The sequence below is a fragment of the Giraffa tippelskirchi genome, chromosome X (assembly GCF_054371585.1).
Source record: "Giraffa tippelskirchi isolate mGirTip1 chromosome X, T2T-mGirTip1v1.2.pri, whole genome shotgun sequence".
Classification (NCBI taxonomy): Eukaryota; Metazoa; Chordata; class Mammalia; order Artiodactyla; family Giraffidae; genus Giraffa; species Giraffa tippelskirchi.
The window spans coordinates 39,019,114-39,091,202 of NC_137289.1; the positions used below are offsets into that span (position 1 = coordinate 39,019,114).

Consider the following 72,089-nt stretch of genomic DNA (forward strand, 5'->3'; position numbering starts at 1 on the left):
CTAAGGTCTTCTGATGAAATGAATGTCCAGTAATGTGGGAGGAAATGATGTATATCTTTTAAGGTAAACATTTGATATACTTAAAAAAAAAAGTCTAAGTATCAGTATCTTGGAGTTTTACTGATATATCGGTTGTTAACAGTACCAACAAGATACTTTTCACTAAAACTCAATGAAGTTTTATCTCTGTTGTCTATTTCAGAAGACCAAACCTCCAGGTGGCAGATCTCACAGGGGATGTTTAGGTAAGTAGTTTGAAGATGTGCCTTATATCCATTATTCATAAAGTTGGAGATATTTCATAAGTCTCCTGGAGTACTCAGTCACATTAGCCTGTAAATAAAGTAGAATCTGGAATTGGAAGTGAAATTCCCAGATGCACGAGGCAGCTTTTTATTAACATACAAGGAAGAAAACTGTGGAACCTTGAGTGGCCTGAGTTTATCATCATAGGGCTAATGGCAGTACTTTAGGCCTGGGAAGTCCAAGGGTTTTTGAGAGCTTTAATAGCTAAAATTCTAGAATTCTCCTAACTTTCTTTATTTTTTGAGATTGAATATGGTATGTACAGAGGAATTTCTGAGTAAAATGTTAATACTTTAAAGGATTTAAAAATAACGATACCAGCAAAATGTGTGTCCCTGTTACTAGAGAGATACCTTGGGATTTCTAACATCAGGAGTTGGAAATCATTTCACTTGGCTCTCCAGCAGAGAGGCCTCAAACTACCCCGAGAATATACAATAACCAGAACCCAGTCATCGCCCACTTGGAAATGTTTAAGGGGACCTTGAAGTTTGGGTTCCTATTTCCTACATTTACAGACTTTGAGAATGTGTGAGATTGCAGGTAGGACATGCCCTGAAACCACCCTCAGCAATACTTCTTACCATTTCCCTGACTGTTAGTTCAATGTTGTGGTCAAACTAGCTCTGCTATTGAGTGTGCTACCATGAAGCAATTTTGCTAAAATCTGTTTTTATCAAGGTTATCTTCTTAGATAATGGCCAAGCATCTCAAGGTCTGTTAAATCATTGTTTATTTTATAGGGGTTCCTGGAGAAGTCAGGAAATCTTTGTTTCTATACCATGTAGACATCATGTAGTTAACCTAAAATCACCTGTTTACTATCAATATAAAATATTCTCTTAAATATTTTGTAGGTTAGTCTGAGCACAGACAATTAATTGAGCCATAAGAACTGATTTAATTTCTATGAGAAGTTTTCAATATTTCAAGGGGATATTTAAGTCTGTAATAGCATATCTTAGGTAGCAATTTTTTGGTTTTACTTTTTCTGTTGGAACCATTAACAAATACAAATGCATCACAGTTCTTTGAGTCTCTAGGAGGTCTGTCCAGGGCACATAGACAGTCTCCTAAAAGCCATAAGCAACCATAGCGGTTTTCCGTTTCAGGTGAAGGAAGGCGCGTGACTAGCTCTGAAATATTGCAATATTTCTTAGGTGACTAGCTGAAAGGTGGTGAGCGCTTTTCTTTCATGGAAGAGTGTATACAGCACTAGAGCAATTACATTTAGTGAAGACTTGAGAACCAAGTTACTGAAGTTTTCACATGTTTTGTTGTTGCTGTTACAGCTTGCAAAGAGGGTATGTCTTGGTTACTGAATCTAAAAAATAGACTTTTCACCAATCCTATGTAACTGAGTCAGTACCCCCAGTGCCTACCCACAAATATTTTGAACAAAAAAGAAAAACAATCCGTGAATCCAGAATCCTGCAAAAATACTTGGCAGAGTCAGTGCGTCAGTCTCTGTGCTTAAATGTATGTTTCTTTTAACTTGAAATGTATTCAGTCATTGAAAGACATAACTACCATGCTTTATTTATGCAAAATTAACATAGGAATAAAAACTCTTAATTTGTCAAGTTGATCATCACCATTATTTTTAGTTTGGACTTGATTAAGTGGTAGAAAAATTTATTCTTATATAGAATTGAGACTCAAATCTTCATATTCTCTAGTGGCCACTTCAGGACACCCAAAGATAGTTTAGGCATAGACGATGTCTTAGTAATTGTATGATTCTGAATTTGGAGCCTAGATTCGGGAAAGGCAAAATCAAGGCTAGCTGTCAGAGAAGACAAGGTGTAAGTCCTAAGTATCTAAAGACAAGAAATATTTATAATCAACACCATAAAACCACACTAGATTTTACCAAGGCTAAAGCTGTATTAGGGAAAAGATAGCAGCAGTAGCTCCTATCAGCGAGGAGAGGATGTTTGCTCATTTCTGAGACTTAGAGGACATTCATGTTTTGTCTGTGTTCAGACAAGATTACACAGTGGTCTTGTTTTGGTCTCATTTTGTCACCACCCCAGAGCGGCCTTGTCGGATGTTGGCGCGTGAATTTCTTCATGCTCACGAGAGAACAGACTGAGCCGTGAATGCCAGGCCAGCTTCCATAGGCCAGGGGCTATTTTCCGCTTTCTCATCGGTGACAGACTCTGAGAGGACTGTCTTATCTATATTTTAAGTCTTGGCTGTCAAGCCTTACAAGGGGCCCCTTCCATGAAATTCAGCCAGTTGTAGCAGTTTTGAAATTAAGATTTTGAAACCCAGGAGTAAATATGGGTCAAATCTGTATCTCAAGAAGAAGCCTGCTGCTGCTGCTGCTAAGTCGCTTCAGTCGTGTCTGACTCTGTGTGACCCCATAGACGGCAGCCCACCAGGCTCCGCCGTCCCTGGGATTCTCCAGGCAAGAATACTGGAGTTGGTTGCCATTTCCTTCTCCAGTGCATGAAAGAGAAAAGTGAAAGTGAAGTCGCTCAGTTGTGTCCAACTCTTTGCGACCCCATGGACTGTGGCCTACCAGGCTCCTCCATCCATGGGATTTTCCAGGCAAGAGTACTGGAGTGGGGTGCCATTGCCTTCTCCGGAAGAAGCCTGCAGGATTTCGAAAAACCTTTCTGGGACCCTTTATCGCCAATCAAATTTGCAAGAAATAAATCAGCAGCTAAAGCATCACTTTGCATTGGGGATTTTGCCAAGTACCATGACCCCAAGCCACACACATTGTCTACCCCTGTCCAAATTTTCCCTTTTTGACTTTGTACTCTGGATACAAACTTCCACAGTCACACTTTAACCTAGTGGTAAGTGTTCATATCCCAGATCTGAAACTGTTGAGCTCAAGGAAAAGAATGGGTCTCATTCATTTTATTCAGGCCTTAGACAAAAGCCTGAAATTAAGCAGTTGCTCAGTATTGTTTAACTGACCATTAATGAAAAATATTTTAACATAAGACTCAAAGTAAAATGTAACTTGGAGAACTTCTCTAGGCACAGGAAGTATATTGAATAAAAGGTGACAAAGAGGAAGACTGAAGTCCTAAATTCTTCCCTGAGGGACATTTCACAAAGTGGACAAAATCTGATAAATACCTCATGAGTTGCTGCAAGTTCCTTTACCTGGGGTTTAATGGTTTTACTTAAAAACCTTTCACCAATACTATTTGCTTTCCAGTAAGTGGTCGTCATCTCCATCTTGCTGATCCTTGAAATAAACCTTCCCATGCAGTGCTTCTGGGAAAGTATATGAAGGACAGAGAACCACTTCCCATTAAATTAGCAATGATTTGTTTTTAACTTTAGGAACACTTAACATGAGATCTACCGTCTTAACAGATTTTTGCTGATGACATGATTGTCTGTGTAGAAAGTCCCAAAAAACTTACCCAAAAACTCCAAATAAAATGAAATACTTAGGCATAAACTTTAAAAAATGTACTGAATCTGTATACTAAAAAATTTTAAATGCTGATTAAATAAACAAAGAAGACCTAACTAAATGGAGAGATATGCTATACTAAATGTCCATTGACAGAGAAATGGATAAAGAAGATGCGGTATACATATATAATAGACTACTACTCAGCCATAAAAAACAATGGATTAATGCCATTTGCAGCAACATGGATGGACCTAGAGATTATCACACAAGCCAGACAGAGAAAAACAAATATCATATGATATCACTCATATGTGGAATCTAATTTAAAAAAAAGATACAAATGAACTTGTTTACAAAATACAAACAGACTTACAGATGTTGAGAACAAACTTATGGTTACCAAAACAGAACCCTGGCAGGGATGGATAAATCAGAATCTTGGGATGAACACATACACACTACTACACATAAGATAGATAACCAAGAAGGACATACTTGATAGCACAGGGAATACTATTCTTCAATATTCTGTGATAACCTGTGTGAGCAAAGAATATAAAAAGAAGGAATATATGTATAACTGAATCACTTTGCTGGACACCTGAAACTAATACAACATTGAAAATTAACTATCCGCCAAGAAAAATTTTTTAAAGATATTTTTGGAATCATCTGGAAATTTTGAATTTAGACTTTGTATTAGACATATCTATGTTATACTTTGGAGATATCATGACAATGTTGTTGTAGCATGTGGGTTCAGTTCAGTTCAGTCGCTCAGTCGCGCCCAACTCTTTGCGACCCCGTGAACCGCAGCACACCAGGCCTCCCTGTCCATCACCAACTCCCTGGGTACACCCAAACCCATGTCCATTGAGTCGGTGATGCCATCCAACCATCTCATCTTCTGTCGTCCCCTTCTCCTCCTGCCCTCAATCTTTCCCAGCATCAGGGTCTTCTCCAATGAGTCAGCTCTTCGCATCAGGTGGCCAAAGCACTGGAGCTTCAGCTTCAACGTCAGTCCTTTTTCAATCAACACCCAGGGCCGATTTCCCTTTGGATGGACTGGTTAGATCTCCTTGCGGTCCAAAGGACTCTCAAGAGTCTTCTCCAACACCATAAGTTCAAAAGCATCAATTCTTTGGCACTTAGCTTTCTTTATAGTCCAACTCTCACATCCATACATGACTATTGGAAAAACCATAGCCTCGACTAGACGGACCTTTGTTGACAAAGTGATGTCTCTGCTTTTTAATATGCTGTCTAGGTTGGTCATAACTTTCCTTCCAAGGAGTAAGTGTCTTTTAATTTCACGGCTGCAATCACCATCTGCAGTGATTTTGGAGCCCAGAAAAATAAAGTCAGCCAATGTTTCCCCATCTATTTGCCATGAAGTGATGGGACCAGATGCCATGATCTTAGTTTTCTGAATGTTGAGCTTTAAGCCAACTTTTTCACTCTCCTCTTTCACTTTTATTAAAAGGCTCTTTAGTTCTTAACTTTCTGCCATAAGGGTGTTGTCATCTGCATATCTGAGGTTATTGATATTTCTCCCGGCAGTCTTGATTCCAGCTTGTGGAGAATGTCCTTATTCTCAGATTTATGATGAAATATTTAAGAGTAAAATGTCACAATATCTACAATTTACTTTCAAATGGTTCAGCAGAGGAACACACAGATACAAAACAACTATGTCAAAATGCTAACAACTGAGGAATGTAGGTAAAGAATATATACATGTTCACTATAACACTCTTAACTTCATTGTAGGTTAAAAAAATTTGTGTTATTTGCCTGAGTATGGTAATAGTGTATTTTAATCTTAGCCTTCTGATATTATAGAAATATGTAATATAAAAAGTAAAAACCCCTTGTTAATCACACTCCATCCCTCCAAGTATAACTACACAAATATATTTATGGAATTTCTAACACTTTTATCTATATGAAAGTGAAGTCGCTCAGTCGTGTCCGACTCTTTGCGACCCCATGGACTGTAGCCTACCACGTTCCACTGTCCATGGGATTTTTCAGGCAAGAATACTGGAGTGGGTTGCCATTTCCTTCTCCAGGAGATCTTCCCGACCCAGGGACTGAACCCAGGTCTCCAACATTGTAGGCAGACACTTTACCGTCTGAGCCACCAGGGAAGTCCCTTTATCTATATATATACTATCATTTATTTTTCTAAAGTGGGATTAACACAGGACATCTTTCCTCGTCATTACAGAGTCACAGCCATCTTTTTTCTAAACTTTTTATTGGAGAATAGTTGACTTACAATATTGTGTTAGTTTCTGCTATGCAGCAAAGTGTATGTTATACATATATCCACTTTTTTAGATTCTTTGCCCATACAAGTCAGTGCAGAGTATTGAGTAGAGCTCCCTGTGCTATACAGTAGGTTGTCATTAGTTATCTATTTTATATATATAGCAGTGTGTAAATGTCAATTTTATATATAGTAGTGTGTATATGCCAATCCCAATCTCCCAATTTATCCCCTCCTTTCCTTGTAGTAACCAAAAATTGTTTTCTACATTCGTGACTCTACTTCTGGTTTGTAAATATTTGTACCTCGCCTTTTTTTTTAGATTCCACATAAAGAACAGACTTTTGTTCTAAGTGGGAGAAGGTGAGGGTGGGATGATTTGAGAGAATAGCATTGAAACATGTATATTACCATATGTAAAATAGATGACCAGTGCAAGTTCTATGCAGGAAGCAGGGCACTCAAAGCCGGTGCTCTGAGTCACAGCCATCTTTTTAACAACTACATAACTATTGCATTGTGTAGATGGACCATATTTATCTCACCAACCCTTTATTATATTACAAGATGTATCATGGCACACTGCTGTACTTGCTGGCTGCACAGAGTTGAAGGATATGCTAGTTTTTGGTTTCTCTGTAATTACCAACTTGCCTTCAACAAGCTATAAACTGATCACTCTTCCATCTGTGGTGTCAGAGAATGCCTGTATGCTCATACCTTCATTAGCATCAAATAATTTATCAATTACTGTTTAAAAAAATCAATGGCAGGCAGTTCATAAAAAAGGCAGTTCTATTAAATGCCTATTACTCAGTGAAAGAAAACAATCTGAAAAGGCTATACTGTATGATTCTGACATTCTGGAAAAGGCAAAACTATGGAGATCGTAAAAAGATCAGTGGTTTCCAGGGGTTAGGGAATAGGGAGGGATGGCAAGGCAGAGAACAGAAGATTCTAGGGCAGTGAAAATCCTATATATTATACTATAAAGGTAGATTCATGTCATTACACGTTTGTCAAAATCCACAGAATATCCAAGGTAAACTATGGACTTTAGGTGATTATGGATGTGTCCATGTAGGTTCATCAACTATAACAAATGTACCACTCTGGTGGGGGATGTTGTTAGTGAGGGAGGCTCATGCATGTGTGTGGGCTGGAGGTATGTGGAAAATCTTTGTACATTTTACTCAATTTTGCTGTGAACCTAAAATTGCTCTAAAAATAAAGTCTACTAAAAAAGGCAGCTCTTTGTTGGTTGAAACTACATAACCCTCGTTACTTTTTGAGAATCAGCATTCCCTTTTAATGTTCTTTGTTTAATTATAGGCTTTGAATTGGATATTGATCTCCTTTGCCCATTTTTCTAATGGAACTTTCTCTTTTACAGATTTGTTAGATTTCTTAATATATTAGTGATTTTAGCCCTTTATTTGGAGGAAAGAAGAATGGTGTGTTCAGGCCAACTGTCTCATGTGAACACTTAAGTAACCAAAGGTGCATTCCTACAGATGGTGGGCTCTGTACAGTGAACCACCCAAGAAACTAGCTCCTGTTTTGAATAAAGGGCAAGATGGAATAAGTCTTTTTTATTAATATCTTGCTTCAAAGCCACTTCAAGGCATTACTTACAGAGAACTTTTGTACCTGGAAGGAAACATATGTAGATAAGCATGGGAAATACAAAGTAGAAGACAGGTCATAAGGGATAACTGTCCTGTCTTATCAGTTACCCTGGTATATATTTGCAGAGACTGGTCTTTTATCCTTATATTAAGAAAATCCATCATACGGGTACTATAGACTAAATGTTTCAGGCTCCTCCAAAATTTGCATGTTGAAACACAATCTCCCAGTGTGACGGTATTAGGAGGTGGGACATTAAGTTATAAAGGTGAAGTCATGAGTGGGGTTAGTGCCCTTATTAAAGAGACTCCAGAGCTCCTTGTCCCTATCACAATGTGAGGTTACAGCTAAAAGACAGCCATCTGTGAACTAGGAGGTGTGCTCTCACCACACAGCAAACCTTCCAGTGCCTTGATCTGGGACTTCCAGACTGCCTAACTGTGAGAAATAAATTTGGTATTTATAAATCACGCAGTCTATGATACTTTGTTACAGCAGCCTGAATGGACTAAGACAATGGGACCAAACATTTTTTCTCAGTCATCTATATTGTGACTTTGCTTACTCATTTATTGCAAAAGTAGAATTGTCACATTTATCTTTCTTTTATAGCTCTGGGGTTTATATCATATTAAGAAAGGTCTTTCTTATTCTTAGGCTATAAATAAAAACTATTTTATAGTATCACCATGTAGTTCCTTAAAGGATTGCATTTCATATTACTGATTCACACAAAACGTTAAAACGGTACCATAAACAACATTTTGTCAACTAGAGATGATTTTGCCCCCACCTTGGAACATTTGACTGGTTCTGGAGACATATTTGGTCTACACACTGGGGGTATGCTACTGACATCTAGTGGATAGAGGCCAGGGACACAGCTAAATGCTCTGCAATAATGCACAGGACAGCTCCCTCCCACCTCCAACAAAGAATTATCCAGCCCAAAATGTCAATAGTGATGAGGCTAAGAAAACCTGTCATAAGCCACCTCTCCTCCCTGGTTGTTTGGATCCCCATTGTTTTGACCTTCTGTATACCATAGAACAGGCGTCCCTGGTGGCTCAGCAGTAAAGAATCGCCTGCAATGCAGGAGTTGCAGGAGATGCAGGTTCTAGCCCTGTGTTGGAAAGATCCCCTGGAGAAGGGAATGACAACCCACTCCAGTATTCTTGCCTGGAGAATCCCATGGACAGAGGAGCCTGGCGGGATACAGTCCATAGGGTCACAAAGAGTCCAACAAGACTGAAGTGACTTAGCACGCATGCAAACACATATCGTGTCATTACTGAACACTGAAAAGATTGAATGACATGAAAAGAAAGAAAAAGGGAGAAAATGGACTAAGAAATTTTGGTAAGTTGGAGAAAACCATCTTACCTCATTGAGGATTATAACCTTAATCTGTCCATCTGTGTAATTCAGCTCCAAAAGCATAAATTTAACAAACATCATATTATAAAGTACACCAGAAAATGAGTTAGAATATTGGAGAAAAAAAACTGGCAAACATTATAGGCATACTAAGAAGGGACAGAGGCACGAAGAGACTAATTATGTAAATGCCTTTATTTGAACTAATAATCGCTACCAGATTACATTAGAGTTAGAGTAACATTATGATCTTAAAAACTATAGCAAACAGCTTGACAAAGCAAGAGTACATTAGAGTACATTAAGTCCTACATATATGTTTATATTTTAGTGACCACATCTCCTTATCTTAGGTGTAAAATTAGAAAATTTAATATACACTTAGCATACTTGGCCTACCATATCCTTCCTAAATTCTGAGCCCACTCTCTCCTCAAAAGTGTCATATTCAACAGCATTTTAAATCTAAAGAGAGAGTTTGATGGTACATGTTTTAAAACAAATAAGCATATATTGAACCAATGTTTCAGGACAAAATATGTCAAGTGTTTACAGCTTTAGTGTGGGAGGGAAGATGGAAATTCAAGGTACATTTCCCTCTATGTTTTTTACTTACTTGAAGACCCCTTAAAAAAGTAGCAAAATCAGCAGTCTTATTTAACGTAATCAAAATATTCTTAAATGTACAAAAAAGGATCATGTAGACAGAATACTGTAAAAAGATACTGATTTTAAGAATAAAAGAATATGAAAAGCTTCTATTACATTCTGCACAGCCAGTTACTTCTGTCAATTTTCAGTACTAGAAAGATAAGCAAAGGATACTCATATACAAATACCCTCTGACCACAGTTCTTGAATAAGAACTAGCATACTGGATGGAAAGCAAATTATTGCCTAATATCAATAATATTCATATTCAATCATCTAAGCAAGTCCCACGAGGTGGACATTCTAAGAGGAAAACAGATACATAGAAATACGTACAGCAATGGAAAATGTCAAGGGCAGCGATCTATGAGGAGCGAGTAAATGATTTGACTACGGGCACATTTCAGGTGGGCCTGACAAATCCACCTTGACTATGGGAAAGAGGAGTTGTTGCTACTAAAACTCTTTCACCTGAGGGCTCCCATGATGAGCTTAGTCTTGTGAAAACTAAAAAGTCCTTTCAATAACCAATAGTTTCTTAAGCCATGAGCACTTCGGCCAGAAATTGCTGTACTGCTAATCATGCACCTGGGAGCAAGGTTGTTTTTTATTCAAATTGGTTATTTTACACTCTCTTCATACCCCTGCCCATCAAGCATGCAAACACAGTCATGACCATCTTGGGCTTTACTTCCACAAGGTCTTCTGGGAGAGCGTACACCCTGGTTCCAAGTCTTCTAGCCATCGACACTGCGTACCTATTTTTTGGAGGAAACAAAAATTGAAGTGCAATTCTGGTCAGTCATGGGCACTGACATGAGGCATCTATTTCCTCTTATATACTCAACTGTCTAGGATGCAAAACTTCTACAGTGAGAGTTCAGATCAGAATGACTTTATTTTTCATTGTCTTCTCTTTTATTTTTTGAGGTCACTCATAAGTGATACCAGATTTTTAAGCTCTACTATTTGGGGCTGATGATATTTATTCACTCCTTTTCTACAATGTAAAATGAGAACAATTTAGGAGCACTGATATGAAAAAACACTTTTCTAGAATATGTGTGTGTGTGTGTATATACATATATGTATATATACCCAGATGTTGAAAATATGTATATATAATTACTCAGATATTGATATTCTCATTGAGCATGTAATAAGATAACAGTGGCTATCACGAGATCTTAGAGACACAGAATGGAAAACTGTGCCAGATGCAAAATACAATTTCATAGATGCAGTGAATACTTCGAAATATCCAAGGGAGGAGAGACAGTCTGTATGGTACATGCCAGTGTGGCTGAAGCAAGGAATGAAAAGGGTAGAAAAAGGAAAGGAGTTAAGAACTGACATGTCCAGCCGAGGAAATTTGCAGGAGCACCCCTCAATTAATACACAAGGCATTTCTAGGTGTTCTATAACAGGAATCTTTAAATATGATCAAGTTTCTGGAAAAAGAACTTTGAGGAGTTCTCTATAAATCTTTATCATATTATGCTGCAAATATTTTTTTCAAGGAGGGAAGAAATGATGTGATGCAGTATGTGATGCCAAAATGAAGTTTTACAGTAATGCTTCTTAGCTATCTTGTGAAGCCCTGTTGGGAGCTGATTTTCAGTGTATACTAGGAGAGCTTTCATGGGTTGCCCATGAAACCAGATCACAGTCTAGATCTTTGGAGAAGAAGGGAAGAGGCAGGTGGGAAGGACCTTCTGCATGTTGTCAAAATGCAGGGAACTTTCAAGGCACGGTTTCAGCTGAGGGTTTAGCATCCTGCCCACTTAAGGGACCAAGATAAACTCAGTGTATGTAGTAAGGTGGGCTATGCACAGTAAGTTTTAAAAACGTTTGAAAAGAGTGCAACAAAAGAAAACCCTATCAAAGGCATGGTTATCCTTAGCCCATTTTTCTTCTGTTCTAAGTTTGCAGCTAAGTTGCTTTAACACATACATTATTTCTATAACCTACAAACCAATGGCTGACTGAGCACCTACCTATTAGGTCAGGTGCAGCAATGTTAGGCTCTTAACGTATTTTACTCATTTCAAAATCTCCAAGGTAAGTATTATTGCTCCCATTTTATGGATGAGGAATCTGAGGCTAGAAGATGCTTCCCCCAGCTGACACCATTCTTGAGTGGCAGAACCTGAATGATAATGCAGATCTGCCTGCCTACAATGTCTATGCCCTTATGAGGATATTAGGCAGCATCCCTTACTTGGCATTATTGTGCTTGTCATCTTCTGTCAGAGTGCCACTCTTAACAAGGTCATAGTTTATGCAGCCTGGCTGGATGGCGTCAATTAAATCCACAACTGCCAAACTAGAGCTGATCGTCTTATCCTAGAGTAAAAGGACAATACATTTGAGAATTTCCATGTGTACAAATTAATGCATGATCACTTATATAACGCTGTCAAAAACAAAGTCTAGTGAATTAGAAAAGAATCATGTCGTTAGCCCCACAATGATCTCACTCACAAAGAATCCAAAGGCTAGCTTTCCAAACTATAGATACTTTTTATAGCAAACATAACGTTTAATAGTCAAACATGGAATTCTTACCTTAAAACTCTGAATGGAGGTTGATTTTCCAGCTTCATTCAATGTTCTGTTCACCCAGCTTACAATGATGTCGTCATTAGCTTTCTGACCATCACCGAGATCTTCCAGGACATTGAGGGTATATCTAAATGAAGCAGCAGAAGAAATAGGTAACTAATGAGAAGCTACTGCATAGGATAGGGAACTCGACTCAATGCTCTGTGCTGAAAAAGACGGGATATATTTAAACATATAGCTGATTCACTTTGCTGTATAGCAGAAACTAACACAACATTGTAAAGCAACTAAACACCAATAGAAATTAATTTTAAAAAAGCAGCAGAACAGTTTCTGTCCTAGTTTATTAGAAAAAAATACAATTATTAGAATGCTTTATCTTTCATTTCTTTTCCTTAGGTTTGAGAGATTAAAGGAAAGATTTCACGAGAAGACATTCACACTATATGAAAAAAAAAATTTCAGGCAGTAGTGGCTTGCCATTGAGCTGCCTTTTGCACTGCTGGTGGGAAGATTTTCAGCGCTCTACTGAGTAAGTCCACCAGTCTACTTACTGCAGGCTCACTGTGTACTAGGCCAACCCCTGGTAACGACTTAAAGTAAGCTGTGCTTTGGCTGGTACCCAGTTATAATGAATTGCTTTTTAGCATTACAGTTAAGAGATCTTCTTTCTCAAATGTATACATGTTCATAATTTTTGCTGTTTTTATTCACCAACTCTAAATGAGGCTCAGGTCTGTGTCAGGCAGATTATAAAAAAGGGAAATATTCACAATTCTGTTGCCTCACTATCGAGAAGGCATTTCCCATTGACCATCCAACATATACTCATTACTTAAACTTACTTCGGAGTCTAAACATAAAAATTTCAAAGGTGTAGTCATTGATACGTTTCCTTAGAAATAGTAAAGACTAGATCACAGACCTGTATGATAGTGAACTTGAGCAGTTAAAATTGTATACTATACCTTCTCATCAGCTGCCAGACCAAAGCTAAAGTCAGGGTTTGATTTCCATCATTCAGGTCTTGCCCTCCAATGCCAACCAGGGAGAATTTGGCAGGATGCTTCCCTAATTCAACAGCATAGTTGCAGTTTTCTAGCTGCAAACAAACAAAAGCAAATGATTAAAGATTTTCACTTGTTTAATCTTTATATGCAGGTGCGCACAAAGTAAGACACAGTTTCTGTCCTCAAGAAGCTCAGAGTCAAAGAGTTTCCCAAACAAAAGAAACAAATTGAGAATAAAAACAGTCCGTAACAAATATGTGCAGCAACTTAATTAGCTACCTTTTTCATGTTGGCTCCAAGTTTCGGGTATGGAGGTTTATTCACCTTACTCCAGTCAACAGGAACTTTAATTCGTTCATATAGCTGTAAGATTACCAGGGCATCTTGCAGGTCACTGATGATTTAAAAAGAGTTTGATCAGTGTTTTCAGAGAGCAGAGCCTGTTTCCTTAAAAACAAGGACACTACACTGTCAAAAGACTCATGTATTTTATTAATCTGTGCTAAAAATGGAGCTAACACCATCCAATTCACTTAAAAATAGTTATTGAGAGCTTATTGTTTGCAAAGAACTGTTCTAGAAGCTGGGCTCATAGGAGAAAAATTCCAGGCCTTTAGAGTCAGAGAAAGAAAGAGAATAAACAAGTATATGGATAAATGGGTTAGGGGAATGTATTTAATTGCTATGAAAAACAAAAAGAAAGAGGTTAGGAGTTAGGCAGTGGTAGGTGGTGGTTAGGATCTGAATCAGCGGCTTGAATATAGCAAGGGAATAAAGCATTTGATGTGGAAAAGAACATTCCAGGCTGAGAGAACAGTGAACACAAAGACCTCAAGGCATCATGGATGGTCTACTTAATGTGCTCTCTGGTCTCCGTTTCAAAATATAAAGTCTCTGTTCCCTAGGGTGTTAGAAAGATATTTATACATTTTTTCACTTAATGACCATGTAAAGAAATAATCTGGGCTTTTGTGTATTTGGGAAATGATAACGGAAGTCACCACATTTTCCAATAAAGTAATGGCTACAAACTAACATTTAGAAAAGGTTTAGAGCTATAATTATTTATGCAGCATCCATTCATGATGTTCAAAACTTTACAAGAGCATTGGAAGGCTTACGCATAGAGATGGTTTACATGGGGATTAACACCAAGAGAGTTCATCCAGTTACGAAAGGTTCTTTCTTCGCGAGTTTCTCCTATTAAAAATATTCACAGTGTTTATATAATCATTAAACACCTTGCATATGTGCATATAACATCAACCCACAATTAGATGATTATTTTTTTTTCAGATCTAAAGGTTTTCTCCAATATGAATCTCTAAGCAGTCTCTCTAAATACATACTCTCTTGTTTTTTAAATTGGATGACTTTCTTTTAAAAGTAAAAATATAACCTTATTATAACCAGCTAAGAGGTATACGAACTTTTTATGCTCTCTTCCCTATCTCATCCTTCTCCAGTATCTCCCCAAATCCCCATACTTCTAAAGTAACTGATATTATTGGTTTAGTTTTTATTAGAAAAATTTACCATGGTCATACAAACCTCTATACACATTAATTTACATCTTCTCTCTACCCATTTAAAAATACTGATACTAAGTTACATATATGTACTTTTTTTTTACGTGCCTATATTAGAGCAACAAATTATTTGAAACTTCAAAAGCATAAAATTTAAAGATTTTACAGTAATCCTAGTATATATGCAATGAGCTGCTAATTGAGAGTTTGAAGTATTAGTTGCTAAGTTGTGTCCAGCTCTTTGTGATCCCATGGACTGTAGCCTTCCAGAATCCTCTGTCCACGGATTTCTTAGGCAAGAACACTGGAGTGGGGAGCCATTCCCTTCTCCAGGGGATCTTCCCAACCCAGGGATTGATCCCAGGTCTCCTGCACTGCAGGCAGATTCTTTACCATCTGATTTCATAATAATGCTAGTGGATATGCAATGAGCTACTAATTACATTTGTTAATTTTTAAGTACTATACTTCATGCATATATAATCTGGCAAAGGTATACTCTGCCTTTCCCAAATTAAATGAATATTTACATGCATTATTATTATTTTTTGAGTAGGTTAAAGGTGAAAGGAAATGAGAGCAGTTTCAGTTAGTCTGACTATGCAAGAATGAATCAAATACTGCAGATTTACATAGGTCAAATTTTATGCACACGTGCATTTTTTTGGAGGGAGGTTTAAAAATAAGTGACCTAAATACAAAATATTAAAATAAAACATTGGTTTACTAAGTGGCCTTATACTAAGTGATCCTAGGCTAGCTTACTTTAAAAGTTCCCAGACTTCCTTGGTGGTACAGTGGATAAAAGTCCTCCTGCCAAAGCAGGGGACACGGGTTCGATCCCTGGTTCAGGAAGATCCCCTATGCCATGGGGCAACGAAGCCCAACTACTGAACCTACGCTCCTCAACAAGAGAAGCCACCCCAATGAGAAGGCTGAGCACCAAAACAAAGAGTAGCCCCCGGGTGCAGCAACTAGAGAAAGCCAACACGCAGCAACAAAGACCCAGAGCAGCCAAAAATAAGTAAATTAAAATAAAAGTTCCCTTGTATCATCCCTTTCTATCAGTTGCCACTTTTTACTCAGCCCTTGGGACTACTTATAGTAGACAGTTGCTAAAGGAAAGTGGATAAGGAAACTTATTAAATCAAGATTATGAAATCATCGTGGCCTATGTATTTCTACTGTGTAGTCCCAAATATAATTTAAGAAACCTGTAGTTACCTTCTAATAGAGTCCAATCAATATCTTGGTTCTCTGGCTTAGTGAGTGCTGGGTATTTATTAAACAGGTTAGCCACAAAGGCTAAGTTCAGTTTGGGGTTCCCACTGACAACATCAGCTGGGGTAACAAACTGTCTGCAACCTAATTTGTCTGCTTGTTGAAGCATACTCTCAGCCCTCTTCAAATCATCTGTTTCCTGTTGAAGTAAAATAAGACTTTTTTTAAAAAAGGCCATACTAAAAATATAGAAACTTTGCCCTACAATGATAAGCTGGGTATACAATTCTATTTTTTCTTAGCCAACACATGGTACTTATATTACTGTTTTGAATGCAAAAAAAAAAAAAAAAAAGTTGCCTGTGCTGGATATGCAGTACCTTGAAAATACCCTAGATGGCACCAGATCACGAATCTAAGGACAGGATACATTTCACTCAACTGAAATTACTTCTCTCATGCCAAAATTCATTAAGAAAAAAAGTGAAACTTGTTCAGATTTTAAATTTAGGCCCTAAAGAGGGTGTAAGGCTGAAAAAGATGAAGGAATTATGAAGAAATTTTTTACAATAATAATCAAGGATACCAGGCTCCAATAATTTTGAGGTTTAAATTACATATTTCAAATTATCATCTTTCTCTTAAACTATTTTTTGATTTTACTTTTCCATCCAGGAAGCAAAGTTGTCTATTTCTGTGTAAAATACTTACTTTCAGCTAATTCCTAGGACTCCTAACTTCTTCTCTGTTTTGTCCCCCCCACCCCCTCAACCCCAACTTCTTTCCTTTTGGAAAGATGCATGCTGATTTCTTGACTAACATACAGTTTGGTGAGGAGTATAAGTTACAGATCTGATAATTTCATACCAAATTAAAGATAGTTTCCCAAGTGCTCATCATCCCCACCTCCCAACAATAAAAGTAAAAAAAACTGGAGCTGCAGGAGGAACAATTGCTTTTGGATTATTCGTTTCCAGTGATCTGCCCCCTCTAGACTTCTCTTGGCAGTTACTATAGATGTGGCCACCCCAGTATGCCCCAGGGTAAATGTATGTCTTCTGGAAAAGAGTGTCAGGTAAGAAGGGATTTTTATAATAAGGGGGAAATAAGAGATAAAGGAAATTTGAGGAATGTTACTTACAAACCAACACAGTTCAGATTCTATAATTTGAGTCTTAACTCTGTCTTTAATGGGTGATGCTATCTTTACTTTTTTCATCTCCAGTGAGGGGCCTCGATCATCTAGGTCTCCAGAAGAATGGGTATTTACTGTGTTACCCTTCACTGTTACCATTGCAGAGCAATCAGTAACCACCAGCAGATGAGCAGTTGACTGGGATTCAGCCTTTGGGATTCTCCATGAGCCTAGTGAGTTCATCTCATAGAGCCTATTCTATTTTCTGTTACTTTAATACTTCTGGTTCATGCTATTTACTATCTTTATTTTTAAATCTCATATTTTTTATCATCTCGGCATTCTTAAACAAAAAGCATTGATGATATTGGAGTAGAAGGAAACGTTGAAATAGCAACAATTTTAAAAAATTAAGATACAGAATAATGAAACAAAAGACAATCAAATAAATATATATATATATGCCAAAAAGAACTTCAGCCCATACCTCACATCATATTCAAAATTAACCTTCAATACACACACACATGTAAATGTATAAACCCAAAACTATAAATAAAAAACTAGATATAAAACCCCAACTATAAACCCTCTAAGAGGAGACATAAGAAATGTTTGTGACCTTGTGTTAGGCTAAAATTTCTTAGATACAACATCAAAAGCATGATTTGTCAAAGAAAAAAAATGACTAAATCTGACTTTGTTCAAATTAAACAATGCCTGTTCTTGGAAAACCACTGGGACTAAGTATCTGCAAATCACATATCCAATCAAGGACTTATATCCAAAATATATAAAACACTCAAAACTTGATAAGAAAACAAACAATGCAATTAAAATGGGTAAAGTGTTTAAACAAAGATGTATAGACAGCAAATAACTACATGGAAAGATGTTCAACATCATTAGCCATTAGGGAAATGCAAATTAAAATCACAATGAGACACCTCTACCACTGCCAAAATTCTTAATGTTTAAACTAACCACATTAAAGTGTCAGTGAGCATGTGGATGAACTGGAACTTTCATGTGCTACTGGTAGCAATGTGCAATGGTACAACCATTTTGGAAAACAACTTGGCGGCTGCTTAGAAAAGTTAAACGCACATATACCATTACCCAGCCATTCTACTCCTAGGTATTTACCAAAGATAAATGAATGCATAAACTCACACAAAGACTTGTATATGAATGTTCAGAGCAGCTGTATTTGTAATAGCCTCAAACTTGAAACAATCCAAATGTTCATTGGGGTGAATGGATAACAAATTATAGCATATCCATTCACTGAAATATTATTCAGCAATAAAAAGGAATGAATTTCTGATTTATGTAACAACACAGATGAATCTCAAAATAATAACGCTGAAAGAAGCTTGATTAAAAAAAGGGCACCTATTATATGATTCCATAAAATTCTCAAAAATTCAAACTACATTGAAAGAAAGCAAATCAGTGGTTGCCTGGGATGGTGGAGTATGGAGGCAGAGAGGAATCACAAAGGATCATGAGGAAACTGGATGTTATGATGGAGATACATATCCCTAAAGAAGGTATAAGACTGACAAAGATAAAGGACACTGAAAAACAAAGGAAAAGCATGATGAAAGGCTCAACAGTAAAATGAATGTGTGGACAGAGCAGTAGGAAATTGCCCTGGCTAGAAGAAATGGAGCAAGATGGTGTAGCAGGGCTTCACGTGCACAGCAGAACATTTCAGATTGAACTCTTAAGTCAACGGGGAATCCTTAAAGGATTCTGAGGAGGACAGAGACAGCGAAGGGAGTGCTTTAAGATCAACCAGGGAGAAGTGACTAGAGAAGAGCTGTATCATAATCAGAATCAGTACACTGGTGTTATCTACCCAGGCATAAGATCACCTGGCTAGCCATCCCAGATAGCTTCCTTCATGCACAGGAGGGCCCCTCATTTGTGCCAAGAGGGACCTGAACTGAAGAATTTCAGATTTAAAAACAGACAGAAATGTAAGTACTACAAGTCAGTGACAAATTCAGTTCTGATAAGGGCTGCATAAAATGTTTAGCAAGTGTAATCCACTCAATCCTGAAGTGGATATGAAATATGCTAGAAATGTGCATTTTTTAAAAATCAGTAGAATCCATTCCATATCTAATGAATACAAAGAACAACAGGATCCTAGAAAGTTGAGACTCAATAGTCTAGGCCAACTTGTTACTTCATGTATGAACAAAGGAACTCGTCCAAGGTCATTGAGCAAATAAGTGATGTAACAAGGGAACATGGTCTGTGACAGTAATTCACCAAATTGGATTTGAGAGATCAGGAGTTTGTAAACACATTCACATTACTCTCAACATAAGAATATGTTTTCATTAAATCTATCATTGTGATTATAATCCAAACACTCAGAAAAGGTTAGCCTCTAGTGCTTATTTCCCCACACTTACTCTGAATATTTTATGCCATCCATAAAAACCAACAACACCATAACTACAGAACTCACCAATAAACTATTAATATAAATCAAAGCTGGTCTTTCTGTCTATAAATTACATCTACAGTAATAAAATTTAAGATAATACTTAAAACTGCCAACATCACAACATGCAATTATAAGCATTCTTCTTATCTATAAGAAATTGACAATTTTGTAAGCTTGTAGAATTCACAAGAACATCTATACTTACATTGAAACCCGACATGTTAATATCTATCCGTGGTTCACCTTCCTTTTGTCCTTTTGGTGCGATTTGATTGAGAAGATGAAAATAGGCTTTGGAATCCTAAAAATGAATTGCAAATGTCAGTGAGATCACATTTACAAAGAATGAATGTATCCTATTGTCCCATGTGTGGAAGGATATTTGCATTGGATTTTGTAAGAATGTGACACAAATCTCTATCTTCTTATTTAACAGTTCCTTTTCCCAGAAAAGTCCACCTATCTGGCCTTATGTCTGCCTTGAATATGGATGAACTGGATTTTGTCATGACTTTACAATTTATTGAAATCATCAATATAATAATGCTAGAAAACATATAACTAGTTCTGTACCTTCACTGAGTTACTGAAGTCAATAAGCTTGACAGATAAAACAAGCACGAGAAACAAGTAGGATAGGAGAAATCCAGGAAGCATAGGGAAAGAGAAAATAAACAGGTTATATCATTACAAAGCATAATATGTATATACCATAACCTATGGAGAAGAGATTAGTTGTGTTAACAATGCATTAAATTATAAATTGAAATGACAAAAATTTTTAAATGATTTCTACTTGAGGTGGTGAAATAACAGTAAACCCTTAATCATCTGAATATATTTAACCAAATGAGCTTCTCTTTGTTTTAAGCCCTTGACCTCTTTCAACACTGGAACACTTTTACTTGGAATACCAATACCTAAAACAAAATGGTATTGCTCATATGGGATGTGGGCTGGGTGAATTCAGGCTGTGTGGATGCTACACAGAACAAAACCTGAAAACCACTATATTAGTGTAAACATTTAATGAGGGTCTCCAACACACATGTCAAGTACAATTCTGCCTCTCTGGAATACCAGAGGACAGGAACTGGAGTGAAGTTTCTTTATCATGTTGAGGCAGGACATACATGGGCCCCAGGCTGAAGTTTCTCCCTGTGGACAGAAACTCCATAATAGTAATAGCAGAAACTCCATAAAAGCTGGATGATGGAGCAGGCTGGGCCCTGTCCAGATAAGAGATAGAAGAGGTAGCATCACGGTGATTTTGGGTAGCCTCAGTCCACAGTGCCTTGAAGCAGGGCTTTGGTTCCCAGCCAGAAATTGAGGTGTTGCCCCCTTCCTTTTGACCTCCATTGAGCCTTCCTGTGCCTGTGTAGTCAGAAAGGTATCCTTGACTTCAAGAATGAGGAATATATGGTCTTTTATTTCTTATCTGGGCAAGGCCCAGCCTCCTCCATCATCCAGTTTTTATGGAGTTTCTTCTATTATAGAATTTCTGTCCACAGGGGAGAAACTCTTCAGTCTGGACCCATGTATCTCCTGTCTCAAGCTCATAGTAAGTGATGTCAACCTACCCATAGGCCTCTTCACTAGAATCCATCTTGGCTAAGAGATACACATGCACACATGGGAGGATCCTGAGATAAACCAAACACGGACTCAGAACCAGACAAAGCAAGATGACTGGCAAAGGGAAACCCAGAAGAAATGCTCCATGAAAGTGACTTCAACCACCACGAGGGTGCAACTGTCTCTCTGAGCCCACCCATGTGAGTCTATTCACATATACGTTTTCCTCCTAATAAACACTTGTTTTACTTGTCTCAGTCTCTATGTGGAAATTCATTTCTACACAGCTGATGGGCCAGGGCCTTGGTCCCACTGGTCCCTCGTGGTCTAGTGGCTAAGATTCAGTTCTCTCACGGCTGTAGCCTGACCTCAATCTCTGGCTGGGAACAGAATCCCTGCCTCAAGCTGCTATAGGCCGAGGCCACCTGAGATCAATGTTACATCTGAAGATCACCTTCCCAGCTTTGGTAGTTTTCTATTACTGGGCCTTGACAGTCCAAACAGATTATAAAGGAATGTTTCTCATGGTAACTCCTATGGATTGTGTACACCCTAATCCCCCAGGGAAGTTGCTGAATATGGAGATGGCCAGATGTAAGCTCTGACCTGCTAAGTACAGAGCTCTGGGAGAGGCCTAGAAAGCTGTATCTTCAATGAGCCAACTATGTACGTTTGATACACTTGTCAGAAATTATTCTAAGAATGGGGAGAATCAGGTGAGAGTGAAAGCCACTGCAGAGAAATTCATGGAACGCAAACCCAGATCTTACATTAGTGGCACAGAGGTTATCTCCTAAGGAGTAGGGCATTACAGTTGTGAAAGTGCTTTCACTTACAACTATCTACTAAGGGTGCAGAAATAATTTGTATGTGCCTTCTCCCTATGCACTTGAGAAAGACAGGTGAAGAGTAAACCCCAAAGAGTCTGTAACTTACTACCCCAAAAAGGGGCTTTAGGTGAAAATTTGAATGTGAACATAAATTGGAACTTCCTTTTCACATTACCCAGAAATCCTCTGCTTTTTAAAACTATTAAAAGCAGAATATTTTTTTAAAAAAATATCAAAGGAGAATTTTTTACAATATTCATTTAAAAATAAGATTCCCTTTCCAAAACAGCAGAATACACTTTTTTCTCAAGTGTACACGGAACACTCTCCAGGACAGATCACATCTTCAATCACAATCATCAGGAAATTTAAGAAAACTGAAATTGTATCAAGCATTTTCTCTGAACCACAATGCTATGAGACTAGATATGAATTACAGGAAAAAAAAAAAAAAAACACAAACACATGGAAGCTAAACAACCTGCTTCTAAATAACCAACAGGTACTGAAGGCATCAAAAAGGAAATTAAAAATACCTAGAAATAAATGACAATGAAAACATGACAACCCAAAACCTATGGGACGCAGCAAAAGAGGGAAGTTTATAGCAATACGAGCCTACCTCAAGAAATGAGAAAAACATCATAAACAACCAGACTTTATGCCAAAGCAAATAGAAAAAGAAGAACAAAAAAAAAAAAAACCCCTGAAGTTAGTAGAAGGACAGAAATTGTAAAGATATAAATGAAAAATACATGAAGGAAACAATAGCAAAGATCAATAAAACTAAAAGCTGGTTCTTTGAGAATATAAAATTGACAACCCACTAGCCAGACTCGTCAAGGAAAAAAGGGAGAAGACTCAAATCAATAAAACTAGAAACAAAAAAGAAGTTACTACAGAACGCAGAAATACAAAGGATCATAAAAGACTACTGTGAGCAACCATATGCCAATAAAATGAACAACCTGGAAATGGATAAGTTCTTAGAAAAGTACAACCTTCCAAAACTGAAACAGGAAGAATTAGAAATCACAAACGGACCAATCACAAGCACCAACATTGAAACTGTGATTTAAAAATCTTTCAGCAAACAAAGGCCCAGGGCCAGATGGCTTCACAGGTGAATTCTACCAAAAGTTTAAAGAAGAGCTAACACCTATCATGCTCAAATTCTTCCAGAAAATTGCAGAGGAAGGAGAACTCCCAAACTCATTCTATGAGGCCACCATCACCTTGAGAGCAAAACCAGACAAAGATACCACCAAAAAAGAAAATTACAGGCTAATATCATTGATGAATATAGATGCAAAAATCCTCAACAAAATTTTAGCAACCAGAATCCAACAGCACATTAATGGATCATACACCATAAGCAAGGGTGATTTATCCCAGGGATGCAAGGATTCTTCAACATATGCAAATCAATCAATGTGATTGACCATATCAATAAACTGAAAGATAAAAGTCATACAATCATATAAATAGATGCAGAGAAAGCTTTTGACAAAATATAATACCCATTCATGATAAAAACACTCCAAAAAGTAGGCACAGAAGGAACCTACCTCAACATAATAAAGGCCATATACGACAAACCCACAGCAAGCATTATTCTCAATAGCGAAAAACTGAAAGCATTTCTTCTAAGATTAGGAACAAGACAATGGTGCCCACTCTTGCCACTATTATTCAATCTAGATTTGGAAGTCCTAGCCATGGCAATCAGAGAAGAAAGAAAAAGAAACAAAAGGAATCCAGATTGGAAAACAAGAAGTAAAACTCTATTTGCAGATGACATGATAACATAGAAAACCATAAAGATTCCACCAGAAAATTACCAGAATTAATCAATGAATATGGTATAGTTGTAGGATATAAAATTAATACAGAGAAATCCCTTGCATTCCTATACACTAACAATGACAAATCAGAAAGGGATGTTAAGGAAACAATTCCATTCACCATTGCAACAAAAAGAATAAAATACCTAGGAATAAACCTACCTAAAGGGACAAAAGACCTGTATGCAGAAAACTGTGAGACACTGATGAAACAAATCAAATATGACACAAACAGATGGAGAAATATACCATGTTCTTGGATTGGGAGAAATATTGTGAAAATGACTATACTACTCAAAGCAATCTACAGATTCAATGTAATCCCTATCAAACTACCAATAATATTTTTCACAGAAATAGAACCAAAATAAGTTGCAACTTTTTTTTTTCAAAATAAGTTACAACTTTAATGGAAACACAAAAGACCCTGAAAAGCCAAAGCAATCTTGACAAAGAAAATCAGAGCTGCAGGAATCAACATTCCTGACTTCAGACTATACTACAGATCTACAGTCATCAAGACAGTATGGTACTGGCACAAAAACAGAAACATAGACCAATGGAACAAGATAGAAAGTCCAGAGATAAGCTTACACACACCTATGGGTACCTTATCTTTGACAAAAGAGGCAACAATATACAACGGAGAAAAGACAGCCTCTTCAATAGGTAGTGCTGGGGAAACAGGACAGCTACAAAAGAATGAAACTAGAACACTTCCTAACACCATACACAAAAATAAACTCAAAATGGATTAAAGACTTAAATATCAGGTCAGAAACTATAAAGCTTAGAAGAAAACATAGGCAGCATGCTCCTTGATATAAATCACAGCAAGATCCTCTGTGACCCACCTCCTAGAGTAATGAAAATAAAAACAAAAAAAAACCTAATAGACCTAATTAAACTTAAAAGCTTTTGCACAGCAAAGGAAACAATAAACACGATTAAAAGATAACCCTCAGAAAGGGAGAAAATAATTGCAAATGAAACAACTGACAAAGGATTAATCTCCAGAATATATAAGTAGCTCATATAGCTCAATATTAGGAAAACAAACAGCGCATTCAAAAAATGGGCAAAAGACCTAAACAGACATTTCTCCAAAGAAGACATACAGATGGCCAAGAAACACATGAAAAGATGCTCAACATCATTAATCCTTAGAGAAATTCAAATCAAAACTACAATGAGCTATCACCTCACACCATTCAGAATAGCCATCATCAAAAATTCTACAAACAATAAATGCTGGAAAGGATGTAAAGAAAAGCAAACCCTCCTATACTGTTGGTGGAATGTAAACTGATACAGCCATTATGGAGAACAGTATGGAGATTCCTTAAAAAACCAGGAATAAATACCATATGACCCAGCAACCTCACTACTGGGCATATACCCTGAAAAGGATCCATGTACCCCAATATTCACGTGTGCTTAGTCACTCAGTCGTGTCTGACTCTTGCGACTGCATAGACGGTATCCTGCCAGGCTCCTCTATCCATGGGATTCTCCAGACAAGAATACTGGAGTGGGTTGCCATTTCCTTCTCCAGGGGATCTTCCCAACCCAGTGACTGAACCTAGGTCTCCTGCATTGCAGTCAGACTCTACCGACTGAGCTACGAGGGAAGCCGAACATTCATAGCAGCAGTATTTACAACAGCCATGACATGGGAGCAACCTACATGTTCATCAACAGATGAATGGATAAAGAAGATGTGGTATATATACACCATGGAATATTACTCAGCCATAAAAAAGAACGAATTTGAGTCAGTTCTAGTGAGATGGATGAACCTAGAGCCTGTTAAAGAGAGTGAAGTCAGTCAGAAAGAGAGAAACAAATATAGTAGATTAATACATATATATGGAATCTAGAAAAATGACACTGATGAACCTATTTACAGGGAAGGAATGGAGACATAGATACAGAGAATGGACTTGTGGACACAGTGGGGGAGGGAAAGAGTGGGACGAATGGAGAGAGTAGCATCTATATATATATATATATACACACACACACACACACACACACACACACACACACACACACACACACTATGGAGTGTAAGATGGATAGCTGGTGAGAAGTTGCAGTGTAGCACAGGGAGCCCAGTCTGGTGCTCTGTGATGATCTGGAGGGATGAGATGGGGAGAGGGGTAGGAGGCCAGAGAGGGAGGGGAATGTATGGCTGATTTGCGTTGTGGTATGGCAGAAACAAATATAACATTGTAACATTTTAAAAAATATATTTAAATTTAAAAAATAGGGGCAGGGTTGAGGTAAGAAATACAAACATACATAAGAGTATATAACTACCCCCAAGAACTGAATGCCTGAAGGAGGGAGCACATGACAGAAGAGGAGCCAAATAAGAAAGGGAATGGGGAATCCTGAGGCCCTTTCTCTCTAGGCCTTTACTAACACAGATCCACTGAGGCCTGGGAAAGGCAGTTAGGAACAGAAGTCATGACTGCCGATCTTTTCGTACAGCATGTTGAACAGTAGGCAGAATAGAAAATGTTAGCACTGTAATATTTAAACCCCTTTCCACAAAATGAAAGCTAGACTTAGTGCTGGTGCTCTTACTTGGCTCAGTCTCTCTACTGAAATCTACCATCAGGGCCTAGAGGCAACAAGGTTGGGTGATAAACTCATAGGATTTTCCCTCCTTTAAGCTGACCTGAAGTCTCCATGTTATTATGTCCCTGTCAAGTATTTAACTAAACGGTTAAGGCTGTATATTGTCACCCTGCTTATTTAACTTATATGCAGAGTACATCATGAGAAACGATGGGCTGGAGGAAGCACAAGCTGGAATCAAGATTGCTGGGAGAAATATCAATAACTTCAGATATGCAGATGATACCACCCTTATGGCAGAAAGCGAAAAACTAAAGATCCTCTTGATGAAAGTGAAAGAGGAGAGCGAAAAAGTTGGCTTAAAGCCCAACATTCAGAAAACTAAGATCATGGCATCTGGTTCCATCACTTCATGGGAAATAGATGGGGAAACAGTGGAAACAGTGGCTGACTTTATTTTTCTGGGCTCCAAAATCATGGCAGATGGTGATTGCAGCCATGAAATTAAAAGACGCTTACTCCTTGGAAAGAAAGTTATGACCAACCTAGACAGCATATTATAAAGCAGAGACATCGCTTTGTCAACAAAGGTCCGTCTAGTCAAGGCTATGGTTTTTCCAGTGGTCATGTATGGATGTGAGAGTTGGACTATAAAGAAAGCTGAGTGCAGAAGAATTGATGCTTTTAAACTGTGGTGTTGGAGAAGACTCTTGAGAGTCCCTTGACTGCAAGGAGATCCAACCAGTCCATCCTAAAGGAGATCAGTCCTGGGTGTTCATTGGAAGGACTGATGTTGAAGCTGAAACTCCAATACTTTGGCCACCTGATGCAAGGAGTTAACTCATTGGAAAAGACCCTGATGCTGGGAAAGATTGAGGGCAGGAAGAGAAGGGGACGACAGAGGATGAGATGGTTGGATGGCTTCACCGACTGAATGGACATGGGTTTGGGTGGATTCTGGGAGTTGGTGATGGACAGGGAGGCCTGGCGTGCTGCGGCTCATGGGGTCACAAGGAGTCGGACACAACTGAGCAGCTGAACTGAACTGAAGTATTTAACTAAACAGTTACCTTGATGTCAGCACTAAAATTGTTGATTTTCTGCCAGCCTGAGTTTTCCAAATGAAAATTTGCCCATCTAAGCAGAAGCTCTTCTGGAGATAATTTCATAAGCTCCTCCAAAGTCTCACCATCTCGAAGTAAAGCAGCCAAGGCTACAAAGGAAAAAAAGAAAAACCCAACCGATACATTATATGGTAACAGTCATTACATGTTTATTGAGTCTTTTGACACTCTGTTAAGTAAGTAACAGAGGTACAAAAAGTACTGTGACCTAGTTCCTGGTTTTCAGGTACTCACAGTCTAATAATAAAGATAAATGAAAGTATATAATGAGTTATAAGATGATACAGATAGAAACACTTAATTATAAGAATACACAGCATTACATATTTTAACATCTTGATTATTCATCACATTCCAAATACCAAGTAAGTTCTAGCTTTAAGTTGAACATTGTTACATTATGTCATATATTTACATAAACTATTCTTAAATAATATTAAAATCAGAGGCTTGGGGGAGTATGTTTAAAACTTTGGAGCCTTTTGATTTAAAGAGTATTCAAACCCTATGGTATTTATATTTAAGCATAACTAACTCTTGAAATGTTACACCTGGTTTTTTAAATTAATTTAATTGGAGGCTAATTACTTTACAATATTGTAGTGGCTTTTGCCATACCTGTTTTTAAAGAAAAAGAATTCAACTTTACATTGTCTATAGCACCTAATATGTAAAGGTTCCTCAACACTTTTTTGTTATTGAATTAAATGTGCAGAAGAAGCCAAGGGTTTTTGGTTAAATATCCCCAGAGATAAGAGGTAGAAGCTTGGGCATCTGCACAGAGAATTGTCTAAATTTAGGTACTGTTTTTATGGAGAAGTTGTATAGTCCTTATGCAATAATTCCCTCCCATAGGATAAAAGGAGATTTACACTGAACAAGAAGACTAAAACTGCCTGACTTCCAAAGAGGTCTAAGTAATATCTCTAATGGGCAAACTTCATCTTTCATAGACTCCACTTCACACCATGTCACTCTGGCACTGAGGGATTTAAGTAAAGGCAGAGGCAACATTGTCACTTGTACAGAAACCTCCTCATGCTCTCCATCTCCAAGTCAAAAGGCTGGAAAGGATTAAACAGCCTGACCTCCCTGCACCTGAGACCTTGTCAGAGATAAATCATTTGACTTATTACATGAGCCAATGTAGTTTAATTTTGTTGTCTTCCTTTCCTTGTTCAATGGACTTTAACTCTAACAAGATAAACACTGCTCTGAAGAGGCTAGCAACTAGAAAAATTTTATTTGTTTAAATACAGCCCACTTTGAGTGGACTGAAAATTTTAAGTATCATAAAGTCTTGGATAAATGTGCAGAATAGGACTGTTGACAGGTATTGTGAGACCCTGAAATACTGAGAACTCCCAATATATATTCTTCCCCCAAAGTAACTGAAGATTGATATGGTGATTTCCGGAAAAAAACGTGAATATTTGGAGTGATGCTTAATATTTTAAACTTCAAAAGGAGAGGACAGTGTAGCACTTCCTAGGACCTTAGGACAATTGTATCACATATGCTTATACATTCTACAAGTCTATGATGTGATATCAAACCCTATGCTATAAAAACGGTGCTTCTGCTAATTCAGGAAATATGAGACCATCAAGGGCAGGTTAGAATATTTTTGAAGAGTCTTAAATCTATAATAGAATAGAAAAGGTATTAAAATTAATAGGAGATGGTGTGCCTGAGGGTGGTAATGGGGTGGGGACTATGTGAGTAGAGCAGAAAAGAACTTTGCACAAATTCCTTAAACTCTCTGGGTTTTCGTGTCTTTATTGTGAAATGAATTCTAAAGAGCCAGACAAATGTTAATTACTACTAAAGAAGAAAGTTATAATTAGGCTGTTTTCCTGAATAACACTATAACATTACCTTCTGTTAATTCTAATTATCATCTAATCACCTCAATTAGGTGAAAGCGTGACAGTCTGCATGACTAGAAAAAAATAACCAATAAACAATTTTCAAGATCATGACTGTGTTTCATTACCTTCATTCCTGCTTAATTCAATGTCAGCAAACAAACCGATCTTAATGATCTGCCACAGCAGTCCCAAAACCAGGTGAGGCTTCCCAGCCCTCAAATCCTCTGCACCAATGTTCACAACATGACATCCAATGGCAGAAGCTGAATTCAGTGCCAAGTTCAAGTTTTCCTGCAAGACAGCCAATTTATAACACTTGCTTCTTGACCTTTCTGTTTTTTTACAGTCTTTTTCTCCCTTCACTGAAATAACACTCAGTAATGACATTATGTATTAAGTTTACCCATACATGATCCACAGAAAGTAATATCCAAGCTTTGGTGTTAAAAGCATAGCTAAAACAAATCTATCCTCATTTTTATAGTCTTTTCCAGATTTCCAAGGCAAGTTAACAGCATTTTTAGTTAGCCTCGATTGAAAGATACCGACCCTAAAGGAAAAGGCTGAGTTACTAGAGTAAGTATATCCATGTGGGTTATGTGTTGAATTTTTTAAAATGCCTAAATGAGAGGTCTACTGAATACACATGAGAGTTCTAGAAGTTCTGAATCTCCTCATCCCAAGAGATGGCCTTGCATGAGGAAATACTGCTATATAACGCCCTAATACGAGATGGAAAATAAAAGCCTTCTATTCTTCAAGCATGCTAATTAACTAAGAGCTTAAACATGCTTGCTTATTTCTGTATGTTTGAACGCAAAATGTAATGAAAAGAATATAGGGCTTTGCAGTTACACCTGGATTTGAACTTTAGTTCCAGCACTATTAACCTTGGTACAGCTCTGAAATCTTTCTGCATCTCAGCTTCTATGAAATCTGGAAAATAATCCTCAACTCAGAGCTGTTGTAAGAATTAAATGAGACAATGCAAAATGCAGAGCCTTCAGTCTGTAAAACAGGTCCTCAAATAATAGTTTCATGGAAGGAGAGGAGAAGAGTGCATACCTGAATGATGAATGGTGTGAGTTTCTTCTTGTTGATTGCTCTCTCATCAATTGTATCAGGAACTGAAAGGTTGATCATTTTACTGAAACAGAAATTTTAAAATAAGTTGACTTATTTTTTAAATAATCCATAAATATTCACAAATATTTTAAGGCTTATTATAATATCTATCTCATGTAATCTGAAAAAAAAGCAATGTATGACTTTAGTCAGGTTGATCAAAAAACCATACATATAAAAATGCAAATAAAGGAAAGACCAAAGTGCTTATAGTAGTTGAATATTTCTGAGTTGGGGATTGGGGCATATTTTCTTATTTAATGTTTTGTACTTCTCACATTCTTTTAGAAGAATGAATTACTTGGATATTAAAAACTTTGTTGAGTAAGTGTTAAAAACAGATAATATCCCACATTGGAACTGAATCTCTCTGTTAGATTATATAATGTATAATTAAAATGATTTCATCTACAAAGACTGAAAATTAGTTGAGCATGAGATTCTTTCATTCACCAAATATTTATTGAGTACCTAGATGATGCACCTGGAGAAGGCAATGGCACCCCACTCCAGTACTCTTGCCTGGAAAATCCCATGGATGGAGGAGCCTGGCGGGCTGCAGTCCATGGGGTCACTGAGTCGGACACGACTGAGTGACTCCACTTTCACTTTTCACTTTCATGCCCTGGAGAAGGAAATGGCAACCCACTCCAGTACTCTTGCCTGGAGAATCCCAGGGACAGGGGAGCCTGGTGGGCTGCCGTCTATGAGGTCGCACAGAGTCGGACACGACTGACGCGACTTAGCAGTAGCAGTAGCAGATGATGCACCAGGTACCATATTTGGTGCTGAAAATACAGTGATAATATCGATAGAAAGAAAAGTTGTATTAATTAGGGCAGGATCTGACTTAGAACAACCTCATTTGGTAAAATTTGGAGTTAGACTCTAACATTTTAGATGTTTATACTACTGTCCTAAAACAAGTTATTTTGCATAGAGAAAACCGTGCTTATTTCCATGCAAAATTTAAATATTAAACAAATAGTATCATATGAGTCTCTCTATTAAAATATATGGGAAATTATTTCTTTACAGCCTATAAGTGGCAAGTAAAAGGGTATCTCACATTTTTAGAAATCATCTTTTTAAATAACCAAAATGACCGTATTGGAAAAAAACAAATTTTATATATTGTACACTGTCATCAGAAATATACCCACTGTACTGTTCTAAGTGTTCCAATATGTACTTACTCAATGCTCACAACAAATTTCTGAGCAAGCACAATAATATGGGGATCATAATGGATGGATCCTGAAATGCAAAGCAGTCAAGTACCTTTTTTTTTTAATACTTCTTCCCTACTATGGAAAAGGTCAGTTTTCATTTCAATCCCAAAGAAAGGCAATGCCAAAGAATGCTCCAACTACCGCACAATTGCACTCATCTCACACACCAGTAAAGTAATGCTCAAAATTCTCCAAGCCAGGCTTCAGCAATACGTGAACCGTGAACTTCCAGATATTTGAGCTGGTTTTAGAAAAGGCAGAGGAACCAGAGATCAAATTGCCAACATCTGCTGGATCATCGAAAAAGCAAGAGAGTTCCAGAAGAACATCTATTTCTGCTTTATTGACTATGCCAAAGCCTTTGTGTGGATCACAATAAACTGTGGAAAATTCTGAAAGAGAAGGGAACCCCAGCCCACCTGATCTGCCTCTTGAGAAATCGGTATGCAGATCAGGGAGCAACAGTTAGAACCGGACATGGAACAACAGACTGGTTCCAAATAGGAAAAGGAGTATATCAAGGCTGTATATTGTCACCCTGCTTATTTAACTTATATGCAGAGTACATCATGAGAAACGCTGGGCTGGATGAAGCACATGCTGGAATCAAGATTACCGGGAGAAATATCAATAACCTCAGATATAAAGATGACACCACCCTTATGGCACAAAGTGAAGAAGAACTAAAGAGCCTCTTAATGAAAGTGAAAGAGGAGAGTGAAAAAGTTTGCTTAAACATTCAGAGAACTCATGCCGTCTGGTACCATCACTTCATGGCAAATAGATGGGGAAAGAGTGGAAACAGTGGCAGACTTTATATTTTTGGGCTCCAAAATCACTGCAGATTGTGACTTCAGCCAGGAAATTAAAAGATGCTTACTCCTTGGAAGAAAAGCTATGACCAACCTAGACAGCATATTAAAAAGCAGAGACATTACTTTGCCAACAAAGGTCCATCTAGTCAAGGCTTTGGTTTCTCCAGGAGTCATGTATGGATGTGAGAGTTGGACTATAACGAAAGCTGAGCGTGGAAGAATTGATGCTTTTGAACTGTGGTGTTGGGGAAGACTCTTGAGAGACCCTTGGACAGCAAGAAGATCCAACCAGTCCATCCTAAAGGAGATCAGCCCTGGGTGTTCATTGGAAGGAGTGATGTTGAAGCTGGAACTCCAGTACTTTGGCCACCTGATGCGAAGATCTGACTCATTTGAAAAGACCCTGATGCTGGGAAAGATTGAAGGTGGGAGGAGAAGGGGACGGCAGAGGATGAGATGGTTGGATGGTATCACCAACTCAATGGACATGAGTTTGGGGAAACTCCGGGAGTTGGTGATGGACAGGGAGGCCTGGCGTGCTGCCGTCCAAGGGGTCGCAAAGAGTCGGACACGACTGACATTGACTGACTGAATAAACTGAACTGAACTGATGTACCCATGGGTTAGTTAGACAAACAACATCAGAACATTGCAGTTTAAGGAAGAGAGCATTTTCTTGCAGGGCCATGCAAGGAGATGGGTGGCTTATGCCTTTAACAATCCTGAACTTTCCAAACACTTTCAAGAATGCCCACTTATACAAAACTTGAGGGAGGAATGTGATTAGCTCTGACAACCTTCTTGCTGTCAGATATTCTATTCTTGAAGAAAAGTCATAGTGAGGTAACTGTGTTCCTGTAAACCTCTAGCAAAACAAATATTAGTCTCAATGCTGAAAGGTAAGATTCCAAGCTTGACTTTCACACTCCAAGGTCCTGTTTAGGAGGAGGGGCTTCCTGGGCAAGCTGATTATCCTGCCTGAGAGCATTCATCCAGCACCCAGTCTTGGTCCTCCCACCAGTGGCCAGTCACAGCTGAAGATGCAGCTCTCAGTCTCTGGGCCCTCCTCTTACCAAGGTCCCCATACCCTGCCCAGCCACCTTAAAGGAGGGAGCCAGGTGCCCAGCCCACAGTTGCCCTCAGTCTTCTCAGTCTACCCTAACTTTGGGGGGGAAGCTGGGTCTTGTAGACTCTGACCCAATCAGATTATTGCAAGCGTTGAGTCATGGAGGTGGGGATGGCAGAGGTAGGTTGCCTAGTGCTCTGAACCCTGGGCCAGGCCAGTGAGTGTCTCTAGCAAGGTCTCTGGACCTCTGCAAGACTCGGCCTTTGGCCTGTCCCCAGGCTCCACCCCTTGCTACCCAGACCAAGGCCAGAGGACCTGGAGGGCCATGGACGAAGGCTGAAATATACCTTTTACTACACTCTGCTGAGAGGCTGACTATTGGTGGACCTGGTCTTCTAACCTCTATGGTCTTTAGCTAAGGACGGCAGCTCCATGCCCATCTTGCCCCTATTACAGTATCTTCCTTGGTGAGATTATACAAACTTTGACTGAAAGTGGGTAACTTAGACCATCATGGTCTATTTCCACTAGCCCAAGATAATCACATTCTACTCTGTTTCTATAACTCAGGTAAATTAACTAACAATATCATGTGATGATATAGTTTTTATCTTCCTCTAACTGAAATATTATACTTAAAAAGCATAATGTCCCCTCAGACATATATATTGCAAATGGGGGAACCATTTATTCATTCACTGCTGGAGCTATAGTTGAATTGTTATATTTTGAAAACAATTTTTATTGGAATGGAGTTGCTTTACCATCTTATATTAGTTTCCGTTGTACATCTAAGTCAATCTATTATAGGCATACATAGATCCCTTCATTTTTGGATTGTCTTCCCATTTAGGTCACCACAGAGCACTGAGTAGAGTTCCTTCCACTTTTTTCGTTTTTGAATTCAAATTAAGTTATTTGTATTAACTGGAGGATAATTACTGTACAATATTGTGATGCTTTTTGCCATATATCAACATTAATGAGCCATAGGTATACATGTGTCCCACACATCCTTAAGCCCCACTCACCTCCCTCCCCACCCTATTCCTATGGGTTGTTCCAGAGCACTGGTTTTGAATGCCCTGCTTTATGCATATATAAACCTGAATGATGATTTTCCTGAATGATGAAATATGCAATTTTCTCTATATCACATATGAGTTATGGGTGTAGTTTTTTCTACATTAAATTTGATATCTGTATTTATGTTTGGAAATCTAGCTGTATATTTTTGGTCATGATAGATGGACTATTGTATGTTTCACATCTGGATATCTCTGCACTCTTTTCCCTACATAAATATGGAATGCTGTATTCTTCACATAGGAAAATTTGAGCACATGTTTTCCTGAATAAAGTATGGAATATTTTGCAGTTTTCTAATGAAAATCTCACTTAAGATTTTCGGACATGAAGTATATAATTCTCCATAGTCCAAATATGAAACACCGAGGCAAATTTTCATTACTGAACTAGGAAATTTGTACATCTCATAAATGATCATCTAGGTAAAGATTTTCCTACATGAAAGTTGGTATATTTCATATTTCACATAAAGAAATATGGACACAGATCTCCTTGTTTGGGGATACTCTGTATTTCACATATGAAAACATGGGTGCTGATGTTTCTACACTAAATATGTAACTCTCTATATTTCCCATTTGAAAATCTAGACACAGGTTTTCCTGCATGAAACATGCAATATGCTATATGAAAATCTGGAAAAAGGTTTTCCTGCTTAAATACTGAATGTTTTATTTTACACTTATTAAAATCTGTGTGCACATTCTGCACATGACATATGGAATTCTCTTGTGTTTCTCTTTGGAAAATATAGACATTCAGTAACCTACATTAAATATTAAATTCTCCTTAGAACTCATATTAAAATATTGGCACAGGTGTTGTGGGCCTAGGTTTTCAACTGTGAAATTATATAATTCTGTATGATTCACGTGTGGAAATCTGAGTGCAGATTTTCCTAAATGAAGTATGAAATCATGTATATCTTACAGATGATAAGTTAAGTGTAGATTTTCTGCTATATTGCTATATGGGATTCTGCATATTTCATATAAGAAAACCTTAATTATGATTTTTTGACATAGAATATGTAATTCTAATTTCACATATAGATATCTGGGAACAGATTTTCCTACTTGAACTATGACATCTCTATATTTCACATATAGAAATCAGTGTACAGATATTCACGCATCACATATGAAATTTTCCACGTTTCGTATGTGGGACTCTCAGGCCAGATATTTTAGAAAATATATGGAACTCTCTATATTTCCCAAGTAAAAACAAGATGAGGAAGTTTTGAGATGAAATATGGACGTTTGTTCATTTCTCATATGAAAACCAGGGTACAGATTTTCTTACATGACATATGAAACGTGTATATTTTAGATACGAAAATTTGAGTTCAAATTTTTTACATGAATTATGGAATTTTCTATGTTTCAAATATGGAAAACTTACCTTAGATATGCTTCTATGAAATATAGAATCCCTATATTTCCTATATGACATGTGGACCCTGATTTTGCTCCATAATATGTGCAATTCGCTACATGTCATATATGAATATCTTGGTTTAGATTCTCCCACATGAAATATGGAATTCTCTGTATGTCCCTTTCAAGACATGAGGGCAGGTTAACTTGACGAACAATGGAATTCTTTATATTTCACATTTGAAAATCTAGGTGCAGATTTTCTACATGAAATATGAAATTCTGTACATTTCTTGTATTAAAGTATTAGTGCAGATTTTCCCACTTCAAATATGGAATTCTCTATATTTCATATAGGAAAGCCTGAAAGATGACTTTCCTACAGGAAATATGTAACTTTCTATATTTCATACACGAAAATATGGGTACAGAATTTTCTCCAGGAAGTATGAAATCTGTATTTCATGTCTGAAAATCTAGCTGTATATGTTTGGTCATGATATATGAAATATTGCTTGCTTCACATATGGATATATGTGCACGTATTTTCCTGCATGCATAGGGAATTCTGTATTATTCACATAGGAAAATTTGAGTATCCATTTTCCTGCTGAATCATGGAATTCTACTTTCATAAATGAATTTCTCAATTAAATTTTCTGACAAGAGATGTACAATTCTCTATCATTCAAATATGAAATTCCAGTAGCAAATATTCATTCCAGAAATACGAAATGTGTACATTTCACAAATGAAAATCTAGATAGAGCTTGTCTTACATGAGGTGTGGTACTCTTTACATTCCATATAAAAGATCTGAGCACAGATTTCCTTGATTTAAATATAGACTAATCTATATTTCACATATGAAAATATTGGCGTTGTGTGTTCTACAATATATGTATTTCTCTACATTTCACAAATGAAATGTTCAATTCTTCGTATCGCATTTATAAATATTGGCTGCACATTTTCCTACATGGTATATGGAATTCTCTGTGTTTAGCATTTGAAAATATAGACTTTCATTTTCCTACACTAAATATTAAATTCCCTAAACTTCACATATTAAAATATTAGCATGGGTTTTGTAGGCATAGTTTCTCAAATGTGAATGTGGAATTTTGTGTTTTGCATGTGGACATCACATTAGAAGTTTTCCTAAATGAAATATGGACTTCTGTATATTTTACAGGTGATAATTGGAGGAAGGGTTTTTCTGCTATATTGATACATGGGATTCTGTATTTTTCATATATGAAAATCTTATGATTTTATTACATAAATATGTAACTGTCTATATTTCACATTATACAACACTGGGAAAAACTTTACCTACATGAAATATGAAATCTCTACTTTTCACATATATTAATCAGTGAACAGATTTTCACACATGACATAAGAAATTTTTCATCTTTCATATAAGGAAATCCCATCCCAGACATTCATACAAAAAAACCCTGAAGTCTATATTTCATATATGAAAATACAGTTGCCAATTTTCCCACATGAAATGTGGAGTTCTCTCTATAGAATCACATGTGAAACCTGGACACCCATTTACCACAAAATATGAAATCTTCTATATATCATATAGGAAAATCTCTGCTCAAATTTTCCTCTAGGCAGTACTTAACATTATGTATGTCACACATGAAAAACTGGGTGCTAATTTACCCATGTACAATCCGGAATTGTGTATATTCTGGATATCAAAATCTGTGCACCAATATTACTACCTAAACTATGGAATTCGGTATATTTCACATATGAAAATCAGGGTGAAATTTTACTCAGTTAAAAATGGAATTCTCTATATTTTACATATGAAAATGTCAGTGCTGAATTTACATCATGAAATATTGAACTTTTTGTATTTCACTTTAGGAAAATCTGGATGCTGAGTTTCTTACATGAAATATGGTATTTTCTATACCTCATATATGACAATCTGGGTGGTGACTTCCTTACATTAAATATGGAAATCTCTATATTTCACAGACGAAAATCATGGCGTTGGTTTTCTTAAGATATGGAGAACCTATATGGTATTGGAGTTCTCTCTGTTTCACAAATGAAAATATGTGCACCACTGCTTCTTCGCAAAATATGGAATTCTTTGTATTTCTTCTATCAAAATCTAGGCTTGAACACTCTTTCATGGAAGTTGGACTTCTGTATATTTCACATTTGAAGATCAGAATGGATTTTCCTATGAGAAATATGAAATCACTGCATTTCGTGTGAACCACTGGTTCTTCAGGTACTGACACATTTGTTCCCTGTTTGTGTCCCTGTGCCTTGCACATGCGTGTGTACAGGTGTGTGCTTGTGTCACCTGTGTTTGCGTGTATGTGCATGGGCCCAGCCCCCTGCTGACATGGGAGATGAAGGCGAAAGAACATGAGATGTCTAACAACGAGAAGAGGAGGCAGGAGACGTCCACAGTCTAGGGGAGACTGGTCCACGCATCTCTGCGGTGACCCTGTTCAGGACAAGAATGAGCAAAGGATGGCCAGTGACAACTCTGGGTAGTGAGTCCACAAATCTGCAATTACCTCAGGAGACAAAGACAGGCTCACAATTTCTGCTGTGCTGTTGTGTGTGTTTGTATCCGCAAGAGGGGTTGGAGGGTTTGCAGAGTCACCCAGTGTAAATCAAGTGGTGGGGGCTCTAAAATCATGACCTGTGGACCCCTCAGTCTGTGGGGGCATTGGCTCTGATTAAAACTCTTCAAGAAATGGGCATAGAAGGAACCTACCTCAACATAGTAAAGGCCACATATGATAAGCCCACAGCAAATATTATTCTCAATGGTGAAAAACTGAAAGCATTCCCCCTAAGATCAGGAACAAGACAAGGGTGTCCACTTTCACCACTATTATTCAGCATAGTTTTGGAAGTCCTAGCTACAACAATCAGAGATGAAAAAGAAATAAAAGGAATCCAGATCGGAAGAGAAGAAAGTATAACACTCACTGTTTGCAGATGACGTGATGCTGTACATAGAATACCATGATACTATCAGAAAATTACTAGAGCTAACCAGTGAATTTAGCAAAGTCGGAGGATACAAAATCAATACACAGAAATCATTTGCATTCCTACATACTAACAATGAAAAATCAGAAAGAGAAATTAAGGAATCAATTCCATTCACCACTGCAACAAAAAGAATAAAACATCTAGGAATAAACTTACCTAAGGAGACAAAAGAACTATATACAGAAAATTATAATTTGATGAAAGAAATCAAAGATGATATAAACAGATGGAGAGATAATCCAGGTTCCTGGGTAGAAAGAATCAATATTGTGAAAATGACTATACTACCAAATGCAATCTACAGATTCAATGTGATCCCTATCAAAGTACTAATGGCATTTTTCACAGAACTAGAAAAAAAAAAGCCACAGTTCGTACGGAAACACAAAAGACCCTGAATAGCCAAAGTCATCTTGAGAAAGAAGAATGGAGCGGGAGGAATCAACTTACCTGCTTTCAAATTATACTACAAAGTCACAGTCATCAAGACAGTACACAAAAACAGAAATAAAGGCCAAGGGAACAAGATAGAAAGCCCAGAGAAAAACCCACACACATGTGGGCACCTTATCTTTGACTTAGGAGGCAAGAATATACAATGGGAACAAGACAGCAGTTTCAGTAAGTGGTGCTGGAAGAACTGGACAACTCAGTGCAAAGAATGAAATTAGAACACTTCCTAACACCATCAGTTCAGTTCAGTTCAGTCGCTCAGTTGTGTGCGACTCTTTGCGACCCCATGAACCGCAGCACGCCAGGCCTCCCTGTCCATCACTAACTCCCGGAGTCCACCCAAACCCACGTCCATTGAGTCGGTGATGCCATCCAACCATCTCATCCTCTGTCATCCCCTTCTCCTGACCTCAAACTTTCCCAGCATCAGGGTCTTTTCCAATGAGTCAGCTCTTCCCATCAGGTGGCCGAAGTATTGGAGTTTCAGCTTCAACATCAGTCCTTCTAATGAAAACCCCGGACTGATCTCCTTTAGGATGGACTGGTTGGATCTCCTTGCAAACCGAGGGACTCTCAAGAGTCTTCTCCAACACCACAGTTCAAAAGCATCAATTCTTCTGCGCTCAGCTTTCTTTATAGTCCAATTCTCACATCCATACATGACCACTGGAAAAACCATAGCCTTGACGAGACGGCCCTTTGTTGGCAAAGTAATGTCTCTGCTTTTTAACATGCTGTCTAGGTTGGTCATAACTTTCCTAACACCGCACACAAAGATAAACTGAAAATGGACTAAAGACCTAAATGTAAGACCAGAACCTATATAACTCTAGGAAGAAAACATAGGCAGAATACTCTATGACACAAATCATAGTAAAATCCTCTATGACAAACCTCCTAGAATAAAGGAAATAAAAACAAAAATAAATAACTAGGTGCTAATTTAATTTAAAAGTTTTTGCATAGCAAAGGAAACTATACACACAGTGAAAAGACCACCCTCAGAATGGGAGAAAATAATAGCAACTGAAACAACTGACAAACTATTAATTTCCAAAACATACACACAGCTCATACAAGTCAATACCAGAGAAACAAACAACCCAGTCAAAAAGTGGGCAAAAGTCCTAAACAGATATTTCTCCAAAGAAGACATAGAGATGGCTAAGAAACACATGAAGAGATGCTCTCCATCACTCATGATTAGAGTGTTAGTCGCTCAGTCGTGTCCAACTCTTTGCAAGCTCACGGACTGTAGCCCACCAGGCTCCTCTGTCCATGGAATTTTCCAGGCAAGCATACTGGAGTGGGTTGCCATTTCTTCCTCCAGGGGATCTTCCTGACCCAGGGATTGAACCTGGGGCTCCTGCACTGCAGGAAGACTCTCTACCATCTGAGGCACCAGAGAAGCTCATTATTAGAGAAATGCAAATCAAAACTACAACGTGATATCACCTCACACCAGACAGAATGGGCATCATCAAAAAGTCCACAAGCAACAAGTGCTAGAGATGGTGGGAATGTAAATTGATACAGTCACTATGGAAGACAGTGTGGAAATGCCTTAAAAAACTAGGAATAAAACCACCATGTGACCCAGCAATCCCACTATTAGGCATATGACCTTCCAAAAACCAAAGCTGAAAAAGACACACGTACCCCAGTGTTCACTCCAGCACTATTTACGGTAGCCAAGACATGGAAGCAAGCTAGATGTCCATCGACAGAGGAATGGATAAAGAAGCTGAGGTGCGTATATACAATGGAATGCTACTCAGCCATAGAAAAAAAGGAATGCATCTGGGTCAGTTCTAAGGAGGTGGATGAACCCAGAGCCTATTATACAGAGGGAAGTAAGTTAGAACGAGAAAAACAAATACCGTATATTAACGCATACATGTGGAATCTAGAAGGATGGTACTGATAAACCTGATCCCAGAGCAGCAATAGAGACGCAGACATAGAGAACAGACTTGTGCACAAGGGTAGGGGAGGAGAGGGAGTGGGTGAGATAAATGGAGAGAGTAGCATGGATGAATATACATTAACATATGTAAATAGATAGCCAATGGGAATTTGCTGTATGACTCAGGGAACACAAACGGGGGCTCTGTAATAACCTAGAGGGGTGGGAATGAGCGGGAAGTGGGAGGGATTCAAGAGGGAGGGGACATATGTACACCGAAAACTATGGTTAATTCGGGTTGAGGTGTGACAGAAATCAAACCAATACTGTAAATAATAATCAATCAATGAAAAATAAATATTTGTTAAAAGCTAGAAATAGGTTAATTTGGAAATTACCTAGAATGTCACAATTGAGAGGGAAAAAACCCCTTAATATGTGATCTATTGCCTTCCAGGTTCCGTTCTCTTCATTTTTAAAAAGTATGAGATAGGGGAGTTAATGTCTTCATGATACTGTATCTATTATTTGGACCAGGAACTGTTCTCTGTGATATGTGCATGCTGACCTGACATCCCATGGTCTTTCATGCACTTAGGAGACACTGTGTTCAATCCGTACACGGTAAAGTTTCCTGCGGATGGACATGTGGATCTGCCTTTTGATCCAGAGTACACTAGACACCGCAATGTGTTCCAGATTGGGGGTCAGATACAACACGTCTCTGTTCCTCTCCACCTGGCACCAATCTGACTCAGCTCTTGCCAGGGAGGTGACTTTGGGTAAATTCATTCACCCGTTAACCGCTACGTGTTTCTGCTTCCTCAGCTGCCGAAAGGGATGACAGCATTAAAAATGCTACCTCATAGTGTTGTGATGAGTACTCAAAGACTTCATTATACGTGCACACATGGAGAGCTAACCACGGTTCAGAAGGGTGAGCTTATCTTCCTGCCTCTCTTCACTTCCGTTTCTGCTTGTACTCACACCCCCGTCCCCGCCCCCACCCTTTTCCCCTCCCACCCCAACTCCGCTCTCTAGCACCCGTGTTCCATCCTCAGACTCTCCATCCAAAATCATGGCTGACGATCTCCTCATGATTTACCTCAGAAAATATCCATACCATTACCCTTGGATTAAAAATCATGAATATTAGCAGAAGAAATAAGAAACACACTAAAACTGGCAATGTGAAAACTAAACAAGAAATAAAGCATTAATGATGAAAGTTTGACTATTAACATTTTCATATCTTCATTAGATTGAGATTTTCAGAATTTGATACAGGGGAATTACACTTGATAAAAAGAAAGCCAAAATAAAAAAAAACCTATGTGAAGAAGTTTCTTGGCCTTTAAATGACCCTCTGTAAGGTTTTTAAAACTTTATATACTCTAGTTCTATAACTGGCCAGTGACCACTTACTTCCTGTCATTATACATATCATAGGAAGGGGTCATTAGACTTGTAACTGCATAGAGAATATGCACTAAATTTTTCCATACGAGCACATGATGAAGCCTCAGTGTTGTATTTAGGCTTCACAATGTCCCCACAGGAAGAGCCGAATACTCATTATGCTAAAAAAAAAAAAAAAAAATCCTTCCCCCATGCCTCATACAATCCATTCTTGAGGCCCTGAAGGGCTGAAGTGATGCTGCAAGGTCCATGCGGTGAGTCAAAGGTGGTCTTGACACTGTGTCCCTGGAGCACTATCCAGGGAAATGTGGAACAGCAATAATATTAACTACAGTAATGACAACAGCTAGAATTGACCGGGAACGTACCATATGGCACATACTGTTCTGACACTTTCCCCTGTCTTAACATGGTCAGTGTTCTACACTGCCCCATGAAGTAGTTAAATTTACTCCAAGCTAGTGCTTCTATGTGGCTAATGGAAGAATGAGGCACAGAGACACTATGTTACTTGCTCAGAGTCGCCCAGCAGTCAGGGAACCACCGGTCTCGAGGCATTGTGGAAACCTCAGTGTGTTCTGTATTTATTCAGTCAAGGCTAAGATCCAACGGCTATGGCAAAATATGTAGAATAACAGCTACCACATAACACAAATTGATCTTACCTCATAGAAATGCACACGAAATAGAAATCGGATTTCTTCAGAAATCTTTCAGATAGAGGCTTGGCAAGACTGCATCAGGATGTTTTGCAGAAAGGATAGTCTGAGAGCCTCCTCAGAACAGCAGACAGCAGGTCAGTGAGTCTCCTAGACTGGAGGTCTTGGGTTTGTGCATCAGAGAAGGCAGCAAACCCCTGTCACCTACACATGCTCCCAGTGGAGACAGAGCCTGGCAGGAGGCAAAATAAGACCATTCCTCTGCTCTAGTAGTGCCTAGACAAGTTGTCCATGTCAATCAGAACTGAGGAATTCTAAAAAAAGAAAAATGGAGATTTCATGATCCGCACTCGGTGCATCTCACTTAGTGCAGCTACAATAGTGCCCTAGAATCTGTCCGTTTTCACTATGCTTGGGAAACTCTCAGGGACTTTAGTAAACCTCATTAGTAGCGAGACTGTCAGCAAAATAAGGGAAATAGCGATGAGAACACATATCAGAAAAAAAAAAAAAGTAGAGATGATCAACAAAACCCAAAGCTGGCTCTTTCAAAAGATCAATACAAATTCATAAACGTCTACTCATGTAGACCAAAAAAAGCAAGATATCTAAAGACAACACTTACGAATATCGGAAGTAAAATAGATTTCAGATCTCACAGAAATTAAAAGGATTCTGTGAATGATTATAATAACTACATCTGGCAATTTCGGTGAAAGGAACTAACTAACAAAGTTGAGCCAAAAAGAAATAGATAATCTATTTAAAAATCGAGCTTGTAGTTGAAAAATTTACAGAAATCTCCAGGCCCAGGTGGTATCCCTGGCACAACAGACAAAGGGAGGGAAAAAATGGGTAGGGACAGAGAAAAGGTGACTATATTCTAACACAACCAGTTACTCAAGGTAAAATGGGCCAAATCCAAGCAATGTGATGAAGCCATTGGTTTTATTTTCTCATTGTCCTCCAGCTTCTCCTTCCTGCCTCCCTCCTTTGCCCCAGTTGCTTCCTCCTTCTTAAGTCCTGCCCTGCATCAAGAGTAGCAGTGTTATGAGGCGCGATTCCCATATTGTAACTGATATCCGCTGGCTGACTGACATTCAGCTGGATGCTATCATCCCTGCAGCTGGTATACTCAAGCTTTCTGTCTCATCATGGACCAGAAGGTTTCACTCCTAATTTCAGGTATAGCTAGGAGAGAAGGTGCAGGGCACACGTTGGAGCCTTGAGTCCTTCATCTGTGAAATGCGGATGACCACAAATTGTGGGAGAAACAGAGATTTCGGCACCAGACCCTTTGCAATGAGTGCTAAACCCAATGAAACATGACAAACTCAGAGCATCACGGGACTCCTTGACATTCAGAAGCACCTCAAGTAGATTTCCCTGCCAGGACTGTTGCGTTTATTGCTCCTTCAGCCTGGAATGCTCTTCCCTTAGGTAAGCCCATGGCCTGCTCCCTCACTTCCTCCACATCTCTGCTTAATTGCCATCTTTCAGGGAGATTTTCCCTCATTATCTTGAATAAAATAATAACATCATACCCCACACACCCCCTTTCCCCTGATCTAGTATTATCTTTCTTCATAGTGCCTGCCACCCACCCTTGATTTACTTACTGACTACCAGGTCTCTGAAACGAGAGACTTGGTCCGTTTTGTCCTGTTACAAACTCCTCGAATAGCGCTCTGGTATATGGCAGGTGCTCAGAAAACATTTGCTGAAGGACAGTCGGGAGCCAGGCCCTTTACACACATCGCTAACATGCACAGGTACCCTCCAAGACCGACACTGGCCCCACTGAATTAATTATCATACACGCTCAATGACACACAGTCAGCATGTCAGGTTCCAGGCTTCGGAATCATATCTGCCAGCTTCCAAATCCTCAGCTCCTGGACAGAGACCTCACAGCCAAGAACTCAAGAGGTTTTATTTCTAACACAACGACTCCAAACAGCTCAGGTAGATACCCAGACACACAAAAAAAGGTCACTGAGTATCTGCACAGAGAGCTCACAACTCGAGCCTCAGACCCTCAAATACGACAGAGACCAAACACACTGCGACAAAGAGCCTCCAAACAGACCAAGGTCGTCAAGACAGAAACAAATGAGAATCGCACAGATACTTCACATCACGGAGACTGACTTCCGAACCACTCCGGACACTTACTAAGTTAATACAGAAACCGCTAAGCAGAAAGACATAACCTTGAGTAACTCAAGAACATCATACAACCTGCAGATAAAGTTCCCAGACAAATGGAAAACCTGCACCCTGTGCGCAGACCCCAAGCAGCTGAGAGTTTCCACCTTAAGACAAACCCCTCCTCAAAGCAGCTCAGAGACAGCACAACTTGGGACCCAGAATCAAAAGCTCAGAGATCTCACATTCTGGGGCGCAGACGCCTACACAGAGATCTCACACCCAGGGACTCAAGTGCCCCAAAGCTCCAAAAATGCACATCCCGGCACACAGGCACACACATCCTAGAGGCTTTGGACTATGGCTCTCAAAATCCACTCCGATCAAATACCCCATCACCCACAATCCTGGCCAATGGCTCAGAGAGATCAAGCGTACCCAAAACAGCATCTGTGATGTCACACGTAGCCATACACAACCCCAAGCTCCCTGACCCAGGTTACTCTCCAGGGAGAGACACGAAACAAGCCCTGAGACCTCTCCCTGGTCATGAATTGCATGCATCTGTGCGACTTACCGCGCGTTGCCATCTGATCCAGACTGAGGGAGAGCTCAGTAAGACTGAAACACGGTCGCCCTGCACAGCCACTGACTGTGCCGAACCTCGCCAGTAACCAAGGCAGCCATTCAACCCCTTCGGGAAAAGCGGTAAAACTCGGAGAAAACATGGCACACTCTGAAAAGCCGGGCAAACGAACGCAGGCGCACTGGTATACGCACGCCTCGCGCCCAGAGGTCCAGCTCCGCGACCTCAGTGCCTGTCTAAGACAGGCAGCCAATGGGAACTGAGCAGGAGAAAAAGGAGGGCGGGAGTAGCCGGACTTCCGCGTATACTCGCGCTCCGGAAGAACTAATTCCGGCCATCTCCCGGTCGCCTTACCCCCAAAGCGGCAGCCAATCTCTCGCTCTGGAGCCATCCCCACCTTGGATGTGACCATGTCAAAACGAAGGGGTGGAGTTGGAAAAGAGACAAAGAAAGTTGCGGCTTAATATCAGTGTCCACTCAAATTCAAATGCGGCGGGAAGGCGGAGTGGAGCGAATGCGGTTGGACCCAGTGGCGCCATGAGTGCCTCCGCTGGGAACTGTGGTCGATGCCCGACGCGGTGTCAGGGGACCCTCTGTGTTGTCACACGCACTCTCCCAATGGTACCTTCCAGAGTGGGTGGTCCTACCGCTACCCCTCAGCGGTACATCCCAGGACAAAACTGTTTCATCTCGAGCGCCTCTTGGTGGTGAGATTGGGGAACAACAGACGTAGATTCCCCAACCTTCCCAGGATGATAATGCAAAGGGTGGAAAGACAAAGTCAGGAGGAAAACCCCACAGATTGCCACACTCTTGGACTCGGAAAAAAGTCTTCATAAACTGAAGATTACTCCTCTGTGGTGGCCACTATTGTAACAGGAAGCATTCAAAGAATTTTCTCTGTGCTGAGCATTGGCATTGGTGCTTGTTTGTGCTTTCCTGCTTAACACAGAATAGGTCTCATGGGGAAAGGCGGCCACAGTCCCCCAACTGGCAGAAGAGATAAAGCTACTGAGAATGGAATCCGAAGGCCTGGCGTGGGGACGGCCTCTGTCGCTGACTGCGAGTGATATGTGAAAGGACAACAGGACTTTCCATTCTGTTAGAAAAGGGGTCATCTCCAAGGGGACCCAAGGACACCATGTAGGTGAGATAAAGACCACAGCTTTGTCATCATCTTGTCATCCCTGAATATGTTCCCTAGCAGAATCCTCAGCCTGTCTAGCTGTGCCTCTCTCAACGAGTTTAAATTTATTCATTCTGTCATTCAGTCATGTGTGAAGCACATGTATGTGTGAAGCACAACTATGAGTGTTAGGAAGGAGAAAATCAACCTTGCCCTCATGGAATGTACATTCTGTTGGGATCATACACCCCCAAACTCTAAGTAATTTTTCAGGCGTTTGTAACTGCCGTGATTAAAATTAAATCGGGATAGTGAAATAGAGAGAGGGGATCATGTCTAGAAAGAGTGGTCACGGAAGTTCTTTCTAAGATTGTGACTTTTGAGCAAAAGCCTAGAAGAGATGCCTCTCTGGGAGAAGAGTACCCCAGACAGAGATAATGGCCAGTGGAAAAAGTGGGGAGTGGAACTCAGTGTCGTGTGTGTGAAAACAGTGAGGAGGCTGATGTGACTGTCACAGCGTGATGGAGGCAGAGCCAGGAGATTGGATGAGAGAGGTAACGAGGGGCAGGTCCCATAGGGCGTACTGGCCATGGGGAGGACTTTGACTTGAGCCCCAGGAGGGTTCCTACAAGAGAAGCCCCCATGCTTCCTTCAGAGGCCCAGATCAGACAATGATTGTTGAGGAACGCCTGGTTTACCCCCAAGAAAACCACAGGCCCTCTGAAGCTGAACGTGCCTTTCCTCGAATCCCCACTCTCAAGGGGAATGCCCCCTACTGCTCCCAGTGAACATCCATGTCAATGGATGATACCCTCAGGAGAGCCAGAACAAGGACCCTCGTGGTGTGAGTGAGGTCACATTCAGTCTTACAGAGGCAAAGAGGGACGATGTAACAGGCACGGAGTTGTCAGGGAGAAAGACAAAGCTAGAGCATTAGATAGGAGCAGAGAGACTCTTTCTGGAAGCAAAGTGTCCCCACTTAGTTAGCAGCCACCTATGGGTGCCCAGCCCTGCTACTGGATGATGTACCTGTCTCTACAGGAGAAAAGAGGCCCCTCCTCGGGGACTGCCTCTAGGGAGTGATTGAGTTACCCATGGCCAGGGCATCGGTCATGCTCCCTTGACACACATCAGGGGCCTCTGCCCATCAAGACAAGGACATGTTCCAGTCATGGGGAGGCTCATGCTGTACACAGGGTCCCTCACAACCTCTTCTGTCCAGACTACACTCCTGCTGACCTCAGTGCCAATGAATGCTTTAATGGGGGAAAGAGAGGCAGGGGTCTCTGCATTTGTGGTGGAGCCTCATGAAAATTGCTGAGTGTGAAGTTTCTCCCCACCTGCTTGGAGCCTCACCTCTGTAATTTTCAGCACCACCTCCCAGGGGATGAGAAGGTTGCATTCCATATATCCGGTAACCAGCTGAGTGTGTGATGGGGAGACACAGAGAAATATCCTGACAGTGCGTCAGTCACAGGGTCCTTGCGGCCCTGTGCAAATGCCCCCCTCCCTCACTACCTGGCCAGGGTTGTGCTGAGTCTTCCCTGCCTCCTCCAAGGAACCCAGGCTTACATCCAGTTTCTCCCCTCCTCCGGTGCTGAGACTTTCCATCTGCACTGGGCTTTGGATTGGGCTCCCATCTACAAACAGTGCCCTCCTTGTTGTGGGTTGGGCAGATTGAATGAGTGAGTGTGTGAACACAGATTTGGTCACAGGGCCCCTATCAAGGGTGGTCATCATGTCAGAAAGTTTTGTTCTTATCAGAGTTATTTCCATGGGCTCCTGTGAACTGCACATCACTTACTCTCCCTGAGGATGGGGCCCCAAGCTTTCATCTCTGTAGGCAGGCATGGTAGAAATCATAGCAAATGTGAAATCACAGGTCTACTTCTAGACCCGTGAGAGTGGGGTCTATCCAGCCTTCATCTCAAGAACACTCTCATTTGCAGATACATGAACAGCTCAGAGGCCCATCCCTCTGGACAAAGACCACCCCTCCTCCCCATAGTTCAGAGACTCCATACCTGGGACAGAGATCCACAAATAGTTCCGAGCCTGCTCATCCTGGACACCAATACCAAGCAGCTCAAATATGTCACACCTGAGGACACAGACCCTAACCAGCTCAGAAATTCCCACTGTGGCCTCAGATGAGTTAGGATCCCTAAGACAAACAGCATTGCTCACAGCCAGTTCTATCGGGTGAGGTTGTAACCTCTGTGGTTGCTGAATGACACTGCATCCTGAAGGAATTCAGAGTGAAAAACAGGATGAGGCACACTATGCTTTGGACCAGCTGGCCTTTATTTCGTTGCACGGATACCTCAGGAAAAGGTTCAGTGACGCCAGATTCTTGCATCTTCCCAAACACAGAAAAGCATGAAAAGCGGTAACTTGTGATATCTGATCTCTGTGTTTCACAGTAATCTTTCACCAATATCCATACTTGACTGAATGTATTTCCTAGCCAAAATCATACTGACTTCTCTGCTACCTCCTCAGAGCAGGTTCCTCAGAGCTAACAGAGTAGCTGTGTCCTGGGTTCTAGTCCCCAGAAGACCCTGAACCCAACTTAGACTCCCAACACTTCCACCGTATGTTTTTCTCTAAGTAGACACTACTCAAGCTAACAGCTCCCCTTTAGCTCGGAGGCGTCACACCCCTCCGCACAGGGCCGACAGGCTGCACCCTGGGACACAGAGCCCCAATTCTTTCCCTCTGGACTTCCGTGTGGGCAGTGGCACTGAGACTCTGTTAAGTCAACACCAAGGGAGAGAGGCCGCAAGTCTTGCAACCCCTGCAGTCTGCATTCACCAGCATGTCATTCTGAGGAAGGCAGTTTCACTCCAGGGGTGTGGTGTGCCTTAGAGCTGAGGGGTTCTGAAACTGACTTCCCATGTCTGGGTCCCTGACTTAGGCCCTAACCCTCCCCCCATCACCGGTCACCTCTGGTCATGGTAACTTTGTATCCTGCCCCATGGGAGGTTCAGAGTGAATCCCAGATCCAGAGAAGAAGCCCCGGGGACTTGGTCGTCTCTCTCAGCACCCACTGTGGGCTACTGAATTCTGGAGATCGGAGAGGGTTTCCCCTCACTGTGCCTATGACAACTCCCTTACATCCCTCTAATCATCTGTCATCTTCCAGAGTCCCTCTCCTGGTGACAGCTGCCACAACTCCTCTCTCTCCCCAAATTCCCACCCCTCCCCTCATCTTCCAAGAGGCCTCCCCTCCCACCTCAGGGGCCTCTTTAGCCCCTCCCCCAGCCCGACTCCCAGGGCCTCATTGACACCCTCACTCCATTTGTGGCCTCTCAGCTGGCACCCCCCTTCCTCAGAGGATCCCGTGAGGACCCTGTCTACTCCCTGCATTCTTCAGGACACCTCTCTCCTGCCCACACACAGGGGTCTGTCACAAATTCCTGCTGAGGGAGGAACGGAAAATCTCTCCAAGATCCAGCGAATATCCAGACCCAGACCAGGAGTCCAGGGCACTTCCCTCAGGGCTGGTGGGAAAGGGTGAGGGTCTGTGAGAGAAAGAGCCAGACTCAAGGTCCCACAGGTGTGACAGGGTTTTCTTCAAGGGACCTAGTGAAGAAGAAGTGAGATGGCACCTTAGAAGTGCTTAGGACACTGCAACTCAGAAGGATGATTACCTGAAACTCAGAGCCCCGCCCAAGGATGCCTGCTGACTCCTAGAGTGACCTCGCTAAAGCAGCCACTGACTGGGGAAGCCTCTCCAGCCTGTTGACTGGGCAGCAAACACTCCTGGAAACTGGGTTCCACTGGCCCTTCGGTGCTCAGGCCCCAGGCCCCCACTGCAAGCTCTTGCTCATCAGCCTCAGTGCCTGTGTGAGCCCTGGTCTGATCTGGGGTCTCTGTCGCTGTACCCCGCGAGAGCCTGAACCTGCGTTTTCCACGTGGGCTGTGCAGAGTGGTCTAGTATTCCTTGCCTTCCAAGCCCCACAACCAAAAACTGCTGCCTGTGTATTCTAATGTGCAGGGGACGGGCGTGGGCAAAATGGGGGTTGGAGTGGCCTCCTGGACATCTGAGAAAGGGGATTCCCCTCTGTCCGCCCTGAGAATGATGTGAGGAGGTAGGAAGCAAGCTTGACTTCTCCTGCACTGTAGATTGGACAGCGCTGTGGCAGCATCTATCAAAGTGAACACTCCTTTCAAAATCCTTGTCCTGTCCCTGAAGGAAGGATATTTTCTGTCCAGTTTTGTCAGTCACCCCAGTGCCCAGCACATAGTAGGTGCTCATTGGGTGATTGGTGACCGACTGAGTCTTGATCCAGCAGCTCCACTTTAAAAATGTATAATCAACACACCCACATTCGTAGACCTGTGTGTAGAAGGAAGGTGGTAGCAAATAATTGTGCAAAACCTCTTTATGTCCATTAATTGTCAATGATCTTTGGATGGTAAACTAACGGTGAGGGGTTCATGGTAGAGCATGCAGCACGCACTGGCCGTGGAACACAATGAGGGGACCAGTGTGTACTGATCCTATGGAACTGCTTCAGGAGATGCTGTTAATAGTTGTGGGGAGGGGAAGCAAATGGGAGATGCTCATAGTGGGGCCTGCTCTGTGTGTGTATTTGTCTGTGTGTGTGCTCTGCTGTGCTTAGTCGCTCAGTCATGTCTGCCTCTTTGCGACCCCATGGACTGTAACCCTCCAGGCTCCTCTGTCCATGGGGATTCTTCAGGCAAGAATACTGGAGTGGGTTGCCATGCCCCCCTCCAGGGGATCTTCCCAACACTGGGACCAAGCTCAGGTCTCCTGCATTGCAGGTGAATTCTTTAGCATCTGAGCCACCAGGGAAACCCAAGAATACCAGAGTCGGTAGCCTATTGCTTCTCAGGGTTCTTCCTGACCCAGGTCCGAACCGGGGTCTCCTACATTGCAGGCTGGTTCTTTACCAGCCGAGCTACCAGGGAAGCCCTGTGTGTGTGTGTGTGTGTGTGTTTGTGAAAGCCGTGTGTGTGTGTGTGGTTTAAATACAGAGAAACCTGTTTGAAAGGAACAAGGAGGCAGTGATAACTAACCCCAGTGGTAGGTCCTGGGAGCAGAGAACGTGGAGTGAGATGACCTGTGTAGTCCATGTACTGATATACTAATGGAATCTCACCAGCCCCGTACTCAGATAATATTTGAGTAACTATTAATATATAAAGCAAGGTCATATGATGAAAACAATACCTGTAGCACAGAGCATTTGTATGTGAGGGCCTCTGGAAGATGTCCAGGAACAGGGTTCTCAAACTTACATGGCCCAGGGCCAGGCAGTTAGTGTGCATAAGGGAACCCAGCTCATGTGAGGGTAGGGAAGAGCAGCACATGGCCACGGTAAATGTTCCCTGCTGATCCGCTTCTGGTGTAGGTACAATAGAGAAGATGGGGTTGGTGCAGACTCCAGACCCTCGTGACAGCCTCCGCCGCATCATAAATAGAGGTAATTTTCAGGACTGCATCAAAGTTGTTACGTCTTTGCACTCATGTCAACTCCTTGGGAGTTTCCCTCAACCATTTCATCGCAGAACACACAAACACAGACACGTCATAAGGAAAGATAACTGACCCTCTGAACCCAGAATTCAATAACTAACTAAGATGGACTTGAGGGGACTTCCCTGGTAATCCTATGGTTAAGAATTCACGTTGCAGTGCAGGGCATGCGAATTCGCTCCAACCACTGAGCCTGTGGCACAGCTAGCGAGTCCGTGCACCCCAAATTGAGTTGCGGATCTTTCCTTGCGGTGCACAGACACTCTATTTATGGTACAGGTTTACTATTGTGCTAATAAATTATGTCTTTTACAAAATAGATACAGAAATGTAAATTGTAAAGACATCAATTAAAGATAAACTTTTTTAAAAAACAATTATCCAATTAAAATAAATAAATACATTTTAGAAAACAACAAGACTGACTTAGGAATTGGTTCAGCCCATGAGGAATTAACAGGCTTGTATTTATCCTCCCACTTTAAGTAACTGAAATTTTGTGATGGTTCTCATACATAGTAGAACCTGCAAGATGCTGATGCCTGAGAGAAGGGGGAAAACGAGGTGAGAACTACAATTTTCCCTGGCTTACTTCCTGAAGAAGTTTCCAAGCGTTAGTGCAGGAAGAGGGAACCCACCCAGAGGCCAGCACTCTGCCAGATCTGACGAAACAGAGTACAGCATTCAGGGAGGCCAACACAGCTAGAAATCCTGGAACACAGGACAAGAGAAAGGGGAGCTGCACCTAGCAGGGAGGACTGCAGAGAGAGAGAGAGAACAGGAGCGAGCGCTACCGATATTTGTACAGGGTTCCCTGGGAGCCCCCTGCTCCATTCCGATCAGCTCATATGTGTGAAGAATGCACCTAAGGCCACGAAAAGAACCACCGAAAAGGAGTGGGTGGAGCGATCTCAGAGTTCACAGAGGGATGGAGATAGTTCTTCTTCTTACCTGCCAGAGGGAAGAAAACACTCATAATATGCAGGTATCTTGCACATTACTCAGCAAGATATTACCTCAGTAGCGGGGCAAATTAGCCCTAGATTAGTGACTGCTCTTGTCCAATCTAACAATGATTGAAAGCAAGCCTGAAAAGGATAAATCTCCTTCTAAGCATCTGAAATGCATCACAGGCTCGGTCTCAAAACTACTGAAAGGAATTATTATTATTGCTATTACTATTATCATAAAATCCAGAACTCAACAAGGTACAATTCTCCATGTCTAGAGTATAGTAAAAAACTGTATTGCATCGAAAATGTCTATAGACAGAAAACAACTGAAGGCCAGCTCAACTACTGAAAAGATTGACTCAAACATCAGCAGCGACTCTGATGTGACATCAGCAGTGGCAGAAAGAGAAACAAAAAGACACGTTTCATACACAGGAACAAATTTGAGAAAGCAGAATTCTCATCAGAATTTATACCACCCAGAATTGTCTAATCAGTGCAAATGCTGTTTGAAACGTGAAGATGAAGTGGAAATATTTAAACCAATGACTATCAAACTAAAAATCTAAGAATATTCATTGCTAACAGATCTGCCATACAAAGTCTTTTAATGAAGTTCTTAAGGAAGAAGGAAAAGGATAGAAAAACATGTGGGTCTGTACAAAGAATTGACTCATACTGGAAATAGTAATACGTTTTATAAATATACATTTTAAAAGTAGTTAATCTCATATGATAATCATTGAAAGCAAAAATATTAAGCGTACCGTGGTGTTTGTTACATATGCAAAAATAAAATGTAAGAAAAGAATAGCAGGAAGGAAAGGGAAACACACAGTTTTAAGGTTCTTCGATAGGAACTGGGTATAGTATTAATTGAGGGCTTATTGGAAGAAGTATAAAATGCATATTGTAAACTCTAGAGCCACCGCTAGAAAGATTATTTTGGCTGTGCACTCAGCTCGTGGGATCTTAGTTCCCTAACCAAGGACTGGACCTGGAGCCATGGCAGTGAAAGCACCAAGAGCTAATCCTTGGAGTGCCAGGGAATTCCCTAGAAAGATTTTTCATAAGATGTATAGCTAGAAAGCCAATAGAGGCAATAGAATGGACTAATTAAAGAAAACAACCATCTAAACGAAGAGAAGAAATGGACAACTGGTCACTGAAAGAACATATGTGATATAAAGAAAAGCATATCCAGATGGGAGATTTAAAACTGAACTGTGTACACACTAATTGTAACTTGCCTACACATGTCAACTAAAAGACCTACTTTGGGGGACTCCTCTGGTGGTCCAGTGGTTAAGGATCTGCTTTCCAATGCAGGTGACACAGGTGTGATCCCTGGTCTAGGAGCAAAGATCCCACATGTCTCGAGGCAACGAAGCCCTTGTGCTGCAACAAGAGAAGCCCATACACTGCAACTAGAGAGAAGCCTGCACGCAGCAGCGAAGGCCCATGAAGCCAGATAAATACTTAAAGACCTAGTTGGTCAGATCACATTATGTATGGTCAAAAATGATCTCACCCTAAAAAAGTTAATAATTTAAAATTAAATGGGTGGAAATACTTACACCTTCAAATTCCAAATCAAATCAAAGCTGGAGAGGCTGAATTAATCCCATTAAGCTATACTTCAGAATGAGGACTTTTACTGAAGATAAAGAAGGACAGTGCATAATGATAGAGAATTCAGTTCATTGAGAAGACGTAACAATCATGAATGTGTAGGCTATTTTAAAAATATAGGAGCCAAAAGCTGATAGAATGGAAAGGAGAAACAGACAAATCCACAGTTGCAGCTGGAAACTTTAACTTTTCACTCCCAGTCGTTAATACAATAAGAGAGCAAAAAAATGAGAAAATATATAGAAGACTTGAATAATACTATGAACCAGCTTGACCTAATTGATATTTATAGAATGTGCTCAGTCACTCGTTTGTGTCCAACTCATTAAGACCCCACGGACTGTAGCCTGTTGCATGGTTAGTCGTATTGGACTCTTTGTGACCCTATGGATCGTGGCTTGTCAGGCTTCTCTGTCCGTGGAATTTTCCAGGGAAAAATACTGGTGTGGGTTGCCGTTTCTTACTCCAGGGGATCTTCCGGACCCAGAGACTGAACCTGCGTCTCTTGCCTCTCCTGCGTTGGCATGCAGATTCTTTACCACTGCACCACCTGGAAAGACCAACAGAACAACAGCAACCAAATACATATTCTTCTAAAGTGAATATGGAAGTTCATGAGATATGCGATTTTAAAAACGTCATGAGTTCAAAAGGACTGAAATCATACAAAGTATATTCCCTGACCACAGGAGAATTAAAGTAGAAATTAGCTGTGGAAAGATAGCTAGAAAATCACAAACTATTTGTAAATTAAAACCACTTCAAATTAATGCCAAGATCAAAGGAGAAATAGGAAATACAACAGATCAAAATTTATGAGGTGACACCAAATCTTCAAAGAGGGAAATTTATAGCATTAAATCGTTGTATTAGAAAAGGAAAAAGGCCAATGATCGTTCAAAGACCAATAACCTTCTTACTGAAGAAGCTAGAAAAGTACAATAAAATTTAATCCACAACCAGCAAAAAAAAAAAAAAAAAAAGATTAACAAACATCTGAACAGAAATCAATTAAATAGAAACCCGAAAATCAGTAGTACCAGAAAACTCCATGAAACCAACTGTTGATACCTTGAATAGATTAACAAAATAATAAACTTTCAACCAGGTTGATTAAAAAAAGAGAGAGAAAAAGCAAGTAGTGACACTAATTACCAATTTCAGTAATGCCATAGGGGACATCAATACAGAGCTTTCAGATATTAAATGCACAATGAAGGAAGATTTTTAAAGTATTATTCAAAATCTGTTGCTTGTTTAGTCGTATTGGACTCTTTGTGACCCTATGGATTGTGGCTTGCCAGGCTCCTCTGTCCATGAGATTTTTCCAGGCAAGAATGCTAGCTGGAAAATTTCCAGGCTCTAGAGTTTACATGGGTGGCCATTTCCTCCTCCAGGAGATCTTCCTGGTGCAGGGATCAAACCCGCATATACTGCAACGGCAGGTGGATTCTTTACCACTGAGCCACCTGAGAAGCCCCGAAATTTGTTAAGAGTATATCTAATTGTGTTCTCGCTATACATACACACATTTGTGCGTACTATGTCGTTTCAGTCACAACCAGCTCTTTGAGACTCTGTGGACCATAGCCTGTCAGACTCCTTTGTCCAGGGATTCACCAGGCAGGAATACTGGAGTGGGTTGTCATGCCCTCCTCTAGGGGATCTTTGCAACCCAGGGATCGAACCCACATCTCTTGTCTCCTGCACTGGCAGGTGGGTTTTTTTTTACCACTAGCCCCACCTGTGAAGCCCCCTACACACACACGTAAAACCTAACAAAAAAATAAAATAAAATAAAAGGAAACAAGACTGCATCCAGGAAATTAAAAGATGCTTCGTGCAGGAAGAAAAGCGCTGACCAATCTAGACAGCATATGAAAAAAGCAGAGACATTACTTTGCTGACAAACTTTCCTCTAGTCAAAGCTGTGGTTTTTCCAGTGCTCATGTATGGATGTGAGAGTTGGACAGTAAAGAGAGCTGAGCACTGAAGAAATGATGCTTTTGAACTGGAATATTGGAGAAGACTCTTGACAGTCTCTTGAGTTCAAGGAGATGAAATCAGTCCATCATAAAAGAAATCAGTCCTGAATATTCATTTGAAGGACTGATGCTGGAGCTGAAGCTCCAATACGTTGGCCACCTGATGTGAAGAACTGACTCATTGGAAAAGACGTGAATGCTGGGAACGTTTGTTTGCAGGAGGCCAAGGTGATGACAGAGGATGAGTAGGTTGATGGCACCAACGAGTCGATGTACAGGAGTTTGAGCCAGCTCCGGGAGTTGTTGATAGACAGGGAAGCCAACAGAGAGTTTAGGCAACTTCCCTAAGATCAAAGACCTCAGACGTGGAAGCACAGAGAGGTCAGACAACTTGTTCAAGATCACACAGCTCTTAATGTTAAGACCAGAGAAGTCAGGCCGGGTGCTGAGATCACATGGGTCAGAAGTGGAAGCACAGGGAGGTCAGCCAACTTGCCTAAGATCACACAGCTCATATGAAGAAGCACAGAGAGGTCAGGCAACGTGCCTAAAATCACAGAGCTTCAATGCGGAACAACAGTGAAGTCGGGCAACTTACCTAGGGTCACATAGCTCATAAGGACATAAGCACATAAGCACAGAGAGGTCTGACAACTTGACAAAGAACACAGCTCAGAAGTGGAAACACAGAGAGATCAGACAACTTACCTAAGTTCACACAGTTCAGAAGTGGAAGGAGAGAGGTTAGCAATCTTGCCTAACATCACACAGCTCACATGCAGAAGCACAGAGAGTTTTGGCAACTTATCTAAGCTCACACAGCTGAAATATGAAAGAACAGCACATACAGGCATCTTGCCTAGGATCATAGAGCTCAGAAGTGAAAGCAGAGAACGGTCAGGCAACCTGCCTAAGATCACACGGCTGAGATACGGAAGCACGGATAGGTTAGGCTACTTGCCTCCGATGCGATGGGTGCAATCTCAAAAATGAGAAAAAGATCTCTGTTCGTTTCCAAAGGAAACCATTCAATATCACAATACTCCAAGTCTATGCCCCAACGATAATGCCGAAGAAGCTGACGTTGAATGGTTCTTTGGTGGGCTACAAGACCTTCTAGATCTAAAACCAAAAAAGATGTCCTGTTCATCATAGGGGACTGGAATGCAAAAGCACGAAGTCAAGAGATACCTGTCATAACAGGCAAGTTTGGCCTTGGAGTAAAAAATGAAAAGCAGGGCAAAGGCTAACAGAGTTTTGCCAAGAGAACGCACTGGTCATAGCAAACAACCTCTTCCAACAACACCAGAAACAACACTACACATGGACCTCACCAGATGGCCAATACCAAAATCAGATCGATTATGTTCCTTGCAGATGAAGATGGAGAAGCTGGATACAGTCAGCAAAAAGAAGACTGAGAGCTGACTCTGGCTCAGATCATCAACTCCTGATTGCCAAATTCAGACGTAAGCTGAAGAAAGTAGGGAAAACCATGAGATGGTTCAGGTATGCCCTACATCAAATCCCTTAGGATTTTATAGTGGAAGTGACAGATAAATTCAAGGCATTAAATCTGATAGAGAGAGTGTCTGAAGGACTATGGACGGAGGTTCGTCATAGTGCACAGGAAGCCGTGATCAAAACCATCCCCAAGAGAAAGAAATGCAAAAAGGCAAAATGGTTGTCTGAGGAGGCCTTACCAATAACTGGGCAAATAATAGAAATGAAAGGCAAAGGAGAAAAGGAAAGATATAGCCATCTGAATGCAGACTTCCAAAGAAGAGCAAAGAGTTTAAGCCTCCTCAGTGATGAAGGAAAAGAAATAGAGGAAAAGAGTAGAATGGGAAAGACTAGAGATCTCTTGAAGAAAATTAGAGATACCAAGGGAATATTCCATGCAAAGATAGGCACAATAAAGTACATAAATGGAATGGACCTAAGAGAAGCAGAAGATATTAAGAAGAGGTGGCGAGAATACACAGATCTATACAGAAAAGATCTTAATGACACAGATAAGTCCAATGGTGTGATCACATCTCATACTACACACCTCTTTTCCCTGTTCTTGTGGATCTTAGCGTTTCACCCTATTTGGGTTCTGACTCCCCATACTAGGCTACTTTGTCTTCATGGATATCCTCTTCATCCCTACCATCTCATCTGGCCCACTATAGTACCACGTCCCCTATCATGGATGCCTGTCTTGATAGACCTCACCAAATTGCTTTATGAATAGTTGCTTTATACTTTGGGGTATAATCCCAAAGGATGACTTACTTAATTTATTCCGTTGCTCATCCTGTTCTAGTTTTGGCCATTGGAAGCTCATTCCTGTCTACTTTGACATAACCCCATTACTGTGGGGCTTTTTTTTTTTTCACTTCCGTTTTGATACCATAAGATGCCCCAGACTCCTCTTCTATATTTCTTCTCTGAGCCCTATAATCAGCAATTTCTCCTAGAAGCCTGGTTCCTTTCCTTGGGGAAAGTATTGGGAACCAAAATGTGTGCTTATTTCTACATCGTTGTTTCTTTCAGGTATGGGGAGTATCATTCCTCTTAGACTCTTTCAGCTCACAGAACAAAGAAATGTATGTATGTATACTCATGTGCCATCTATTTAACAGTTTAATTCATGTACGCATGTGCAACCATATCAAGATTGTTAACCTGTATCACTACTAGAAAGAACACGATCAACTAGATTACAGTGCTTTTATCTTTTGCTTTCAGTCTTTCAAACTCTGTTCATTTCCAAAGTTACTTAAGTCAGGGAATCTGATTGAGGTTGTTTTAAATATTTGCAATATAATTGGATAGTTTAGACAGATTCTGTATTCCATTCTTGAGGTCAAAATTTGTTTAATATGCATACATTGATTCACTCTATGTGCTGTAAGATTCTGAGGGTTTTGGGAAATATGCAGTGTCATCTATTTACCATAACATCATACAGAATAGTTTCACTGCCCTAAAACATCCTCTCTGCCAGGAGAAGAAAATGGCATCCCACTCCAGTATTCTTGCCTGGGAAATCCCAGGGACAGAGGAGCCTGCTGGGCTACAGTCCATGGGGTCCCAAGGAGTCACTCACGACTTAGAACAGTGAAGGCCACACAAAACACCTCAGCGGCTCCTAGTTTGCGGTCTCTCCTTTACTATCTTTCTTTCCCACTTGGCCCTCTGTTCCACAGGGCCACGTGCCCATGGGTCTGCTCTGCTCACCCAGTGTCTGGATTTAACAAATGGAAAAATAAAAATGAAAGATAGACCCACCCTCCCAGTAGAGCACCAGGTTCAGAAAGAATACACTGGCAAGGAGATGGCATTCTGTCACCCCCCAACCCTTTTGCAACTACCCGCTGGAAATTTCACCATCTTCCTTTAAGCCCTACTACCAGTTGACCTCTGCAAGCCTCCTTATCCTCTGCCCTGAAGTCATCACAATGGCCTCATGGGTTCTGGATGGGGCAGGGCCTCTAAAACGTCACCAAGGGCCCAGCCCTGGCTGGACCTCAGTCTCCAGGTGCCAGGGCAGACCAGCGCACCAGGAGCCATTTCCTCTCGGCTCACCATGTGGTCTCTCAAATCGTTCCTGTGCTTTTCCATGGGTGTTACCTGTGTCTACGCCTTAAAGTTTACTTCTCTGAGAGAGAAAGCTGAAGAACCCCAGGGGAAGCTGCTCTGTGGAGGGCACTTTTTAATTCGGCAGAATCTACAAGAGCATGTCCGAGACTTGCTTGAGATCACGTTGCTTTGGCTTTTCTTCATTGTGCTGATGTACGTGACAGTGAAGTTGGCAGGAGAGAGTGGCGAGAGTAAAGTGCAGCCTCCTCCTGCAGCCCATTAGGACCGTTCATTTGGCTCTCTCAGAAGGAAAAAGGAAAAGTCTTCCTCTGAAGAAGACTACCTTTTCCATACCTTAACCCTGCTCGAGATGGACCTCGTGAAATTTGTGTCCAGTGTGTGGAATCTGAAATTCGCCACGTCAACTGGTGGTAACCACCCCCACCCCCCCACAATGTCGAGGTTCCTGCAGACCTATGAGCTCTGGGGCAACGAAGAATCCAACTGACTGGATTTGTGAGTCAAAGTAGGAGAGGCATTGTTAAACGTTGACATACATTATCCAAACTAATAAAACTATTCTGAAGCAAAACAAAAAAGTCTCTGATATTTTTCATTCACTCTATAGTTTTACCTTTTCCAGAATGTCATATAATAGGCAGCATGCAGTGTGTGATCTTTTCCAGGCTAGCTTATTTTACTTTATAACATTCATTCAGGTTTCATCCATTTCTTTTTGTGATTTGATAGCTCACTTTGTTTTATTCTTCAATAATATTTTCTTATGTTGATGTACTACAGTAGTTTATCAAGTCGTCTATTAAAGCACACTTTGGTTGCTTCCAATTTGTGTTTGTGTGTGTGTGTGTGTGTGAGAGAGAGAGACAGGGAGAGAGATAGCATGAATTAAGCTGTTATAAAATTCATGTGCATGTTTTTGTGTGGGCAGTGGCTATCAAATCGTTTGCTGAACTATCTAGGAGCACAATGGTTAGATCATGCGGTCTGACAATGTTTAGCTCTGTAAGAAATTGCTTCCAAATGGCATTCCCACTAACAACGAATGAGAGTTCCTGTTGTCCCTCATCTTTGCCGGCAAATGGTTTGTCAGATTTTTGTATCTGACCATTCCAATAAGTCTGTCGTTGTATCTCAGTGTTCTAGTTTCACCAGTCTACTCTAAAAAGTTATCTTATTTCCATATTTCCATTGTGTTTTATTACCATAAATTCTTCGGGTGTTTTTTCTTTAACCTGAGGTTTAATCTCACTCCTGACATCGCCTACATTTGGGGCCTCCCTGGTAGCTCAGACGGTAAAGCATCTGCCTGTAATGCGAGAGATCTGGGTTCGATCCCTGGGTTGGGAAGATCCCCTGGAGAAGGGAATGGCAGCCCACTCCAGTAGTCTTGCCTGGAAAATTCCATGGATGGAGGAGCCTGGTAGGTTACAGTCCATGGGATCACAAAGAGTCAGACACGACTGACCAACTTCACTGGTTTTCTGAGGTTTAAATAGATCTTCTGCTCAGCAAAACTTCTGCTTCTGTTTATGCCATCAGTGATTACTTTCCTTCATTAGTCCTCTAATAACTTTTTCATGAAGGACCCGTAAGTTGAAATCATGCATATTAGAAAAAAATATTTTTAATCGAACAACACTGAGCACATTTTCTTTTCCTGAGTATTGCTTTGTCCACTATTCTTCAGCGTTTCCACACAAAACTTGAAGTTCAGGATGAACTTCTCCCCTTTTTCTTTGGTTTGTTTTGATTCTCTTCTATCCTTTCGAGATGTTAACCAAATCGGTATGCGTACCAGTTGCAGTTGCAGTTTTACATTTATCATGAAGTTTCACTACAAGCATATGTGTATTTTATATGAGTCTTCACTGTATTATGTGTGTTCTTCATAGTGTTTGAAAAACTATTGCTCATTATTCCAGTTTTTAACAGTCTGTGCCTCTTCTCCATTGAGATTCAAACGAACCCATTGATATAATCTTTGAAAGAGAGAACAGCCATAAAATATGTTGGTATAGTTATTGAAGAAAATAGACTTCAAAAAGAACAGTAACTAAACTGTTTGCTATTGAATAGCCGAATTAATTTTCTCTCAGTGTATTTTGTATTTATGAAAGTCCAAATGTTCTTGCATGTAGTCTATACAGAGAAGATAAATTAGAAAGCACCTCAATAGAACATAGATTTACAGAAAATCTAATGTTCAGTTTTAACTAGCTCAACTTAGAGCTTTGTTATAGTTCAGTTATCCACAGCCTTGGTTTCGTGTCAGCAAATAGAATGTGCTAGTTCTCTTTGGGGGGAAGATATTTTAATCAACCTTTTCATATGCTTTTGATTTTCAAGAGAAGAGAAATCTAAAGACACATGTTTTCATATGTCTGGTACTGTGCCTGATGAATATTTTTCTATTTAATATGTTATCATGAGTCAAATGTACGTTTTGCTTACTTTCAATACTGATTTAAAGTTGGATTGGCATTACTGACTCAATGGGCATATCTTTCAACAGGCTCCAGGAGATGGAGAAGGACAGGAAAGCCTGGCGTGCATGGGTCGCAAAAAATTAGACACGACTGAGTGACTGAAATGATCCTATTAAAGCACAGTCATTACAAAGGTTACAAAGTAACATGTATTCCTCAAAGAAGACCTGATGACAACATTTGTCACCGTTCTTTTGTCCTAAATTCACCTGGTAATTTGTTGTAGCCATCAGTGTTTGGAAGAATGATCAATTGCACATAATTTAATGACTGAATGTGGTTTGGGAGTGAGGTATTCTCTCAGATAGTTACCCTCTTCAGAAATAGGACTTTAGGTGCTACTGTTAATGAATACCAACGTACCCAGTATAGTTAGGCCAAGCAATATCAGAACATTGGAGCTTAAAGCAGAGAGAGTTTTATTGCAGGGCCATGAAAGGATGGCATATGGCTTTAAAAATCCTGAACTCCCCAAGGGTTTTCAGCCAAATACACTTCTGGGAGAGGTGAGGGAGGGGTGTGATTAACCGTTGCAAACGTATCCCTGTCAGATCCTCTGCTAGTGAAATAAGGTCACGGTGAGGTAACAGTGTTCATGTAAGCCTCTATCGAAACAAATATGATTCCCTATGCTGAAAGAAAAGCTTCCAAGCGTGACTTTCACACTCCAAGGTCCTGTTTAGGAGTGGGGGGGGGGCCCTGGGCATGCTGGTTATCCTGACTGGGAGCATTCATCCAGCACCCAGTCTTGATCCTCCCACAGGAAGCCAGTCCCAGCTGAAGAGGCAGCTCTCAGTTCTCTGTGCCCTCCTCTTACCAAGGTCCCCATACTTTGCCCAGCCATCTTCAATGAGGGAGCCAGGTGTCCAGCATGCAGCTGACCCTCAGTCTCCTCAGCGGGCAGGGGCTGGGTTCGGTAGACTGACTCATGCAGAAGCCACAACCGTTCAGTCATGGAGGTGGGGATGGGAGCGCTTGGCTATTGCTCTGAACCTGGAGCCAGGCCAGTGAGTGGCTCTAGCAAGCGGCTCTGGGCCACTGCAAGACACAGCCTTTAGCCTGTCCCCAGGTGCCCTGGCTTGCTACCCGGCACGAGGCCAGAGGACCTGGAGGGCCCTGGGCAAAGCCTGCAATATATCTTTAACTAAACTCTTCTGAGAGGCTGACTCTGGTGGAGCTGGATTTCGAACTTCACTAATGGACATGAGCTAAGTGTGCAGCTCCATATTCCTCCTGCCCTCTTACAGCATCTTCTTTGGTGAGATTATTCAACGTATGACTAAAGTTGGTATCTTGGGCCATCATGGTCCATTTCCACTAGCCCTTGATAACCACATTCAACTCTCTGTTTCTATAACTCAGGTATTTTAACTAACAATATCATGTGATGATCAAGTTTTTGTCTTCCTCTAACTGAAATATTTTACTTAGCGGAATGCCCCTAAAGACATATACATTGCAAATGGGGGAACCATTTATTTATTCACTGCTGGAGGTCTAGTTGCATTGTAATATTTTTAAATCAATTTTTATTTGAGTATAGTTACTTTACTTTGGTGTATTAGTTTCTCCTGCACATCAGTGTGAATCAATTATATGCTAACATAGATCCCTTCGTGTTGGATTGTCTTCCCATTTGTGTCTCCAGAGCACTGACTAGAGTTCCTTGTGCTTTTCTTTCTGATTTTGTTAGTAAGTTAAGTTGATTTCTTTATTTTAACTGGAGGATGATTACTATACAAACATTGTGACGGTTTTTGCCATACATCAACCTTAGTGAGCCATAGGTACACATGTGTCCAACACATCCTTAAGCCCACCCCACATCCCTCCCCACATTATTCCTCTGGGTTCTTCCAGATCACTGGCTTTGGATGCCCCGCTTCATACATATGTACACCTGAAGGATGATTTTCCTGCATGAAATATGTACTTTTCTATGTTTCACAGATGAAAATATGGGTGCAGAGTTTTCTACATGAAATACGAAATCTGCATTTCCCTTTTGAAAATCTAGTTGTATATTTTTGGTCGTGATACATGGCTTATGGAATGTTACGCATCTGGATGTCTGTGCACACTTTTTCCTACATGAATATGGAATTGTGTATATCTTACATAGGAAAACTTGAGCATACATTTTCCTGCTTGAAATACGGAATTTTATATATTTTCTATATGAAAATCTCTATTAACATCTTCTGACATGAAGTATGTTGTCCATAGCTCAAATATGAAAGCACGATGCAAATTTTCACTCATGAAATAGAAACTTTGTACATTTCAAAAATGAAAATCGAGGTACAGATTATCTTACCTGAAATTTGGTATATTTTATACTTCACGCAAAGACATTTGGATGCAGGTTTCCTTGGTCTACATATGCAATACTCTATTATTTCACATACGAATATACGAGTGCTGTTAGATTTTCAGTTCAGTTCAGTCATTCAGTCGTGTCCCACTCTTTGGACATCAGGGATCAGTGAAAGGCGGCGTCCAGTCCTAGAGAGGAAACACGCTACGGAGCCATAAGAGGCGGCGACCTGGCCTGGAGAGGAAAGACTGGAGTCGTGAGAGGTGCTGTCACATCCTAGATAGGAAAGACGTCTGGGATCAGTGAGAGGTGGCGTCACGTCCTAGAGAGGACGACGTCCAGTCCTAGAGAGGACAGACGTCTGGGATCAGTGAGAGGTGGCGTCCGGTCCTAGAGAGGACGACCTCAGGGATCAGTGAGAGGCGGCATCAGGGCCTAGAAAGGAAAGATATCACGGAGCTGTGAGATGCGGCGTCACGTTTTAGAGAGGAACGACGTCAGGGATCACTGAGAGGCGGCATCACTTCCTAGAGAGGAAAGACGTCAGGAATCAGTGAGAGGCGGCATCCGGTCCTAGGGAGGAAACACGCTACGGAGCCATAAGAGGCGGTGTCCCGTCCTGGAGAGGAAAGACTGGAGCAGTGAGAGGCGGTGTCACATCCTAGAGAGGACGACGTCAGGGATCAGTGAGAGGCGGCGTCCCGTCCTAGAGAGGACGACCTCAGGGATCAGTGAGAGGGGGCGTCATGTCCTAGAGAGGAATACGTCAGGGATCAGTGAGAGGCGGCGTCCCGTCCTAGAGAGGACGACCTCAGGGATCAGTGAGAGGGGGCGTCATGTCCTAGAGAGGAATACGTCAGGGATCAGTGAGATGCGGCGTTCGGTCCTAGAGAGGAAAGACATCTGGGATCAGTGATAGGCGGCGTCCGGTCCTAGAGAGGACGACCTCCTGGATCAGTGAGAGGCGGCGTCATGTCCTAGAGAGGAAAGATAGCACGGAGATGTGAGAGGCGGTGTCACGTTCTAGAGAGGAACGATGTCAGGGATCAGTGAGAGGTGGCCTCAGGTCCTAGAGAGGAATACCTCAGGGATCAGTGAGAGGCGGCGTCAGGTCCTAGAGAGGAAGACGTGAGGGACCACTGAGAGGCGGCATCATGTCCTAGAGAGGAAAGATTTCATGGAGCTCTGAGAGGCGGAGTCCGGTCCTAGAGAGGACGACCTCTGGGATCAGTGAGAGGCGGCGTCAGGTCCTAGAGAGGAAAGATAACACGGAGATGTGAGAGGCGGTGTCACGTTCTAGAAAGGAACGATGTCAGGGATCAGTGAGAGGCGGCCTCAAGTCCTAGAGAGGAAGACCTCAAGGACCAGTGAGAGGCGGCGACAGGTCCTAGACAGGAGAGACGTCACGGAAAGACGTCACAGAGCCGTCAGAGGCGGTGTCCAATACTGGAGAGGAAAGACGTCAGGGATCAGTGAGAAGCGGCACGACTTCCTAGAGAGGAAAGACGTCAGGAATCAGTGAGAGGCGGTGTCCGGTCCTAGGGAGGAAATACGCTACGGAGCCATAAGAGGCGGCGACCCGGCCTGGAGAGGAAAGACTGGAGTCGTGAGAGGTGCTGTCACATCCTAGATAGGAAAGACGTCTGGGATCAATGAGAGGTGGCGTCACGTCCTAGAGAGGACGATGTCAGGGATCAGTGAGAGGCGGCGTCCAGTCCTAGAGAGGAAAGACGTCTGGGATCAGTGAGAGGCAGCGTCCCGTCCTAGAGAGGACGACCTCAGGGATCAGTGAGAAGCGGCGTCATGTCCTAGAGAGGAATACGTCAGGGATGAGTAAGAGGCGGCCTCAGGTCCTAGAGAGCAATACGACAGCGATCAGTGAGAGGCGGCCCCACGTCCTAGAGAGGAAGACGTCAGGGACCAGTGAGAGGTGGCGTCAGGTCCTAGAGACGACGACCTCAGGTATCAGTGAGAGGCGGCGTCAGGTCCTAGAGAGGAAAGATATCACGGAGCTGTGAGAGGCGGCGTCCGGTCCTAGAGAGGAAAGATATCACGGATATGTCAGAGGCGGTGTCACGTTTTAGAGAGGATCGACGTCAGGGATCATTGAAAGGTGGGCACGGGTACTAGAGAGGAAAAGCATCACGGAGCCGTGAGAGCCAGTGTCACATCCTAGAGAGGACGACGTCAGGGATCAGTGAGAGGAGGCGTCCGTTCCTAGAGAGGACGACCTCAGGGATCAGTGAGAGGCGGCGTCCAGTCCTAGAGAGGAGAGACGTCTGGGATCAGTGAGAGGCGGCGTCCGGTCCTAGAGAGGATGACGTCACGGATCAGTGAGAGGTGGCGTCCAGTCCTAGAGAGGAAAGACGTCTGGGATAAGTGAGAGGCGGCGTCCAGTCCTAGAGAGGAAAGACGTCTGGGATCAGTGAGAGGGGGCGTCCGCTCCTAGAGAGGAAAGACGTGTGGGATCAGTGAGAGGCGGCGTCCAGTCCTAGAGAGGATGACGTCACGGATCAGTGAGAGGCGGCGTCCAGTCCTAGAGAGGAAAGACGTCTGGGATCAGTGAGAGGCGGCGTCCAGTCCTAGAGAGGAAAGACGTCTGGGATCAGTGAGAGGCGGCGTCCAGTCCTAGAGAGGAAAGACGTCTGGGATCAGTGAGAGGCGGCGTCCAATCCTAGAGAGGACGACGTCAGGGATCAGTGAGAGGCAACGTCACTTCCTAGAGAGGAAGACCGGAGGGATAAGTGAGAGGCTGCGTCACCGCCTAGAGAGGAAGACGTTAGGGATGACTGACAGGCTGCAACAGGTCCTAGAGACAAAAGATATCACGGAAAGTCGTCAAGGAGCCATGAGAGGCAGTGTCCGGTCCTAGAGGGGACGACCTCAGATCAGTAAGAGGCAGCGACAGGTCCTAGAGAGGAAAGACGTCACGGATCAGTGAGAGGCGGCGACAGGTCCTAGAGAGGAAAGACGTCTGGGATCAGTGAGAGGCGGCGTCCGCTCCTAGAGAGGATGACGTCACGGATCAGTGAGAGGCGGCGTCCAGTCCTAGAGAGGAAAGACGTCTGGGATCAGTGAGAGGCGGCGTCTGGTCCTAGAGAGGAAAGACGTCTGGGATCAGTGAGAAGCGGCATCATGTCCTAGAGAGGAATACGTCAGGGATGAGTAAGAGGCGGCGTCAGGTCCTAGAGAGGAAGACGTGAGGGACCAGTGAGAGGCGGCATCATGTCCTAGAGAGGAAAGATATCATGGAGCTCTGAGAGGCGGAGTCCGGTCCTAGAGAGGACGACCTCTGGGATCAGTGAGAGGCGGCGTCAGGTCCTACAGAGGACAACGTCAGGGATCAGTGAGAGGCGGCGTCCAGTCCTAGAGAGGAAAGACGTCTGGGATCAGTGAGAGGCGGCGTCCAGTCCTAGAGAGGAATGAGGTCTCTGATCAGTTAGAGGCGGCGTCCTGTCCTAGAGAGGACAACGTCAGGGATCAGTGAGAGGCGGCGTCCAGTCCTAGAGAGGAAAGACGTCTGGGATCAGTGAGAGGTGGCGTCCGTTCCTAGAGAGGAAAGACGCCACGAAGCCGTCAGAGGTGGTGTCAAGGTCCTAGAAAGGGTTAGGGTTAGGGGTTAGGGGTTGGGTTAGGGTTTGCTGTTAGGGTTAGGGTTCAGTACCCACCTTGAGGCCAGGGTGCAGGCTCACGGCGTCCTCTCCCCTCAGCGGGGCAAGAGGCTAGTGTGCCAGTCTCAGCCACCTGCCCTGAAGACCAAGGAGCAGTCCAAGCACGAGCTGATGGACAAGGACAAGGAGGAGCAGCTGTTTCTCTTCACATAGCTCGCGGGGCTCCTTCTGGCTGAACAGAATCATAGACGGAGGCATGGGGAGCAGAGGCGGAGCCTGCACGCCAGCACTGGACCCCCGCCCTCGCCCCTCGTCCCCCATGCTTTGCCTTCAGACTCACCTTAAATAAAAGCTGTGTTGCTCAGGTACCTCCAGGCCTGTCTCGGGAGGCAGGCACGGTAACAAAATGTCAGTCTCCCCTCATTTGTCACTTAAACCAGCAAATGATAAGGGGTAGAGGAAGAGATGGTTGGATGGCCTCACCGACTGAATGGACGTGAGTTTTTAGCAAACTCCGAGAGATAGTGAAGGGACAGGGAAGGCTGGTGTGCTGCAGTCCATGGGGTCGCAGAGAGTCAGACATGACTCAGTGACTGAACAACAATGATAAGGGATGAGCCCATTTGGATGTCCTGTCAGTCAGCTGCTGAGACAGACGTCCTGCGGTGACTGGGGTGGGATCAATTGCAGTTCTGCACAAGGTGAGGTGGGAGGTCAACTGCATGTTAACCTGAGGTGACAGGTAAAAACTCCAGTGTAAACCGAAGTGATGTGTGTGATCCACCCTGGGATCTTCTTCAGCTCCACCCAACACTGATGCGTTGTAGGATGACTCCTAGCTGCCAAGGAGCTCAAGTGTGGGAACAAGCACTGTTACACTTGAGGTGAGATGTAGGCTCAGACTCAGGCTCTCTGAGACGTAATTGTGAAGTTCATCCATTTTTCTACCTGAGGGATGTAGAGGATCATCTCTAGGTGGAACTGAGTGGAGGTGTGGGGTCAGCTCAACACAGAGGGTGAGGTGTGGCCTCAGCCCCGAAATCCAGGGAGGTGAGGTGTGGGTCACTGCCAGCTCCACCAAGGGTTTAGGTGTGGGTCAGCCCCCAACTCCTCCATGGGGTGAGGTGAGGGGTCAGCCCCCAACTACACATGGGGTGTTGTTTGAGGTCAGCCCCAGCTGCACCATGGGGTTTGGAGTGGCTTCACCCCCAGCTCCACTTGGGGTGAGAAGTGGGTTCAGCCCCAGCTCCACAGTGGGGCGAGATGTGGGATCAGCCCCAGGTCCACCTTGAGGTGAGATGTGGGGTCAGATCCAACTCCACCTGGGGTGAGTTGTGGGTCAGTGCTTGCTCCACAGTAGGGTGAGGTATGTCGTCAGCCCTAACACGTGTGGGATGAGGGGTGGGGTCAGGCCCATTTCCATTGTGGTGTGAGCTGTGGGATCAGCCCCAACTCCACGTGGGGTGAGGTATGGGTTCAGCCCCAGCTCCACCATGGGGTGAGGTGTGGCGTCAGCCCAACTGTTCTGTGGGGTGAAGTCTGGGGTCAGCCCCTAACTCCACCATGGGGTGAGATTGAGGTCAGCTCCAGCTCCACGTGGGGTGAGGTGTCGGTTCACACAACCCCACGAGGGGTGAGGTGTGGGGTCAGCACCAACTTTATGTGTGGTGAGGTGTGGGGTCAGTCTCAACTCCACATGGGGTGAGTTGTGTGGTGAGCACCAGCTCCACCATGGGGTGAGTTGTGCCGTCAGCCCCTGCTCCACCATCTGGTGAGATGTGTGGTCAGCCAAAACGCCACCGTAGGGTGTGGTATGGAGTAAGATCCATCTCCACTGTGGGGTGAGGTGTGTGGTCAGCCCCAGGTCCACAGAGGGGTGAGGTCTGGGGTCTACCCCAAACTCCTCCATTGTGTGAGTTGTGGGGTGTGCCCCCAACTCCTCCGAGTGGTGAGGTGTGGTGTCAGCCCTAATTCCACCGTGGGATGAGGTGTTGGGTCAGCCCCAGGTCCACCATGGGGTGAGGTGTGTGGTCATCCACGACTCCACTGTAGGGTGTGGTGTGGGGTAAGGCCCATCTCTACCGTGGGGTGAGGTGTGAGGTCAGCCCTATCTCCACTGTGGAGTGAGTTGTGTGGTCAGCCCCAGCTCCACCGTGGGCTGAGGTCTGGGGTCTACTCACAAGTCCTCCGTGGGTTGAGGTGTGGGGTCAGTCCCCAACTCTTCCATGGGATGAGGTGTGTTGTCAGCCCCAAATCCACCGTGGGGTGATGTTTGGGTCAGCCCCACTGGGGGTGAGGTGTGGGGTCAGCACCAGCTCCACCATTGGGTGAGGTGTGGGGTCAGCTCCCAACCCCGCCACGTGGTGAGGTGTGGGGTCAGACCAACTCCTCTGTGGGGTGGGGTGTGTGCTCAGCCCCCAGCTCCACGTGGGGAGAGGAGTGGGATTAGCCAAAACTCCATGTGGGTTGAGCTGCGGAGTCAGCCCCATCTCCACCTGGGTTGAAATGTGGTATCAGACCCAGGTCCACCGTGGGCTGAGGTGTGGGATCAACCGCCAACTCCACGTGGGTTGTTGTGTG

At 41.8% G+C, this 72,089-nt stretch overlaps 1 protein-coding gene across 2 annotated transcripts; it reads right to left on the reverse strand.

The window, feature by feature from the left end:
- Positions 1 to 9,149: 9,149 nt before the first annotated feature.
- On the reverse strand, positions 9,150 to 46,462 carry LOC145536792 (plastin-3-like). 2 transcript variants are annotated; one of them, XM_081566655.1, is made up of 13 exons: positions 46,294 to 46,462; positions 43,575 to 43,882; positions 30,443 to 30,524; positions 29,503 to 29,668; positions 27,453 to 27,595; positions 19,753 to 19,848; positions 15,952 to 16,147; positions 14,320 to 14,398; positions 13,478 to 13,592; positions 13,157 to 13,290; positions 12,192 to 12,315; positions 11,845 to 11,969; positions 9,150 to 10,381 (listed from the first exon to the last, which is right to left on the reverse strand). In XM_081566655.1, exons 2-13 carry the CDS (start codon positions 43,577 to 43,579, stop codon positions 10,249 to 10,251), a joined length of 1,398 nt encoding a protein of 465 aa, XP_081422781.1. In that variant the 5' UTR covers positions 43,580 to 43,882; positions 46,294 to 46,462; the 3' UTR covers positions 9,150 to 10,248. The 2 variants fall into 2 exon arrangements, with proteins under 2 accessions (XP_081422781.1, XP_081422782.1); XM_081566656.1 differs by lacking the exon at positions 43,575 to 43,882.
- Positions 46,463 to 72,089: the final 25,627 nt, after the last annotated feature.

Excerpts from the sequence above, each read along its gene's own strand:
- LOC145536792 (XM_081566655.1), bottom strand. Across the intron at positions 27,596-29,502 it reads TGAATTAAGCAGGAATGAAG|CCTTGGCTGCTTTACTTCGA; the intron begins GTAATGAAACAC and ends TTTCCTTTGTAG. Across the intron at positions 12,316-13,156 it reads GTCTGGCAGCTGATGAGAAG|ATATACCCTCAATGTCCTGG; the intron begins GTATAGTATACA and ends TGCTTCATTTAG.